This window comes from Alosa sapidissima, chromosome 18 (assembly GCF_018492685.1).
Source record: "Alosa sapidissima isolate fAloSap1 chromosome 18, fAloSap1.pri, whole genome shotgun sequence".
NCBI classification, from domain to species: Eukaryota; Metazoa; Chordata; class Actinopteri; order Clupeiformes; family Clupeidae; genus Alosa; species Alosa sapidissima.
In genome coordinates, this window is record NC_055974.1 from 16,632,443 (window position 1) to 16,688,552 (window position 56,110).

Consider the following 56,110-nt stretch of genomic DNA (forward strand, 5'->3'; position numbering starts at 1 on the left):
TTCCAAAGCTGACACCACTGATCCTGATCTTGTATAGTGCAGGTGTACAACAATTTGCAATCCATCCAGTCTTCTTTTGTGTTTCCATTTGTTCATCCCTTCTTCCTTACTGAAGACTGAAAATCCTTCTTATTGCAATAAGCAGGCTAAACCCAACTTTATCCTGTAGAAAAAGGGGATGCACATGTGGCACATGATGCAACTGTGCAGAAAGGCAAATGCTCTTCACTGAAAGGTCCCCCATCCACCTCCACTATTATCTATTTCCACTTCTGCCTCATGGGAGATACAGTACATTACAGTTGTCTTCAGTCTCAAACTATTAGACATCAGGCCACCTCAGGTCACACTCCTAAAGTGTTTGTTGAATCCTGAATAACTTCACTTGTCCAGTCCAAATCTTCCTGGTGCTGAGCCATGTTTTCCTTGCCTTTCTTGTGCTGTGTAGGTCCCTAAAAGTCTGCTCCATGCTTTACTCCTCCCCCTGTGATTTTTGGTCCTTGGCTGACAGACAAGAAAACCTGTCACTACTTCTGCCTACACTTTTGACACCTACACTCTTGCCGCCACTCACCAGCCACAATCTGAGAGCTCTTTCAATATTTAAGCTTCTTGCTAGTTTATTACTCGGTTGCCCATTGTGGAGTTTGTTCTTTTGTTCTGTTGTGCAATGTTTAGAGTAAATGTAGTTTAACCATGTAGTATTTAATTGTAAGATAACTTCATTTTCTTGATAAATGAAACAATATGCTAAAATGTTCAGCTATATTAGTAAAACCCATTCTCTGCACTGCTTTCACTCCCATGTCTGATTGTCCTTAGTGACATTTGGGGTTGATCACAGTATACCCACTACAGCTAACTGCTACATCACAGTATACTGACTACAGCTAACTACACCACTGGAAGGATGGTTTTTGGTTTGCGTCACAGTCTATGCATCACACTCTCTTTGTTCTGATTTGCCTGATTTGTAGTGGTCATTTCAAAGTCTGAGAACTGCATCTGAAGGAAGAAACAACTGTGTTTCTGGTTCACAGTAGCTTTGTGGCTATGCATGGGACTCTCCTTATTCTCCTTAGTCAAAGCAAAAACTTTTTTTTCCCCATTCTATGTCATCTTTAAAATACTGTTGCCGGTAATCTGACCATCTATGATTCGCTGAAGCATGAAATAACTAAACTCTAGTTTTATCAGCACGTCTTTTATGATATTCATATAACATTCATGCATTTTTATGTTCCAATCCAAACATTCAAAATCTATTAATTCCTTCCATTGGAGAGCCAATTCTTGGACTCTGAAGGCAAGATATATGTTTCTCTTATCTTGGTAAGAGTGCATTTAACCATGCATACATTTTTTTACCTAAAAGAAAAAAACACACTAAACATTGGTGAATACCAGAAATAAATTGGTACTAACAAAAAAAAAGTGGAAGCGAACAAAAATCTGTTAGTATATTGTTTCCTGCATGAAGTCCAATGTGCATGTGAAAGTGTTTAGTGATAGTGTTTTGTAAATTATTTTGTATAAAATGTTACTAAGGAAATGTGTCTGCTCTTGAGGACAGTGAGAAAATGTTATGGCATTTGAGTCTGTTTTACTGATGAGACAACTGTTGGACAACTTGGCAAAGATTTGGGCCTTGTTTATGAAATGCATCAGAACATCAGAAACTTTTCTCAATTGAAATAAATTGAATCAACATATATGTGGACGTGTGACCCCTTGTACCCAGACACACCCAGACACACACACACACACACACACACACACACATTGATTACTCAAATAAATACATTAGTTAACTCTTTTCTCCTTCCTCTTCATGGTGTGGTTCCAGCAATGATTGTAAAATAAATGGGGGGTTTGTCCAGGACCTGAAGAACATTTTGGGAGTTTGGACTGCAGAGATTTCGGGTGAGTTGTTGAAAGTGGTCCAGTTAGGTTGCTTAACAGCTTTTCCTGTGGCCAGTGAGATGTTAAGATAAATAAATTAGCCACTCCGCCCTCAGTGTCCCACCAACGGGACGGTTACCCACCTGCCCCCAACATTCTAAATCATATGCACCATATTGCTATGTAGCATAGTAATGGTATACACCATTTGAAAGCTTGGACTCTTGGGAATCCATACATAACAACCTTTATCATGTACAATCTGTCTAGTGCTTTACATTGTGACATTAATCTTACTATATCTCAATTCAATTTAATAAAAAATGCACCCCTCCCCCTTGATGCTTTCCTAATTTCTATCTGCAGTTATCCCTTAGCAATGAGTAGATGCAGCATATTGGGTCTTGAAATATTCACAGGAAACCATAGAAAATCTTCATGTCGTTTTATTTCATTCGTTTTGTAGATGTATAGTCCATCTTATACACACACCCATTGAACCAACAAAGTAAATGCAAAAATAGAGACCTTTGTGTAATTATTCCATATTTTGTGTAGCCATTCTATATCAGAAAACCTGACATACAATCCAAATAGTCTTCAAACTTCAGAGTGTTACCTTTCATTTGAGACCAAGATTATGCTTCTACACAAAGGGGTTCATACGCAGTATGCAGTAAGCATTTGACTGTCAGTATGCAATCCAAAAGTCCTATGGGGAGTTTCCATAGGGCATTTTACAAAACACATTAGCATACCTTGGCAAATAATGGTCTAAAGTACACATATTTTCATTCTATATTGATCTATTTTTGCACACAGCTTCACATGATCTGGTGCTAGGGCTCAGTTGTGTTTCTAAGTCATATCAAGTGACCTAGAGGGCTAAAATGTGGTCAGTTCAGAGATGTTTGTAATCCGGCAGAAAGAAAAAAACTATATTCTAGCCTCTGTAGTTCTGTGTTAGTACATCACATAGTTATTCTGATTGTTTTCAAAGAAACTACAGTGTCTCAGCTTTCCAAAGAGGTATAGGCCTAACTAGGTAAAAAAAAGTGTCCTCTGAAGCAGGCGCTGTGCAATTTCTGGCAAAAACTGGTATAAATAGGCCCCAGCTGTGGCGCAACTGGCTGGGGCACCTGCACCGTACGCCGGCGACCCGGGTTCGATTCCGGCCCCGTGGTCCTTTCCGGGTCCCACCCCGACTCTCTCTCCCACTCGCTTCCTGTCCCTCTCCACTGTCACTATCATTAAAGGCATAAAAAGGCCAAAAAAAAACAACTGGTATAAATTGGTATTGAGAACCAATGCGTTAGAGATGGAAAGCTAACAAACAAGCTGATTTTCCTTTTACTGCATAACCTTCTGCTTTCCCTCTGGGCCATTCTCCATTCATGCCCCCGAAGAGCCAGTCTCTCATAGTGATCTAAATGAGCCAAGGGTTTAAGCAATGAGTACAGTTTCGAGCACAAGCAGGCTTGTGACTAGTGATGGCCAGATGCACATAGAATATACTTATTATGCATCATTCCTTGGCATACCAAATGTAACAAATGAGGTTTTAGGCAGTGTGATTAAGATTTTCATACTCTTTTCATAATCCAAATAAATGAAATGAATGTCTACTGTATGTGCACTTCATCCACATGAAATATGAATATCTGTGTTTAATAGAAAGGATCAGTTATACAGTCCACATTCCATTTCTACTTGTCTATTCTGTGTAAAATATCATGGTGAATCATCTCTCTGTGTCATTGGAATGTGAAAAATATCATAGATAAGTAAGCCTCAAGTAGCTCTAGCTGTTTCAAAACATTAGGACAACATGGAAGGAAATGAAAAACAGAAACAGCTCTTCATGACCACTCTCTGTGACTCAGGGTTTGCAATTGTATGTCTATCTGATGTAAATTGTACAAATTACAGTTTGCATTGCATTGCATTGCATTGTTATTTAAAGGACTTTTGTTGTTCTTGGTCCATCCTTGCCATAATCTTGTCGAGTTTGCTTTGGGTGAGGGTCCCAAAGGCTTTCATTTTACCTGCTGTGATGGTCTCAAAAGGTTTTGCCTTCATTTGGGTCAGCGCCTCATAAATCCCAGTCTTGTCTTGCTCTTGCTGTTTTGTCTCTAGGGCATTTGTGTCATGGTTGGCCACCTGGTTGGTAACTTGGCTACTTCTCTCTGTCCTTCCAAGGCCTACCCTTAAGTAGACCATGGCAGCGTCGTTGGCCTCTTCAGTGGTCTTCAGCTCCTGTAGCGACTGGACTTTCTCTGAGTTTCCTGCTTCCTTCAGGATGTCGATAATGAAGTCCAAATGGAGCAGTGTGGAGAGGGAGTCGCTCTTGAGGGCGATCCTCTCCAGGGTGAGGATGCTCTGGTAGGCCTCCTCCATCAGCTGTGCCTTCTCCTCTTGCAGGGCATCGAGCTCGCTTTCGACTTGGTTCTTCAGCTCCACTTTCTCGTGATATTCCTCCTCGTACTTTGTTTTGAGCTCTTCATTGATTTTCATCACCTTCCTTGTCTTCTGGATGTACATCTTGGCCTCCTTTGTGTGCTTAGTGTAGTGGCACTTGCCAGTACACACAGTGCAGTACTTCTTCTTCATGGCTTTACACCATTTTAACATTTCTGAACATCTTGGGAAGTGGCAATTTTCCTGGAATTCCTGCAATTTTCCTCCAAGAAGTGCTCAGGTTGGTTCTGTTGGTTTTGGCACACAGAATATTCCCTTCAGAAATGGCAGCAAGTACATTTTTGGGGGACTTCCCATTTGAATGTGTGACAAAAAGCACTATGTTTTTCTCCAAGTCTTTCCCGAAAAGTGACAGAATTGCGTCAAAGATGTAGCGCTGAGAGGCTGTCGGTTCTGAGTGGACCTCACCACAAGTCCCATGGCATCGATGCCGCGGACCTCATCCTCAGATCTGAACAGCTTGTTCAGATTCTCGGCTATCAGAAGGTCATACTCCATCCCTCTCGTATAACCATAACCAGGTGTGTCAATAATGGTCAGGCAGATGGGGTTCTCCTCCACAAAGACCTCGTAAACCGTGATGTTGGTTGTTTTGGTTTCAGACAGTTTCACCTCCTCTGTGATATCAAACCAAACTTTATCCTCCCACTTTATGCCCAGGAGGTAGTTGACCAAAGTGTTGATGATGCTGGTTTTCCCTGTACCAGTCTTCTCCACCAGGAGAATGGTTTTGTTCATTTTCCTCATGTCTCTCTCACCAAATGTCCATCTTTGGACCATTGGATTCTCATCCAGGTATCTCTTCTCTGTTGGCAGTCGGTAGGCTATTGGGGGTCCAAGCCTTATCTGAATTTTCTTTTGCACCAAGAATCGCAAAGGGGATGATGTACCACTTGTTCTGAAACATAGAACCGCAAGGGTGATGATGTACCACTTGTTCTGAAGCATAGTTCACATGGTGGCTGCTAATAGGAACAATAACATATCAGGTTTAGAAAGGTTAAAAGGCGCACAAATGTTTATCAGGGCGAATCACAAGTTAAAATTAGTATTTGATTATATTATCATTCACTGAATACACACACACACTAACACACACACACACACACCTCAGTGGTATGTGCATAATGCAGTGTTTTCCTTGTTTTAAAGAGCAGAGTATGTCCAAAGAACTTTTATAAAAAAGACCAGGGTATGTTTTGAGCCTAGATGTAAAACTAGTGATGGAGAGAGCATCTCTGATGGAAGGTGGCAGCTGATTCCAAAGGCTACAGCAAAAGCTCTATCGCCTCTCTGTCTGAGTCTGGTGTGTGGAACATGCAGAAGACCCATCCCGATGTCCCCCGGACCTCATGGCGACATTCACGACGTCCCCGATTGGTCCCGAACGTCATGTTCTTTAGCGGACGTTCCGGTGACCTTATTGACGTCCGGAGCAAGTTATCGTTTGGTTATTGCGTGACGTCCGGTGCAGGACTTTCTGGGGACGTCACCGTCAGGTCCCTCGGATGACATTTGCATTTGGTCATTTCAAATACCTCCTAAGGACCCGACAATAACGTTATACCGGGGACATGGGGGGGACGTTTGTTTATTCACACATGGCAGCGGAGTTGAGAGCGCTCTGGCTACCGCCTGCAGAACGGAGACATCACATCCATGCACGACTTAACGTTACACGTCTGGGGATGACTAAAGTATCTATCTATCTAGTCTCTAGCAGTACCTGCATTAGCCTACCGTAGTCTAAGGCAACATATCATACAGTTTATGAAGTTTTGCGTCTATGAGCAAAGTAGAACCATATGTCTACTTTGCTCATAGACGCACAACTTCATAAACTGGGAAAAGGGTTAACGTTAAACTCAAAATGTATGTGCTACATAATTCATGCAGACATGCTGAATTATGTAGCACATACATTTTGAGTTTAACGTTAATGTATAACATTACAAACTAGGGAAGGGATTTTATCAAAATGTTAGCTGATGTGATGCTTGGTGTAATTTTAGCAAAGTTGCTGTTCTTAGCTTCTAGCTTAGCCTACAATGCGCCTTTCTTCAGATAACTGTCATTACGTGATGCATGTAACATGCTCTAAATAGGCAGTGGTTTATTTAACGTAGTCACATACTTATTATCTGTTTTATTTTCAGAAACACACACACGGCCGAATTGGGACTGAACCGGCTTTTGGAGCTGAATATGATGCAATAAAACTAGAGAAATGTTAAAAACAGACCTTGTAGCATTTGTTTAGGGTTGTCTAGCAACAGAAGTGACTACTTAATTTGTAAAGCAAAACGATCTAGCTCTACATTGCAGAAGAATTAAGGATACTGCTTCTTCATGACTTGTTTAAATGTCATTGTAATTTATTTGACGCATGCTCGCGTTTAAAAGTGTCACGCATAGCTGTCCTCGATGTTACAGCAGCTCCTTGCGGAAACAGCAAAGAGTGCACATCCGATGAGATTTCTGACGAGGAGCAAGCTCTCTGCCTCACCAGAGCCTTACTGTTTATTAATAAAACAATGATATAGAATAGAAACATCTGGAATTTATTTATTTAATCTTAAAGTTGGCTACAAAGAGCATTCATAGCCTAGAGAAAACTATACATTTTTCTTTATCTGCAATGTTCCAGGAAGATAGGCTTACATTTATAGGCTGTCCCTGTTTGATCACAGGTCCAAGAAAACGACCGAGTGGATATAACGTCAATGCATTCTAGTTATGTTTCATGTACCCTACTTTATTTCATGTTGAGTTTTGCTTCCCAGCATGCATTGCGTATTTTTAGTATTTTTGGCTATTATTAGTTTTTAATATTTTGAAACAATATGGTTTGAACAATTTATCTTAGGCTAGCCTAGGCCTACTCTGATGATGTTTTGAACATTATGCTACCCCAGCTAGCACAGTTACGTTGCCAGTACGTTGCTGCAATGTAACTGAATGACCCAAAATACATTGCCACAACGTCGTATCCAACGTTGCCACAACATGCAAAGTGAAAGGTGAGAATTCGTAACCGCAACGTCACTCCCCAACGTTGCCAATCCGTAACTGCAACATTAAGTTACGTTGCAGCAACGTGGAATTGAAAGGTGCCGTTTCGTAACCGTAACGTAAGTTACCGACGCCACCAGTCCTGTTCAGCAACGTTGCCACAACATGTAAAGTGAAAGGTGACAATTCGTAACCGCAACGTAACTCCCCAATGTCGCCACTTCGTAACCGCAACATCAGGTGACGTTGCAGCAACGTGGAGTTGAAAGGTGCCGTTTCATAACCGTAACGTAAGTTACCGACGCCACTAGTCCTGTTTAGCAACGTTGCCACAGCATGCAAAGTGAAAGGTGACAATTCGTAACTGCAACGTAACTCCCCAACCTCGCCACTCCGTAACCACAACATCAGGTGACGTTGCAGCAACTTGGAGTTGAAAGTTGCCGTTCCGTAACCGTAACGTAAGTTACCGACGCTACCAGTCCTGTTTAGCAACGTTGCCACAACATGCAAAGTGAAAGATGACAATTCGTAACCGCAACGTAACTCCCCAATGTTGCCAATCCGTATCTGCAACATTGTTGTAGCAACGTGGAATTGAAAGGTGCCATTTCGTAACCGTAACATAAGTTACGGACGTCGCCAGTCCTTAACAACAACTGCAGGCAACATTGCGGCAACGTCGCAAGTGAAAGGTTTCATTACATAACCGCAACGTAACTTTCCAATCCGTAACCGCAACAATAATAAAATTATAGTATGTGCCCTACATGACAACTACCCTTCTTACAGCACTTGTACATAGGCCAATTAATACCTGTAGGCACAGCGAATGCTTTAATCCGGGTGATATTATTGTTACTGTGGGAGAGAGACAACCTATGTAACATCAGATCACATCTTCATGGTTATCCATTTTGCTATTAATTGCATACAGTCTATATATGAACTTACCTTATGTGTGTAGCTGATTTTCAACCATTCAGGCTTATGTCCTCCAACAAGATACATAATGGAATTGTCAGCTGGACTTTTATACGGGGTCAGAACTAGTAGTTTCACATCCACGGTTTCTTTTTTTTTTTTAAATAAACTATTCAATTTATTGTTCAAAAAATCAGTAAGTAATCAGTAAATCAGTAAGAGTTGAGCCTAAGCTTAACTGTTTCAACCATATTGTTTCAAAATCAATAACAATAATAGCCTATAAACGAGACAATGCATGCATGCTGGGAAGCAAACCTCAACATGAAATAAGAGACACCTTAGGCTACATTAGTTCCCCCCTCATTATGAAATACTTTTTACAGTTTTTCACAGTTTTTCTCAGTTGCTAAAACACTAAAACCCATTGGCTGAAGAAGGTTCTCAGTTGCCTGAACTCATTTAGCTAATTGTTCAGTCTGTTGTCAATACCTTAAACCATTTCACATGGTAAAACACAATTTGCAGATCCCACTTACACTTTTCAGCAAAACTCTAAACACATTTGCATTCTCAAAACACATTCTGAACTCTAATGCACATGTCATCCATACTGGTAAACACAAGTGACAACAATTACAGTTTTTTTCAATTGCTAAAACACAATTTCTGAAACTTTGCTCCATTTTCTTAAAGCATTAAACACAAAACCCTATTTACAAGCACTATTTACAAAACCTCTGACTCCTCTTGAAAATCAAACTTTCGCCTCAAAACAGGAAACATCAAGTAGAAATTACTACTTTGCTTTGCTCTTTGCATTCATTTTTTTGTTCCTCCTCCTCCTTGTACCTCTATTTTTACAGTATCCTGCATCTCACAAACTTGTCCTTTGATTCTTGTTCTTTGTTGATATGAACTTGCACCAGTCAAAATCTATTGAGCAGTCAGTACAGTAAACAAATGGAAAGCACAATGTTCAGGGCCATATGATTTGTTTACAGTGTTGTACAGTATACAGCCTACAATGCACTGTACTACAGTGTCCAATAAAAAATCCTCTTTCTTGCCATCCTCCCCTTCCTCCTCGTCCCCCACCTTGCATATGCACTCGTCCTCTTACATAGTTTATTCTATCCATTTTCATTCCCACCTTCAACAACCTGTTTGCTTTCTGAACTGGCGTATATTGGTTTTGTCACATCATTTGAAACAAGTGAAATCAATTTTGAGTGGTTGTGTTTAATCGATGACATGTGTATGTCTATTTCTATTTCATTTTTGCCACTTGTGTTTACCAGTATGGATACAGTACATGAACATTAGTGCAGAATGTGTTTTGAGAATGAGTGTTTAAAGTTTTTCTAAAAATTGTGTTTTACCATGTGAAATGGTTTAGGGTATTGACAACAGACTGAATAATTAGCTTAATGAGTTCAAGCAACTGAGAACTTTCTTCAGCCAATGGATTTTAGTGTTTTAGCAACTGAGAAAAACTGTAAGTACTCATATATTTTAAATGTTACATGTAATGTACATATACTGTATATATCACCACATATGTATTGTGCATACATTGTATGTGCATGGTCTCATATATACATATATATTTTAACATATATTGTGCATATATGTTACAATATATATGTACATATATCTTTACAAATATTACCAATATTCCCATATACATCTGAATACATTATGGTGGATATTTCTAACTAATTTGGGGCAGTCATGGCCTACTGGTCAGGACTTGAAACCGATGGGTTGCTGGTTCGATCCCCGACCAATAGGTAAAATGCTGACCTGATCACGATGTTGTGGCACCATTCTTCATGGTAGCAAATGGCAACATCATCAGCTGACCAGTTCACAATGTTGTGGCTACATCACTCACAATACTACATGGCAACGTCATCGGCTGACGTCGCGGGGACGGTTCCCATGACACTAAATGGTAACGTCATCAGCTGACCAGTTCACAACGTTGGGTCAACATCACTCACAGTACTACATGGCAACGTCATCGGCTGATGTCGTGGTGACGTTTCCCACGGCATCAAATGGCAACGTCATCAGCAGACCCATTTACAACGCTGTGGCAACATCACTCACAGTACTACATGGCAACGTCATCGGCTGACATCGCCGGTACATTTCCCATGGAACCAAATGGCAACGTCATCAGCTTACCCGTTTACAACGTTTGTGGCAACATCACTCCAAATACTACATGTCAACGTCATTGGCTGACGTCGCGGGGACATTTCCTGATACTAAATGGCAACGTCATCAGCTGACCTGATCATGATGTTGTGGCAACATCACTCACAATACTACATGGCAACGTCATAGGCAGACGTCGCGGAAACGTTTCCCACAGCACCAAATGGCAATGTCACCAGCTGACCTAATCACAATGTCGTGGCACCGTTCTTAACGGTACCAAATTGCAACATCATCAGATGACCAGGACACGACGTCGCTGCAATGTTACTAATGGTACCAAGTGACAACATTGTCTTGCAAACTATCTGTGACGTTGCAACAACGTAGCCAGAAGGCAATGTTGCGGTGACCAAATGACCACTTTATGGCGAAGTTGCTGCAACATTATGTGTTAGCTGGGACGGGATATGCCCATTAAAACGTCGTATTAGTTTATTAAGAAAATGACACCGTAGATAAGCAGCACATCCTAGCCCGGTATAAATGTCCATGTCTACTCATCATTAGTGTAATGCATTCGGAGGACGTGATTTCATACATGCGTGAAAATATGAGGTGAGTAAAGTTGATTGCGTAGTTGTAGAACAAGTCATATAATGCGAGTTCATGTTCCATCTACCTCTCTCCTAGCAATGCTGAGATTTACAGGATGTAATACTGTACCAAATCGCGCTTCGTGTTTTTTTTTTTTTTTTACCATCGCGGAAATATAAACGTTGCGCGCATAACGTCGCGGTGACTATTACAGGACGTCCTCTCAAAGTCTCATGGACGTCTTTTAGACCTCCCGAACAGAGGTCCGCGGGACGTAAAGGGAACCCTACACAATGTCGAGGAGGTGACGTTCACCAGGGGACCTTTAGGGGACGTCGCCAGGACTTTATTTTGTTTGCTGGGATGTTGCAGGAACTTTTATATTGTTTTATATTGTTATTGCATAGTGCAACACAAACAAACAAGAAAATAAAAATATAATTTCTGGTTGTTTTTAACACCATTATTTTAATAAAATAATTTCTATACTCTACTCACACATAGGCCATGTTGATGCCTTCTCTTTGTGACACTCTGTGGTACGTGCTGTTGCCAGTTTCCTGTTAGAATGATAAGAAAGGAATGGAATGAATAGATCATCATGAGGCCCAGAGAGCATAATGCATTCAGGATCACTTTGACTCTTAAAATGCAAATCACTTTAATTACAGATTTGCATGCCTCATATAGTTATTTTCTTAAGATTGTTTCATTGTGCGATTACATAACTTTTTTTTTTGCTTTAGGCAGTTTATCTCACAGCAAGGCATGTTGAAATGCAGATTCGCATAGGGTAGGGAAAGTAGCTGAACAATAAAAACTTGTTTGAAGAGTTTGGCAGGTAACATTTCTTTCTTTCTGCTTTTATGCATTATTGCAAATGTCTGAACAAGACATTTTATGCATTATTGCAAATGTCTGAACAAGACACATAAATAAAACAAATAAACAGATTAATATCAGATTTCTGAATACTTAAACAGTGAGTCTTATAGCAATATTTCTGAAACTACCCCTTGTAGTCAATCTATTCTCCATGTTTGCCTACCTGAAAGAACATTAACTGCTTTACACTCAATTTTGTAGCACACTTAGCAAAACCATTCACATTGGTGTCTGTTATGTAAACAATTTTGCCAGTTGTGTTCCCAAATTGAAACACATTTAAACACTTTTAGATAATGTGTTCACTCAGAAATCAGAACTTGAGCACTATAATAAGCTATTAAGATTTTGGTCTACATTGCAATGCAGTATGATTTTGGACAGAGAGTGAGAGGGGATAGAATTGGAGGAGGGGAGGCGGATGATCAGGTGAAGAAGTAAGAAAAGGAGAAAGACCAGGAGGTGCCTAGTACAACACAACATTTCATGTGATGTGGATGAAATCTTCTGGCCAGACCTAGGGGGGCAGCCATGACCTACTGGTTAGCATTTCGAACTTCAAAATTCGGAACCGGAGGGTTGCTGGTTCGTACCCCGACTAGTAGGAACGGCTGAAGTGCTCTTGAGCAAGGCACCTAACCCCTCACTGCTCCCCGAGCGCTGCTGTAGCAGGCAGCTCATTGCGTCGGGATTAGTGTGTGCTTCACCTCACTGTGTGCTGAGTGTGTTTGACTAATTCGGGGATTGGGATAAATGCAGAGACCAAATTTCCCTCACGGGATCAAAAGAGTATATACTTATACTTATACCAGAATGAAGGCGAGATCTAGCATATTTATTTTATACTATACATGTAGTTGTGCTTTGTGTGCTTGTTCACAAGGTGGTTGTGTTAACCAAAGATTCTAGAGTGCTTCTCAAAAAAAAATCTGTGAACTGTTTTGACACAAAAACACTATTTTTAAAAGAGTTTGAAGAGTTTTGCAAAACATATATAATGTTTTGCTGATTTGGTGTAAGGTTTTGGGATTAGAGTGTAGAGTTTTGCAACGATAGCCAATAGCAGCAAGAAATAGCACCTAAGCAAATAAGCTAAGTAAATAATTAGGTCCATATAGACATACAGACCAATACAGTATGTTCACGAGTTAAAGTCTCAAAAATTGAAATGAGAAAGATCTTAAAACAGTTCATAAATAATCTTTGAAGAGATTTTAGGATTCTAGATCTGTTTTGATAAACCAGAACATTTGGAGGCAGTGCAACATCCTCACAGTAAAAAAGGCAGTGCAACATCCTTACAGTAAGCAAAACTGCAGAGCATTTTAAACAAGGGCAAATAAGCATGTTGGACTCACTTGTAGTTGGCGTTCCACACTGAATCTCAGCTTGAAAATGGAAACCAGATTAAAACACAACTTATATACTTGGGGTAAATATAATACACAAATACTTCCTCATTGAAAAAGGTTATAATTAGGTCGTCTAACAGCAATGGTGTCTTAGTCTTGGCCTTGAACTTGCTGAAAGGTATGACAAACTCTCAGACACGTAGCTTCTGGCATTGTTTCAGTGCTGCTGTTACAGTGTTTCTGTCGTATGTATCGCCCATGCAAGGACCCACCCATATTGTAAATGTTATTATTGGGGCCACAAAAAAAGCCATGATATGCCTCCCAGAAAATATGATAATTAGTGTAATTAGCATCCAACAGCACAAATAAGCTGTTGCTTGTTAGTCAAGTCAAGTCAAGTCAAGTCAAGTCGGCTTTTATTGTCAATTTCTTTACATGCACTGGTCATACAAAGAATTGAAATTTCGTTTCTTACTCTCCCATGCAGACATAGACATGCTTTAAATACAGACATAGACATACTATGGACATAGCCATAGACAATAAACATTAAATTAAAGTGCAAGACTGAAATATAGAACATGTATGTATCAAAATAGAAATATAGGACATATATATATATAAAAAAAATAGAGGTAGTTGTGTTGTATATTTTTACATTTTACTATGTAAAGTGATCAACGTGTATAAACAAACCACTTCCAGATTTTGTTCTTTTTGAGTTTTCTTTCTTTCTTTACTATTCCACCTCTTTTACGGCTCCACGTCAGCTCCTAATGCTTTTGAGATTATGACACCATTCCAAAGCTGACACCTCTGATCCTGATCTTGTATAGTGCAGGTGTACAACAATTTGCAATCCATCCAGTCTTCTTTTGTGTTTCCATTTGTTCATCCCTTCCTTACTGAAGACTGAAAATCCTTCTTATTGCAATAAGCAGGCTAAACCCAACTTTATCCTGTAGAAAAAGGGGATGCACATGTGGCACATGATGCAACTGTGCAGAAAGGCAAATGCTCTTCACTGAAAGGTCCCCCATCCACCTCCACTATTATCTATTTCCACTTCTGCCTCGTGGGAGATACAGTACATTACAGTTGTCTTCAGTCTCAAACTATTAGACCTCAGGCCACCTCAGGTCACACTCCTAAAGTGTTTGTTGAATCCTCAATAACTTCACTTGTCACAATCCAGTCCAAATCTTCCTGGTGCTGAACCATGTTTTCCTTGCCTTTCTTGTGCTGTGTAGGTCCCTAAAAGTCCGCTCCATGCTTTACTCCTCCCCCTGTGATTTTTGGTCCTTGGCTGACAGACAAGAAAACCTGTCACTACTTCTGCCTACACTTTTGACACCTACACTCTTGCCGCCACTCACCAGCCACAATCTGAGAGCTCTTTCAATATTTAAGCTTCTTGCTAGTTTATTACTCGGTTGCCCATTGTGGAGTTTGCTCTTTTGTTCTGTTGTGCAATGTTTGGAGTAAATGTAGTTTAACCATGTAGTATTTAATTGTAAGATTCTTGATAAATGAAACAATATGCTAAAATGTTCAGCTATATTAGTAAAACCCATTCTCTGCACTGCTTTCACTCCCATGTCTGATTGTCCTTCTTAGTGACATTCCACTACTGCTGAGCAAATCCTGGGGCAGGGTGTGTTGCATAAGGTATTCCCCTCTCCCCTTATCCGTATGTATAAAAGTTCTCTTATGTTTTCTTTTCAGAGAAAAAAATAAGATGACTCAACTCCGGATGCATCTCTATTAACCACCCAAATTTGTTCTTACCCTGGTGTGCTGAAATATGATTGCTTATATCTTAAAGATGCTATTTTACAAGCCCATTTCCAACCCTATGATTAGGCTGGGGAATAAAACGGACCATTTTAACTAATGCTTATCTGGCATAGACATGAATGAAGCCAAAGACCATTCACAATAGGCTCCAGCCACTTCTACTTGAATCTCCAACTCAAGGTAACATGTTTGGAGGGGGACTGTGATCAGAGGGATGAAGTGATGTAGTCTATGTGTTATACGCAAAACTACGCAGTATACCCACTTAAAAAGCATCACTATCTCAGTATACCCACTTAAAATAGGCAAGGATACGTATTAACATTTGGGGTTGATCACAGTATACCCACTACAGCTAACTGCTACATCACATACTGACTACAGCTAACTAGACTACACCACTGGAAGGATGGTTTTTGGTTTGCGTCACAGTCTATGCATCACACTCTCTTTGTTCTGATTTGCCTGATTTTTAGTGGTCATTTCAAAGTCTGAGAACTGCATCTGAAGGAAGAAACAACTGTGTTTCTGGTTCACAGTAGCTTTGTGGCTATGCATGGGACTCTCCTTATTCTCCTTAGTCAAAGCAAAAACTTTTTTTCCCCATTCTATGTCATCTTTAAAATACTGTTGCCGGTAATCTGACCATCTATGATTCGCTGAAGCATGAAATAACTAAACTCTAGTTTTATCAGCACGTCTTTTGTGATATTCATATAACATTCATGCATTTTTATGTTCCAATCCAAACATTCCAAATCTATTAATTCCTTCCATTGGAGAGCCAATTCTTGGACTCTGAAGGCAAGATATATGTTTCTCTTATCTTGGTAAGAGTGCATTTAACCATGCATACATTTTTTTACCTAAAAGAAAAAAACACACTAAACATTGGTGAATACCAGAAATAAATTGGTACTAACGAAAAAAAGTGGAAGTGAACAAAAATCTGTTAGTATATTGTTTCCTGCATGAAGTCCAATGTGCATGTGAAAGTGTTTAGTGATAGTGTTTTGTAAATTATTTTGTATAAAATGTTACTAAGGAAATGTGTCTGCTCTTGAGGACAGTGAGAAAATGTTATGGCATTTGAGTCTGTTTTACTGATGAGACAACTGTTGGACAACTTGGCAAAGGTTTGGGCCTTGTTTATGAAATGCATCAGAACATCAGAAACTTTTCTCAATTGAAATAAATTGAATCAACATATGTGTGGACGTGTGACCCCTTGTACCCAGGCTCTGTGTAGTCAAGCAGTCAGTCCTAGTGGTGTTCATAATGTAGTGTGGCGTGTATGGATAGGCTACCTGTACTTCAGGGGTTTTACTGTCTTTATTTTACAGAACCATTTAGGTCACTGGCCACCACCATCTCTTTCTTTTCAAATACTGACGCACACACACACACACACACACACACATTGATTACTCAAATAAATACATTAGTTAACTCTTTTCTCCTTCTTCCTCTTCATGCTGTGGTTCCAGCAATGATTGTAAAATAAATGGGGGGTTTGTCCAGGACCTGAAGAACATTTTGGGAGTTTGGACTGCAGAGATTTCGGGTGAGTTGTTGAAAGTGGTCCAGTTAGGTTGCTTAACAGCTTTTCCTGTGGCCAGTGAGATGTTAAGATAAATAAATTAGCCACTCCGCCCTCAGTGTCCCACCAGCGGGACGGTTACCCACCTGCCCCCAACATTCTAAATCATACGCACCATATTGCTATGTAGCATAGTAATGGTATACACCATTTGAAAGCTTGGACTCTTGGGAATCCATACATAACAACCTTTATCATGTACAATCTGTCTAGTGCTTTACATTGTGACATTAATCTTACTATATCTCAATTCAATTTAATAAAAAATGCCCCCCTCCCCCTTGATGCTTTTCTAATTTCTATCTGCAGTTATCCCTTAGCAATGAGTAGATGCAGCATATTGGGTCTTGAAATATTCACAGGAAACCATAGAAAATCTTCATGTTGTTTTATTTCATTCGTTTTGTAGATGTATAGTCCATCTTATACACACACCCATTGAACCAACAAAGTAAATGCAAAAATAGAGACCTTTGTGTAATTATTCCATATTTTGTGTAGCCATTCTATATCAGAAAACCTGACATACAATCCAAATAGTCTTCAAACTTCAGAGTGTTACCTTTCATTTGAGACCAAGATTATGCTTCTACACAAAGGGGTTCATACGCAGTATGCAGTAAGCATTTGACTGTCAGTATGCAATCCAAAAGTCCTATGGGGAGTTTCCATAGGGCATTTTACAAAACACATTAGCATACCTTGGCAAATAATGGTCTAAAGTACACATATTTTCATTCTATATTGATCTATTTTTGCACACAGCTTCACATGATCTGGTGCTAGGGCTCAGTTGTGTTTCTAAGTCATATCAAGTGACCTAGAGGGCTAAAATGTGGTCAGTTCAGAGATGTTTGTAATCCGGCAGAAAGAAAAAAACTATATTCTAGCCTCTGTAGTTCTGTGTTAGTACATCACATAGTTATTCTGATTGTTTTCAAAGAAACTACAGTGTCTCAGCTTTCCAAAGAGGTATAGGCCTAACTAGGTAAAAAAAGTGTCCTCTGAAGCAGGCGCTGTGCAATTTCTGGCAAAAACTGGTATAAATAGGCCCCAGCTGTGGCGCAACTGGCTGGGACACCTGCACCGTACGCCGGCGACCCGGGTTCGATTCCGGCCCCGTGGTCCTTTCCGGGTCCCACCCCGACTCTCTCTCCCACTCGCTTCCTGTCCCTCTCCACTGTCACTATCATTAAAGGCATAAAAAAGCCAAAAAAAACCAACTGGTATAAATTGGTATTGAGAACCAATGCGTTAGAGATGGAAAGCTAACAAACAAGCTGATTTTCCTTTTACTGCATAACCTTCTGCTTTCCCTCTGGGCCATTCTCCATTCATGCCCCCGAAGAGCCAGTCTCTTATAGTGATCTAAATGAGCCAAGGGTTTAAGCAATGAGTACAGTTTCGAGCACAAGCAGGCTTGTGACTAGTGATGGCCAGATGCACATAGAATATACTTATTATGCATCATTCCTTGGCATACCAAATGTAACAAATGAGGTTTTAGGCAGTGTGATTAAGATTTTCATACTCTTTTCATAATCCAAATAAATGAAATGAATGTCTACTGTATGTGCACTTCATCCACATGAAATATGAATATCTGTGTTTAATAGAAAGGATCAGTTATACAGTCCACATTCCATTTCTACTTGTCTATTCTGTGTAAAATATCATGGTGAATCATCTCTCTGTGTCATTGGAATGTGAAAAATATCATAGATAAGTAAGCCTCAAGTAGCTCTAGCTGTTTCAAAACATTAGGACAACATGTAAGGAAATGAAAAACAGAAACAGCTCTTCATGACCACTCTCTGTGAATCAGGGTTTGCAATTGTATGTCTATCTGATGTAAATTGTACAAATTACAGTTTGCATTGCATTGCATTGCATTGTTATTTAAAGGACTTTTGTTGTTCTTGGTCCATCCTTGCCATAATCTTGTCGAGTTTGCTTTGGGTGAGGGTCCCAAAGGCTTTCATTTTACCTGCTGTGATGGTCTCAAAAGGTTTTGCCTTCATTTGGGTCAGCGCCTCATAAATCCCAGTCTTGTCTTGCTCTTGCTGTTTTGTCTCTAGGGCATTTGTGTCATGGTTGGCCACCTGGTTGGTAACTTGGCTACTTCTCTCTGTCCTTCCAAGGCCTACCCTTAAGTAGACCATGGCAGCGTCGTTGGCCTCTTCAGTGGTCTTCAGCTCCTGTAGCGACTGGACTTTCTCTGAGTTTCCGGCTTCCTTCAGGATGTCGATAATGAAGTCCAAATGGAGCAGTGTGGAGAGGGAGTCGCTCTTGAGGGCGATCCTCTCCAGGGTGAGGATGCTCTGGTAGGCCTCCTCCATCAGCTGTGCCTTCTCCTCTTGCAGGGCATCGAGCTCGCTTTCCACTTGGTTCTTCAGCTCCACTTTCTCCTGATATTCCTCCTCGTACTTTGTTTTGAGCTCTTCATTGATTTTCATCACCTTCCTTGTCTTCTGGATGTACATCTTAGCCTCCTTTGTGTGCTTAGAGTAGTGGCACTTGCCAGTACACACAGTGCAGTACTTTTTCTTCATGGCTTTGCACGATTTTAGCTTTTCCGAACAACTTGGGAAGTGGCAATTTTCCTGGCACGTATCGCATGAGGTTACTTTTTTTGATTTCTTTGGATTTGACCCAGTGTCGACCTTCTCTTTGTATGGCTCATCAACTTCAAATTGTAACTTCTCGCATGTTTCTAGATCTTGACGGTTTTGTTCCATGGCTGCATCGATTTGTGCCATTTCACATTCCTTAAGGTTAATGGCATTGATCCGCTCTTCAAGGTTGCCGATGCAAATCTCTAGCTGCTTGCGTTCTCTCAGAACACTCCTTGTGGACCGCAAATTCTTCTTGTCAGTTGTCTTCAAAAAGTTGAATAATTTTTCAACACTCTGCATGCCCATGTTCCAGGCTGATTTGTGAAGGCTTTCAAAATCCTTGTCCAAATCAGGTTGGCAGTTGTCAAACAAGAAGTGCTCAGGTTGGTTCTGTTGGTTTTTGGCACACAGAATATTCCCTTCAGAAATGGCAGCAAGTACATTTTTGGGGGACTTCCCATCTGAATGTGTGACAAAAAGCACTATGTTTTTCTCCAAGTCTTTCCCGAACAGTGACAGAATTGCGTCAAAGATGTAGCGCTGAGAGGCTGTGAGTCGGTTCTGAGTGGACCTCACCACAAGTCCAATGGCATCGATGCCGCGGACCTCATCCTCAGATCTGAACAGCTTGTTCAGATTCTCGGCTATCAGAAGGTCATACTCCATCCCTCTCGTATAACCATACCCAGGTGTGTCAATAATGGTCAGGCAGATGGGGTTCTCCTCCACAAAGACCTCGTAAACAGTGATGTTGGTTGTTTTGGTTTCAGACAGTTTCACCTCTACCTCCTCTGTGATATCAAACCAGACTTTATCCTCCCACTTTATGCCCAGGAGGTAGTTGACCAAAGTGTTGATGATGCTGGTTTTCCCTGTGCCAGTCTCCCCCACCAGCAGAATAGTTTTGTTCATTTTTCTCAGGTCTCTCTCGCCAAATGTCCATCTTTGGACCATTGGATTCTCATCCAGGTATCTCTTCTCTGTTGGCAGTCGGTAGGCTATTGGGGGTCCAAGTCTGATCTGAATTTTCTTTTGCACCAAGAACCGCAATGGGGATGATGTACCACTTGTTCTGAAGAGGAAAGAATATATCCACTTGACGTTAAACATTTTTTTAAGTCACATGCACAAAAATGCTAAATGACAACAAATTATCATTTGATGAACATAATATCATACATATTGATTTAATGTTGAGAATGTTGAATGAAATCTGGAGTCAAGGCAGTGCAATGATGGAATTTCAAATTATAATATTCTTCTATGGGTCCATATCAGTTCAAACTGCTTTGACAATAAGTTAGCTTTTTTTTAGTGAATCAGTCCATGTCATGTCCATGAGCCTAATATCTTATGCCGTTGGTGAGACATGCCTTTTCAATTATGGATACGCTCTAGAACAGAGGTTCCCAAACTGTGAGGCGCGGAGGGGAGGCGCGGACGGTTGATTAAAAAAAGAAGGAAAAACGTTTATTTCATGTTAGAACTATCTATGTTTTTTTTTCAATGATTATGTAATTGTCAACATTATAAAATCGAAATAAATCATAGAAGAGATGTATACTAAATGTTTGGGATAGTGGAAGTATTATTGATCCCTTGAGAATGAATGTATTGTGCCAAACTTCATAACGTAATTTAGCAACAGTGCCGCCAGCCGAGCTAGCTGCAAGTTACCAGTGAACGGTAACTTGCAGCTTGGAGCTTGAGCTCCAAGCGGATTTGTACACGCACACTGTTTACAGCTCTTCGAGTTACGGTAAAATGTATTTTTTGGTACATAGCTAATTTAGATAAACTTATGGTGTGGGTGCTTGTGTTTCTTTAGGAATCCGCCGCCTTGGTTTATAGAAATTAATATTAAATTACAGATACACGTAAGAGGTTAGACATACGTGACAGTAATATGTGACGTTCCGATAGCTAATTTAAAATGGACAGATTTGTCACAATTGCTGCACGGCCCGAGCCTGATATGGGCAACAAAGCCAAACGTCGAAAATATGATGAAAACTCATTGCATTGCATAGCATAGTATAGCACCGATTTAAGTGGATTAACTGAAGTGAATATCATTATTTGAAAATGATTGTTGGGGCGCGGAGGTGTCACTGTTTTCAGAGGGGAGGCCCACATTGATGGAGTTTGGGAACCCATGCTCTACAAAAAAAATTACAGCAAATGCCAAGGTTGTCCCATTCTGTGGGCAGGGGGCCCCCATGGGGTGGTCAGGCGTGACTGCAGCCACCCCGCTATGAACTCTGGACATTCCAGTGGCCACCCCTACTGGATATACATTTTTCAGTGGGTAATACTTTTAATTCAATTGCCTAATGTCTAAATAAACAACATGACATGAAATGGCAATATGACAATTTATGACATGAAAGAAAATAAAATGCAGCACCTGCTGCCGCATCATCCAAAGATTGTAGATAGGAGTATCTATTTACAATCTTTGGCGCCACTGTCGTCACTGTCACATATTTCCCCCCTGCCGATTGCTGATCACTGTTACTGCACTGTCACTGCACTTGCACTGGTTTATAAAAATTAATTTCACCAATTACCAGTGAGCTCTCACCCATTTCACCTTGACATAGCTTTTCCTGAACTTTAGGACAAACCCCGAAATGTATTTCTAACTATTCGTCAGTAACCATGCAGTTTAGACTGTCATGATAGGGCCCAAAAATGCTTTTGCTCACCTATCTTACTCTAGAAAAGATGGTGAATAACCCAATTTCATAAAACAGTGGCGTGTTCCTTTAAGCCCAGTTTGGACGAGATTAGTTTTACGTAGAGACGTGGGGTAAATTAATTATTACCAGGGGTTTTATTTATTTCCTTTCCGAGGAACTTCAAAGTGTGCTTGCTCAGGTGCGGTTCATCAACAGGACCAGGCAGTGAATTGTGCATTGAACTCAACTTGATCCAAGGATTCCAACGGTACCTCATTTTTCAACATTGGGCATACAAGTCAAAGGTTACGTGCAGTAACACACGTCTGAAACGCCAAAACACACTTTTGCTAGTTGCAGCACACCCTAGAGGTCAAAGGGCACAACATTTCATATGTGTCCTCATGTTGGAGTCCCGAGTCCATATACCAAGTTTTGTTTTGATATGTTAAGGTTTTTGCTGAGATATGACCTTACTTCCTGTTTGGCAGCTTCACGACTGATTTCAATTGGCTTTTGCTCACTTATCTAACTCTTGGGGAGATGATGAATAACCCAATTTCATAAAACGGTGGCGTGTTCCTTTAATTCAAATGCAAAATTCCATAATGAATGGTACAATATACCGAACAGTTATTTCAGAGCAGCCGCGTAGTGTACTTTCTAAGCTTATAACCAGATATACACCAATTCTGGAAATATGTGTATTAATGTAGTCAAATTGCTACAACAAAATTCCCTGATATTCCATGACTTTGCCCCCAAAATAATACAATTCCCTGACTTTCCATATCTGGAATAGACTTTCCAAAATTCCATGATATTCCAGAAATTCCATGACCCATGGCAACCCTGTAAAATGAATGTTAGCAATGCTAAGCAGAAAAGTTAGCATAGGTTACCACTAGTCACACTGTGATGTGTCAATTTGCAGATGATGGAAGAGAAATTCGCTGGATATTTCTTCTTTTTTAAAAAAAAAAAGAAAAGTTGGAACAAGGGAGATGCAGAAGACAGGGGAGCCACATAGATTTTATGATGCTGAGGATGAGAAAGCACTCAAAGATGACCACCTAACTCAGCCAGAGCAAGCCAGGGGATCATGTCAGAACAGGGGCAGAACACAACGACAAAACTGTGTATCCTTTATAAGAAAATGGATGCTAGGGACAACAATATTATATATTGATACATGTATTGTATTGTACTGTTATAGCATGTCTACACTGTATTATGACTTATGATATATTCATATTCTGATGTTAATTCATAGTTGAGCTTGAAGTCTAAATAGAATTGCCTATATTTAAAATGTTAGCAATTATTACTGTGGAAAAGGCTATTATTATTATGACCGCGCGAAGCGCTGGTCCTATGTCCAACAAAGGTGGATAGGCTGCATTAAAATGTACATTATCTATATGTTAACGTGGTGAATGTGAGTGGGGGGAGAGTTCAGAGGGGGCGTGGCCGGTTGAGAACCTGGTGCAAACGTGACCGTAGGCTTACAAAAGTAAGCCTTTTTTATTTTTGTTTATTCACCAAAGTGAAGTGGTAAACAACATACTACATTGGCCGTTTTTTCACTGCTCCGTATTGTAAAAACTGAAGTTATTTTTTTTCTATTATTGTGTCACCCCAAGATGTGGCTACCCCTGGCCACCCCTATTAAAATGTTCTGGGGGCGCCACTGTTTCTGGGAGGATATTTTATCCACTATCCTTTCGTATCCTTTTCTTGATCTTTAACAAAAACCTGTCTGACATGGTGGTGCGTCTTTTGGGAAGGAGTATACACTTGATTATCTAGATAGATAAACTCGAACTGGTTAATTATGTGTCTCAAAACGGGACCACATGATGTTTGTTGTGGCTTGCGTGCACATGCCTATCCTCCACATGTTTTACCTCTCTTAGACTGAACTTGAGTAAAGTATTTGCTGATATTATCTTATCCCATCAAAAAGGTTTTGCTGCTGTAATCTCAACAAAAGGTACAGGCTAGAGAAAACACTCATACAACACAATTGCAAATTAATAGGAAGAGGGAGGATTTTGGCTGCATACTATTATGATATAGACTAATTATACATTAATAGTCTACAGGTAATAGCCCATTGCAAAAGCCTGTGGTGTATGGTAGTAACATGCGTGGAAATAACTTGCAGTAAAGGGGCAGCCATGGCCTATTGGTTAGCGCTTCGGACTTGTAACTGGAGGGTTGCCGGTTTTAACCCCGACCAGAAGGCACGGCTGAAGTGCCCTTGAGCAAGGCACCTAACCCCTCACTGCTCCCCGAGCGCCGCTGTTGTTGCAGGCAGCTCACTGCGCCGGGATTAGTGTGTGCTTCACCTCACTGTGTGTTCACTGTGTGCTGAGTGTGTTTCACTAATTCACGGATTAGGATAAATGCAGAGATCAACTTTCCCTCACGGGATCAAAAGAGTATATATACTATACTATACTATACTATACTATACTATACTATACTATAGAGTATATACTAATATACTTTTTTAATCAAAGAGTGAGCAGAGCAGCAGGAGCGTTACCAGGTGTTTGCTTACATCAGGTGTTTTATGAAATAGAAGTGTCATTTAGGCTATCATCTGTATAATTCAAAACAACAGTTTAATTTATTGTGTGGATACGTTTTAACAGTTAACTGTGCATTTGAGACAGACCGAGGAAAAGAAGACATCTCACTTTAGCATACATGGCATGTAATTCTGCACATGGATAATTTCATGGATAGGGCCTATGACTTATGTTGCTATCTGGTGATTTAGACCTGATCTACCCACAATGAATAAAAAGTCTTGAGGAGGAGAAGAGATCTATAGTGACAACAACTATGATGGCTTCATCTTGATGATTAATTGATGGTAATTTTACCCAGTATACAGACTTTCATTCAATATTCTCAAGTTCCGTTCAATATAGGGATCCATTCAGTATTGACGTTTTAGCCTACAAATTCAGATGTCTTTTGATATATTCAGACATTGATTGAAAATTTTCAAATTCATGTCAAGATATCCAGGGTTCTATTCAATAGTTACACTGATGTTAAAACTTTAAATGGACAACTGTCACTACATAAATAATTGTGATGATGAGTCATCCTACACACTGTACTTGTAATATCTGTCTTAATGGGTAGTTGGCTGTACACAAAATAATTTTAGTTACATCCAGGTAGGCATCCTCATGCTATGATCTTCATATCATATCACATCATATCATAAACTAGGTAGGAAGACTCCAGAGAATGTAAAGTTTAGGAGTGAATCTGACAAAGCATTGTAAACTTCTTCAATTTCCCCTTGGGGATCAATAGTATCTATCTATCTATCTATCTATCTATCTATCTATCTATCTATCAAACAGTACTCACACGTAGGCCATGTTTGATTCCTTGTATTTTTCATGTAACTGTTTGTTTGTGGTGGGGCCTCCTGCCAATTTTCTGTAAGCAAAGTAAAAATGTTAAATCATCTCTTTTACCCAGAAGGCCACTTATTCAGTTCCAGTTTGAGCATGCATTATGCTTCACTCAGTTCCATTTTCTTGTTTCATTTGGTCACCATATACAGTAACTGTATAGTACAGTAACTGAATATTACAGGGTTCATTTGAAATTTTAGAAAAGCCCAGATGCAACTGGACAATAACAAGTGAAGAAGAACAAGAAAATCTAAATGGGTGTAGGTGAACACATGAAATGGAACACATGAAATGTCTAGAACTTACTTTTGGATGAGTTTGGTGTCCCTCACTGAATCTCAGCTTGAAAATGACCGGACAGGACCAACATGCAACCTTATGTATTCGAAGAAAACTACTTCCTCATTATAACACATTCCTAAGGGTCATACTCAGGTAATTCAGCATTTTTCTATCAGTGTTATCTTTCAACTCAGTGGAAGGTATGACAGTTTTTTTTGTCTGCTGGCATTCTTTCATTGCTGTGTTGATATTTATCGTTTGTCCATGTTCGGGAGCCAATGAATGTGGAGGGAGGATCCATGTCAAAGATTTGATTCACATTTTGATTAAACATGGTAAGGGGACTCCATTTCCTGATGGTTTTGTTCATGATGGAATTCAAGGAGCCAGCCTAGTGGGTATTTGAATTACACGTCATGGCAAAAACCCACGGTCAGACATGGGCAGTATTTTAACTAGATGTACCGCAGAGCGGGACAAATTATGACCGCCGCCCAGTCCAGCACATTTTTTCCACAAAAATAAATCACGCTGAAAGGCCTATATGATTTAAACTGTCTCACTAAATTGCATTATCCACACTCAATTCTCACTGGTATCTGCTAGACAACAAGTACCAAAACATGATTAGTTCATAGATTTCACATGTAAAATTTATTTTATACAACCCCACCCCCATCTTGCCTGTTCATAATTCTGAGAAATTCTTGTGTGCATGTGTGCGTGTACATGTTTATGTTTATGTGTGTGTGTGTGTGTGTGCGTGCTTGTGTGTGTGCCTACATATGTGCCTGTGTTTGTGCATGTGCATGCATGCGTACATATGTCAACTGTGTGAGTATGTGTCATACGTATGATTACTGTGAATGTATGTGTGTGCGTGTGTATCTGTTTATGCACATGTGTGCACATGGAATGGGTTAACATGACCCCTGGAGGAAAACATACGGAAAAAATTGGTCATCCTAGGCCGTACGGTTCTCAAGATATTCACAGAAAACTGTGTCTGCCCTACCCTCGTTTTGGGGGGTCCAGTCCAGTGGGGGGGCTACAGATCAAAACAAAAAACGATGGTTCCATGCTATCCATGTGGGGTTACAAGCCCACCAAGTTTCGTGTACCCCGGTCTTTCAGTGTCCCGGGAATCCTTGCTGGTGTACGGTCACTAAATGTACACATCAATTATTTCATTGTAAGGCCCCCCATGAACGAAAGTTCACGAAACTTGGCATGCAATCGGAGGGTGTCATAATAATCCTACACTTTCAATTTCGTGTAGTTTTGACCATGTCAAAGGTGATGAAAACACCTAATTTTATGCTTTTTAATTTTTAACTAGGTGGCGCTATACATGAAATAAGTGGTAATGGGATAGGTTGACATGCCCCCTTAAAACCAACATACAAAAAAAGGTGGACCTGCTAGGCCCTACGGTTCTCGAGATATTCACAGAAAACTGTCTCCGGCCACCTACAGGCCAGTTGGTGTATAGTAACATAAATTAATTTATTGTGTGGCCCCCCATGAGCGGAATTCCACGAAACTTGGCGTGCATTCAGAGGGTGTCATAATGATCATACACTTCCAATTTCGTGCAGTTTTGACTATGTTAGGTCACAGATACCTGCGATTACGACCCCTCATTTTTACTTTTTTGTGTTTAACTAGGTGGCGCTATACATTAAATGAGTGGTTATGGAATGGGTTGACATGGCCCCTTGAGATCAACATACAAAAAAAAATGGTCCTCCTAAACCCTACGGTTCTCGAGATATTCACAGAAAACTGTGTCTGCCCTACCCTCCTTTCGGGGGGTCCAGTCCAGCGGGGGGGCTACAGATCAAAACGAAAAACGATGGTTCCATGCTACCCATGTGGGGTTACATGCCCACCAAGTTTCGTGTACCCCGGTCTTTCAGTGTCCCGGGAATCATTGACGGAAATTTGGGCATGCGAAAAAGAAAAAAAAGAAAAAAAAAAAATCTGACTAAACCTATATGACCGCCGCTTCGCTGCGCTGCGGTCATAATAAAGGAGGAGACGGAAGCAAAGAACTCCCCGATGCGTAAAGAGTTTTCTCCACCAAGTTCACTAATTCTGTATATCGGGACACCTTGCAGGATGTTATTCTGTTTGTCCCCCATGTTGCCAGTCATTTATGTAGGCAATAGGTATGCATTTATTAACCTGACCCTCGCCAGATGAATTTCGTTTCGCTTAGCTCTGCCTAGCTTCACTCACATCCATCTGGGACCTCTTCCATTGAGAGTGATTTCTGCAACCGACTTTATGGTTCAGCCAATCAGGACGCAGGATGGGAGTTTCATAGATGTGACGTAGTGGAGAAGCGACCGTGAGACTGTTATCAACGTCACGGGTTGGCTTCGATGTGAGTGGTTGAAGTAGCTGTAGATGACGGACAAGTGGCTTATTCAATCATATGCAAGCATTTTTTGATTAGGCCCAGCCTTCTGAAACACCATTCCAATGGATCGGTTCCAGATGGATGAGTGGAGCTAGGCGGAGTGAAATTCATCTGGCGAGGGTCAGGTTATGCATTTATAGCACAAAAAGGGAAATGCAGTTCAGTTTAAAAAGAGGCCGACCTGTTAAATGTGTCGTTCTACATTCATTGGTTACGGAAATGATGGTGGGTAGTATGCCATGTCAGTGGTTCTCAACTGGTCTGGCTTTGGGACCCACAATTTCCCATGTTCATAAAGTCGCGACCCATATATTTTTTAGCGTTCAAGCCAATGGATATGGTGAGCTACATGGTAAGACAAGCGAAGTGCCTGTAGGCCTACTTGTTTGGAGCATGCGGATGTTTGCCATTAGCCTACATTTGTGAAGTCTTCAACGCTTGATGTCACCTTTCAAAGTAAGGTGTGACTTTGACAGGGGTGCCTTGTTTTCATGTGGCATTTTAGTTTTGATGGTTTCATGCTCTCATGTGCCAGCCATATACTGCACACCACACAGTGGGGTTTCTGTCCTATTTTGTCCTCAGTTTAAGTGAATCCATATCCGAGCCTACAGTAGGCTACTTCAAATATTCATGGTAGCAGCCTACTTGCGTTTACCATGACCTGTCACATAAACATTGTCTATGTCCATGGCAATGACTGATATGTACGCTATGAATAAAGTTTATCAAAATAAAGGTCCAATATTAGATAAGGTAACATTTTAAATTGCCATTTTTTTTTAAATTTATTTTTAACCACAAACTCTGCGACCCACCCAGAACGGTTCCACAACCCACTTTTGGGTCCTGACCCACCAGTTAGGAAACACTGTGCTATGTTACAGTTGAATCCAGTGTTCCGAAGTTTGCTTCTTGTCAGTTCAATCATCGATATTGGATGTGTACATTTTTTTACCAGATCTACTTCATAGGAGCCTCAATGTACAGAATTAATACTGTAGCCCTCTGCCAGCCAATCAGAAAATAGTATTTCTTGTCTCTTGGGGATACATTTTCAATAATATACCTTGTAGTTTCTTTTTAAAAAGTTGGTATACCATGATTATTGTGTGGATATTTTTGTATTTTCAAATTACTAATTACTTGTATTTTAATTAAATACATTTTTCACATCAGTAATTTATTTTGTTACATTTTATGAGCCAGTATTTGTAGTTTGTAACAAAATAGTTTTTGATGTATTTGTGCCCACCTCTGCCCACGGTGTATATTTCTGGCTGAGCTAGTGAATGAATGGGGATGGTACTTCCTTACTTTCTCCAGTTCTATTGCTGCTGTCATGTGCTCCTTGTAAGCAGTGGCTTAACTATAGTAGGTGCAGCAAGTGCAGTCGCAACAGGGCCCGTGACCTCCCGGGGCCCGTCGCTACCCCCGCCCTGCCTCCTTTTTTTTTTTTTAGAACTTTAGAATGTTAGAGCACGGAGAGTGAAGCGTCACTTTGACGATCTATCGGAAGATGAGCGCTTAACCGATGCAGATAGATACTTCAAAGTGCAGGTATTTAATGCAACTCTGGACATCATAATCAGTCAGCTCTCCCAAAGATTTGCAAGTATGCGGGAAACTTGTCGTGTTTGAGTCTTAACGTCCTATGACCCTTCAACTCGCAGGTGATGATGAACTGCTTGAAAAGGCAAGACGTTTGTCAGACCATTATAGCAGGGACATTGCACCGACATTCCCAACACAACTCCTCTCATTCAGGTCTTGCTTTAAAGCAGAGATTTCCCAGAAGTCATCTATTTTTCAACTTGCCAAAATGCTGGTGGTAGATTATGACAGTGTAACATCCACATTCGGGGAAGTGTGTACTCATGTTGTTTCTGACATTGCCTGTGACTGTGGCAACAGCTAAGCGATCTTTTTCCAAACTCAAACTTATTAAGACCTAAGGAGCAGCATGGGGCAGGAGAGGCTCCGTGGGTTAGCTATCCTGTCCATTGAAAATACGAGAGCCAGAGCATTAAATATTGGGAACATCGTTGACGATTTTGCACAACAAAAGGCTCGTAAGATGGCCTTCTTCTAATGGCCTAATTCACGCATATTGGGGATTGTATGCATATGAATGATTTTATTTGGTTTCTGGACGGTTAAATAAGTTAGGCTACATTAAGTTTTGTTTCTGCGCAGTGCGAGTTTATAAGCAAACAATCTACGCTTGCAGTTTCAGCAGAGGGTTGAAGAGGCGCATTGAGTGTTCCCATAATTCCATGCGAGTTGATGTTAATGTAGTAATATTAGATTACCCTGGCTTGCAGGCTGTTAATAAAATTATTATTTTATGTTTTCACATGTAATGGATATGTAGTCGTGTGTTTTTTATTTGAAATTGTAATCTGTAACTACTAAACTACTTCGGTGCCTCAGGCCCTTTGCATAAACAAATGAAGTCACTCTTAATGTGTATTGCATGTATCAGAGCTAATTCATCCTGGGCCAAAGATCGTTGGTATGGGGCTCGCGTAGCACTCTTGCACCTGGGCTCACCATTGGTTTGATACGCCACTGCTTGTAAGATCTGTTACTAACACTGAAAATGATGAAGATAGGTGGATCTTCTCTTTTCAACATGCTCTACCCATGTGCAATGTTATGAATAGAACTGAATAATATGCGAAAGTAAATAGACATGTTAAATCTCATCAAACACAGAGTTGTGCATCTCGAGAAGGGTATATAGTGGTATGAGGTGGGAAATTAAGCATAACATTCTTGTCTTGTAACATCATTTCTTAATTTATTTAAATTATTATTATAGCTATGTCAGAAAATGAGACTGTTTTATAGAACATGTGCAAATGACGCCCTCTACTGGACAAATCTGTTCATCATCATATTTCCTTTAACAGCTGTCATAACTCTAGGGTCAGCCCTTTGTGACTCATGCTTACATTAAAAATGCAACACTATGTACTGGTGAACAAAGCAGTCCTCACAGACTCCTCAGTCCAAAGAAATATGAAGTGAAATTGGCATTGATATTAAGTGCCAGAGAAATATGTCATCATTCACATTTCATATTATGTGTCATGTTTTGACCTTTCATTTACATTTTCCTCAAAGTAATGTTTAGTATGTCAGATAAATCGGTCAGATTCAAACAATGTATTCTTGTCATGGCAGTGTTTGAAATAGACTTTTATCAGCACATCCAAATTGATGCCCCTGTCCCATGATACCACAGTACTGGGCCTATCAATTCAGAATGACCATAATCCTAAATGCTCTGGAATACAAAAGGTATGTTTATTAAAGTGTATTTCAATGTTGATAAAGCAAACACATGCATACTATACACTGTACACGACAGAAATAGCACATGACAAACCAAAATAATATATAATAATATATCAAAATATAAAAATAAAACTTTAATATTTATTTTTATAATTATGTATAGACGACCTAGTCACATAATGGCTACAGCTGTATGTATATGGCACTTAAGGAGTTGTAGTTAAGTATACAATGAAGCAGATATATTTCTAAATATAAAAATATATACAGTATTTATGTACGCCACATACAAAAAAATGGTATGGAAAACAAAGTTTTACATATTTACCTCACACAACTTAACCTGAAATATGAACAGAGACAAAAACAATGTATACTATTATATAAAATGTGCAAAAACATACTGTAAATCATTATTATCACGATGAATATTACATCTCTAAAGTCATAACATCCGTCATTAAAAGAAAACAACTTCTCCTCTGACTGAATTCATACTAATAGAAATATGCAAAATTATTATACAGTAAAACTGATTCTATACCATCTTCATCATAAACATAACTTCAGAAAAAGTGACAGTCATACCGGTATTCATATTTCATTAATACACAGGATTAGATGTTAAAATCCCTTGTGCCAAAATCCAAGGTTCTTCATCATAATCATGTTCTTCATCACGCATCTGACCTCTTTGTTGGGGCACATGATTTACTTTAATGGTGTCGTAGACATCTGCAGTTCCTGAAAACAAACCATGTTTACTGATCAACAATCAAATGTACAATACAGAAAGCATGTCCAAGTTGTAGATGTGTAGGTGTAGAACGCATGTTCTAAGGTGCAAATAAAGCATTAAAAACAAGCACTAATGCCTTAAAGTGGAGGTGTTTTTTTTTTTCCAATTATATCTCTATTTCTCCAGGTCACTGAATACTGTCAGTACAAATAAAAAGAAACCAATCGGTTCTACCTCGCTCGAGTTGCAGTCACTGTAACGGTGTGGTAGCTTTCACTGTGGGCTGCAGCAACTCTAGCTACTGTAGGTAGAACCGATTTGGTTTCATTGTTTTCTTCTTTTTTCCCCGTATCAACAGTACTCGGTGACCTCGAGAAACAGAGATCCATGTGAAAAAACGCCAGAATTCTCCATCAATACATCGGCTCCCCAGACTCCTGTCTGGAGCCAGGCCAAGACCCTTTAGATAGGCATACTACAGGTCCCAGTAAGATTAATAAACCAACCTCTCTGCAGTGGCATGTATTCAGACTGATCCCCTTCTCTTGTTGTAGATTGGATCTGGCCCTGGGTTGAACGCTGATTGATGCTCTGCTGTTGCCCACCACTAGAGGGAGACATACATATATACTATGCTAAGCAGGGTGACAGCATGGTGAAAGTACTTTTAAAGTTAGCCGAAGGTGTCAATAATCTTTTATGTGTAAATTAGGTGAACCATGTTATATAGGGTGTAGGAAACTCACAGCAAAATCCTGGAGCACTGAACACCTAGAATAAGGAAAAAAGAGCTAGTGATTGACAAAAATGAGGATGTGTGTAATCTTCTGTGGAATATTGATGATTGTATTTTTTTTTATCAGCATGCTATTATTCAAATTATTCCATCTACTGACCACTGTCATCCTTAATTAACACACGTGTTTATCTAGTGACAGCTTGGGATTTCCCAGTCCTTGTTTTAAAGTAATATTTTTAATCTGCATCTATCTAATGACTTAATTTTACAACAATGAAGTCATTATATAATATTATAAAATCGCATATTCATTACCTTTAAGCCTTTTGGATCGAAACAGCAGTACGAATAGAGTGGAGAGTATAAAGACCAGACCCAACCCCACTCCGATGCCTACTGCAACCATCCTAGAGGATCCCGAGGCTTAAAGACATGAAAGAACACTATTACAATAGAGATTACCACACACACACACACACACACACACACACACACACACACACACACACACACACACACACACACACACACACACACACACACACACACACACACACACACACACACACACACACACACACACACACACACACACACACACACACACACACACACACACACACACTCACTCACTCACTCACTCACTCACTCTATCTTAAAAGTGTAGTTTTTTTGTTGAGGTTGGGTTAAGGAGATTTGCAGTGAGAAAAACTAAGGATGCATTTCAGTAAATGTTACCCTGAACTCTAAATATTGCATGAACAGCAACATGTTTTTACCTCTTACTGTAATCCAGGTCTTTGGTGACTCTGATTGATATGACCTTTGACACCAATATGACCCCTCATGTCCCTTTGAGACGGAATGGATGGTCATCTCTCCGTCTGTCTGATTCAGTGGCGAGTCGTCTTTGTAGAAGTCTCCTCTGAAGCGTAAGGGTCTGTGGCGGTGAATGCAGCGCAGGGTCAGAGGATCTCCCTCCAGCACTGGGTGAGCAGGACTCTCCAGGATCACATCACCATCTGTGTGAACCACATGATGCATTCTTGGTAACACTTTACTTGAACACCATTTTATGCAGTATAAACTGACATTCAGAAGATGTCCCCTGTAAGTGAATCATCAGTGACACAGACAATGACAAAAATGGGCTTGATTGGAAATGCCTACCTTGCACTGTGATGTTGACAGGGTTACTCTTGTTCCCCGACTGATCCTGACACCAGTAAACTCCACTGTCAGATGTATGAAGGGAGGGTCGAGTGCAGGTGTTTCCTTTCATATCAGGACACTTTGATACTGTTCCTGATCTAAACTCGACCACATCCCATCCAGTAGAGTCCTCCTGCATTGTGCAGGTCAGTGAGAGAGACTCAGAGGAGAAGTGTTGATTTCTGTTGGGACTGATAACCAGAGGTGCAGGAGGGGACTGACCTGGATCAACGAAAATAGAGACACAATTGTTCAGTTTCCCATACACAGATGAAGCCTTATCCAAGACCAGTGTTTGGTTTTTAGTTTCAATTTACATTTTCAATAAATATTTTTTTTCAGTCTAGGACATGGTTTAGTCCATCTCTAGGGAACTGGTACAACTGCATACAGGTGTGAGTGCTGATGCACAACCAATTGTGTCTTCTTCTTCTTGAATTTCCCCTAGAGGATCAATACAGTATCTATCTATCTATCTATCTATCTATCTATCTATCTATCTATCTATCTATCTCTATCTATCACATCATGGAACAAACTTAATCACAGGTGTTATCCAAATGTATGGTTTTAAACTTTACAACACAGATAATTGTTTTAAATAGCCTTGTATATAAACAGAGGACATAGTACCACTGTGGGGAATCATTTTGTACCAGTGGAATCTCCAGCCTGTAGTGGAGCCTCCAACATCACAGCTCAGAGTCACAGAGTCTCCCTCAGTAAGCCAAGACTCCCTGTTGATCTTGAGATCTACTTGAGGTTTCCCTGCTTGGCAGAAGTTGAGAGCTGGTACACTATTCAAATATGCACTGCATATCATACAATACTTTGTATACATGTAATGCATATATTTTTATATTCTTAAAATTCCCCCCAAAAAACTAAGGGGTACAGTAAAAAACTGAATGGTAACATTTGTTTACCTGATACAGCTCTAATACTGAAAGATTCAATGGTGCTAACGAGAGTATTTTTATGTGTTTCTTTACATGTGTAGTTAGTTTCCCCAGATTCAACTGCAAAAGTATACTCCTGTGTAGAAATAACCAATGGGCGAAGAGGACAGCCTTCGACCCCAGCCTCTCGCAGTGCGAGCAGAATTGGGGGACCGGCAATGCTGTCCAGGCATGAGATATGCCCAGACAGCTTATACAAATGGAATGCGGGTCCACACCGCTTCATTTGGGCAGGCTCGGGCATATTTTCAGTGTTGTAATGTAACCGAGTATAAATACTTCGTTACTGTACTTAAGTAGACATTTCACGTATCTGTACTTTACTTCGCTATTTAAATTTATGTCAACTTTCACTTTTACTCCACTACATTTCCTAGATAAAATGTATACTTTTACTCTGTTATATTTCCACTAAGCATCTTCGTTATTCGTTACTAAAACATAAAATTAGAAGAAATGTGTGCGACTGCAATAAGGGAGGTTTGGCGAATCACTGCTCCTAGATTGCATTACGCACACTCCGCGCCCTATTTCAGCGCTTGTTTGTTGCTAAAGGAGGAGGGAGGAGGACGCACAACTGAAACCGCCATGGAAGCACGAGCACCTACTGGAGGACCTCCCGTTATCATAGACGACCACCCCGACGATAGTGGTGAACTCGGTGAACAGGGTAGTGGTGAAGAGAACGTCATACACCCGTGGCCGTATTTGCAAGAAATGTTTCTGTACATTGGCAGCTTTCTGTGTAGCTGAACACTCCGCTACCTGCCTCAGCGGCCTGTGAAAGGCTATTTAGCATCGCAGGACTTGTCTTCAGTCCAGGAAGAGTAAGACTGAATCAGGCCCGGGGTGGGTAATCGGGAGAATTCCCGGTGGGCCGCTTCAGTTTTGGGCTGGTCGAGGAAAAAAATATTGACATTTGTCACATTAGTCTATCTTTTCTTAAAGTAGGACACGTTCCGCATTCTGTGCATGACACCAATGCCTCTGCATGGGTTGTTGTAGCCTACGTGAGGGAGTTCTCCCTCCCAAAAAGAGTCCGTCTTTTCCAAAAAGTTTTCTCAGATACGGATAGCTGAGCCGGCCCTACAGTAGGCTAGACACAAGCGTCAGGAAGAATGGATGGTAGAAAGTGGCCAGGAGAGACTGAGCAGAAGATCAACCAGTCGACCACTGAAAATGATGAGCCCGAAATTAGTGATGAGAAGGCCATGACTACAGGGACAAGTAGAGAGGATAAATTAAAGTTATTTAATGTAAGAAAGAGCAATTACCCTACATGATAAACCTATATGCCTTGTTTGCTCAGAAGAGGGTGTAGTAAAGGAGTAGGCTAAATCACCAAACAACAATATAGCCTACCCATGCAAAAGACATGTAGCCTAAACATTAGTTCAATATGCCTCTTTGTGGAAGCGTGGGATTGGCTACATTTTAAAGGCTTTCTTTCTTTCTTTCTTTCTTTCTTTCTGTTTTTGTTAACTTGTGGAATATTTTTTTGTTAACTTCTCAGTTGAAGTGAATTATTATATAACCTTTACACATTTGTTGAACCATGGTACTAATAAAAACTGCAGGATAGTAATAGCTGAAATGTTGCCTCATTTATCCAATTTCCACCACTATGGAAAACGTGGGCCGGTCTTGGGCCTGAAACTCCCGGGCACTGAATTCTGGCAACTTTGAAAACCAGCTTCTTTTGAAGATGAACAGACACCTTTTCAGTTTCAATTAATGACTGGCATATTAGTAGCGTCTGGACATAGGTGGCCTGTGTGTGTGTGTGTGAGAGTGAGATGGTGACCTGGGGAGTAAGCCCTAGAAATGCTCATACCACATGACCAAAATGTTCTCTCTACAAGCAGGTCATGTTTTTTAAAAAAGAAATAAGTTATTTATTTTTCATTTGTACCTGAAGTTCATACAAAAGTGAAATTTCTTGATGAGTGAGATTAACCTAACCTGGGAACCCTGAATATGCTTTATGCTTTACTATAAAAAAGCCAAAATAAAGTTCACAATAAAAGTTCTAAATAAAACCGCTTGCTTTTTACTTTTACTTCAAATACTTAAGTACATTAAATATCAGAAAATTACTTTTTGATACTTAAGTACAGTATATATCAGATACTTTAAGACTTTTACTTAAGTAATATTCTAAAAGGTAACTTTCACTTCTACCAAAGTCTTTTTCTAGTACGATACTTGTACTTTTACTCAAGTATTGCTTTCTAGTACTTTATACAACACTGTTTGCTTTTTTGTGATATTTACAGTATTTATGTTCAGAGAAAATCCTATTCGGATCCTACTCTTCTGTTCTCAGACCAGTGGCAATAGACATCGCTAAAGAATCAATGAGTGATTGCTGGCTAATATAGCCGAGCCGTTTCGCAGCAATATAACCTTAACAGGACCTATTAGAGGTCTTCAGTGGCGATCACGTGAACGAGGAGCGTATTCCTATTGGTTAACACCGAGTAGTTGACTCATAGACAACGTGTTCAAATCCCTTCGATCCAGAATATTTGGTTCATATCATGGTGGTTTGTGCAACAGGGCCCTGAAGATCTAAGAAAAGTCTGAGTAAGCCTAGAACCTACTTAGGAATTACGAAAGTATGTGAGAAGTGAGATCAAAATGACTTTGTTTGCTTCTTTCCATCTTTCAGCTCAGCGTGAGAAAAAAACGCATCGCTTCTTTTGTACGGAAAAGTTTACTTGGTCGTCAATTCACTGCAATTCCTGTGTATCGTAGCAACGAGCACACGTAGGTGCTGTGGTGAATCCGGTGGGGAAATAGATCTCATTTATTTTTCGTGTGTGTATGTTTCTATGTGATAGAATTATTATTTGATGCAAATAATTCTTGCTGGCTCAGCCAAAGTTTATCAGATGGCGGCTTAATTTGGCTTACAAAATGACTGGCTGACTGCAGTTGAAATTCTAAACGGCGCAAATGGCAGCACCTGGCAGTGGCTTCGGGTCTATGTGGGACCCGTTTTCAATGTTTGCTAAAAGAAAAATTATGCTATTTATTATTTCTCATTATTATGCGGCTCTTCACAATGCAAGTAGAACGCTCCATTGACTTGAATAGGATTTCCCAAAGTTCTACCGGTGTTACATCCCGGTCTAGGGCTTGTGGGATATAACAAAAAACGGGCAGACACAAAACTTAAGAAAATGGTGTATTTATTAATACAAAAAAAACCAGTATGGAAAAATGTCTAAATTAAGAAAAACACGGCCTACAAAGTAGGCCTCGGCGGCCAGGCGCTCACTCCTGGTCTCTCACCCCAGGGAGTGAGAGAGATGACGGCAAGCTGCTCGGGCAAGGCCCGAGGCTGGCCCTAGTGGCAGCGATGTGCGGCAGCGACGGTGGCAACGAACGATCCCCACAGCTAGCCAGCGAGAGAGCTCAATGACGTCAGCCCCCTTTTAAAGGGCCGGGCTACCCTGACGTCATAGGGTTTCACACCACCCCTCAGCTGCGCCAATCTGCCTAGAAGAACACACAACAAAAGTAACAAACACAAATAATAAACAAGACCCACAGGGTCGTAACACCCCCACCACCAAAAATCCATATCTAATATGGATTAAATCTAAGCTAATGTGGACTCACTGATAAGTGCGTGACAATGTGTCAGCCAAAATGTTTTCACACCCCTTCTTATACCTTATCTCCAGGTTGAAGCCCTGCAAGTAGAGTGACCAACGCATAATGCGCTGGTTGGTGTTTTTCATCCTGGAGAGAAAAATCAAGGGATTATGATCTGTATGTACAACTACAGGTGCTGCGGTACAGCCGATGTATACCTCGAAGTGTTGAAGTGCCAACAACAGGGCTAGTGCCTCCTTCTCGATGGTACTATAGTTCAGTTGGTGTTTTAAGAACTTTTTAGAGAAGTAGCAGATAGGGTGATCAAGTCCATCTGATCCCTCTTGAAGGAGCACAGCACCCGCTCCTGTTCCACTAGCATCAACTTCAAGTTTAAACGGCAATTCAAATTGTGGAGCTGCAAGCACCGGAGAGCTGCACAGCAAAGTCTTAGCATTTTGAAAGGCAGCTTGACAATCCGCAGACCATACAAACTCAGCAGTGGTACGAAGTAAGTTTGTAAGAGGCAACACAACATCAGAAAAATTTCTACAAAAGCTACGGTAATAGCCGGCCATCCCTAAAAAACGGCGCACCTCACGCTTAGTCTTGGGAATCGGAAACTCAACAATGGCCTGAATCTTGGCCTCTACAGGACGTACCTGACCTTGGCCTACTTGTTTGCCCAAGTAGGTCACAGTAGCCTTACCAAACTCGCACTTGGCCAAGTTCAAGGTCAGAGAGGCATCCTGCAGACGATGAAACACAGTGTGGATAAGCTCAAGGTGACTGGGCCAAGAGAACGAATGTAGCACTATATCATCCAAGTACACCTCACAATTCTGTACGCCCGCTAAGACGATACCCATCAGGCGTTGGAAACTAGCAGGCGCATTGCGGAGTCCAAATGCCATGACTGAATACTGCATAAAGCAGTCTGGGGTAACAAATGCAGAGATTTCTGCAGCACGAGATGTCAAGGGAACCTGCCAATATCCCTTTAGCAGGTCAAGCTTGGTGACAAAGCGTGCTGAGCCAACTCTATCCACACAGTCTTCCATGCGTGGCAGAGGAAAGGAGTCTGGCTTGGTCACTGCATTCACTTTTCTGTAATCAGTACAGAAACGAAATGTTCCATCGGGTTTTGGAATTAAGATACACGGGGAACTCCACGAGCTCGAGCTAGGTTCAGCAAACCCATGATCAACAAGATATTGGACTTCAGAAGTCATAATGGCTCTCTTTGTCGGATTCACGCGATATGCGTGTTGCTTGATAGGGGAATGGTCACCCACATCAATGTCATGACTAAGGACATTAGTCTGCGAAGGGATATCTGAGAATAAACCTGGAACTGATTGTATCAGCAGCTGAATATCCTTAGCGCGTGTATCTGACAAATGAGCGAGAAAGTCATTCAAATCTTTTAAAATCTCAGAATTCTGAAGCCTAGGAGAAGACACAGGGACATCACGAAAAGTTATGCCATCCTCCTCTGGGGAATAGGAGGAGACCACAGGAACCACAAAACCCACAGACACAGGACACTCGTCCACCTCTGTCTCAGACTCTCTAGCAATGTACGGCTTCAACATATTAATGTGGCATACACGAGTTTTTCGCCTTCTCTCAGGCGTGCAAATAACATAATCAGTCTCACTAAGTTTGGACTCTACTTTGTAAGGCCCTGAGAACTTAGCCTGTAGAGCGGAGCCAGCCACTGGCAGAAATAGTAAAACTTTGTCGCCAGCCTGGAAGGACCGGTGCACAGACTTACGGTCATAACGAGTCTTCATCTTTGACTGAGCTGAAGACAAAGCTTTTTGAGCACATGCACAAGCACTATGTAAACGCTCACGAAAAGAGCTGACGTACTCCAGGATGTTAGTTTGTTTGTGAGCAGTGGTCTCACACCCCAGCTGTTCACGCAACAATTTTAACGGACCTCGAACAGTGTGTCCAAAGATCAGGTCAGCGGGACTAAAACCTAGTGACTCCTGAGTCGTTTCACGCACAGCAAACAACAACAATGGGAGGCCGTCATCCCACTGTTTTGCAGAATTGTAACAGTATGTGCGCAACATAGACTTCAGGGTTTGATGGAACCGCTCCAGAGCCCCTTGTGACTCTGGATGGTATGCACTGGATATCACATGCTTGATGGACAACTCCTGTAACACCTGCTTGAACAAGCGAGACAGAAAATTGGATCCCTGATCTGTTTGAACAACTTTTGGCAGCCCAAAGGTCGAGAAAAAACGAATAAGTGCTTTCACAACTGGCTTCGCCTTAAGCGAGCGCAACGGAATAGCCTCTGGGTAACGAGTAGCGGCACACATAATGGTCAACAGGAACCGATGCCCAGATTTTGACTTAGGCAAGGGTCCTACACAATCTAAAATGATCCGTTCAAATGGTTCACTAATGACTGGAATCGGGTGAAGTGGAGCGGGTGGAATAGCCTGATTTGGTTTCCCTGCTATTTGGCAGCGGTGGCACGAACGACAGTGTCTCACTACGTCAGACTTTAGGCCAGGCCAAAAAAAATAACGCAGGATACGATGGTAACTTTTCTTGATCCCTAAATGACCTGCAAGATCATGGTCATGCCCCAGTGTTAACACGTGCAGCCGAAATTTAGCAGGAACAACCACCTGATAAGCAGTATTCCAACCCAAATCCTCACTCTGAGAGGGAATCCACTTCCTCATTAGCAAGCCATCTTCCCAATAATATGCCACTGATTTCTTCGCTATTTTTTTCTTTTCTGCAGCTGTAGCACGGCACTTAGCTAAAGACGGATCTTTTCTTTGTTCACGACAGAGCAGCTCCCTGTCAACAGGCAGAGACAGAAAAGATTTCGAAATTTCAGCACCTCCGGAAGTGGACAGGGAACGAGGTGATTTTGGAATTTCAGCACCCTCTGACGTGGACAGCGACCGACGTGCCGAATCCGAAGATTCGGGAGAAGACACAACTGGATTGTCAAATGACATAAATGAATCCGATAAATCGGCAGAGCTGGACTTACGTGCCTGAGCACGAGTCACTACACACACTGGAAAGACTTCAGATAGGCTAGGATCTACATCAGTATACTCAGACGGGTTCGAAACGACTTCAGGAAGAGGAATTACTTTTTCATGTGCAAGTTCGTTTCCGATCAGGAGATGGATGCTATCCATGGGCAACTGGGAACAAACAGCTACTTTGACAAAACCAGAAATTAACTCACTTTTAATATGGACAGTGTGTAATGGAACCTTCAAAATTCCCATGTCAATTCCCTGCACTAGTACGTCATAACCGCAATAACTTTCATCAGAAAATGATAACGTAGAAGCCAGTATGAAACTCTGAGCGGAGCCTGTATCTCTTAGCATTTGAACAGGAATATTATCTTGCTCACACCCCGTTAATGAGACCATGCCTACAGAAACAAACGGCTCATAAACTGGATCGATTTTCGAATTTGACTGAACTAAAGGACGGACAAAACCGGAACCTTTCGAATATTTTTGCTTCGGAGGGGGTTTCGAATTCTTCATTCTCAAAACAGGACATGCTGCAATACGATGACCAAGTTCGTGGCAATAAAAACATTCCCGCGACTCAATCTTCTGCGGTGGACTGTCAGACTTGGAATTTCTCCAGCTCTGCTGCGAACTGGGAGGCTGAGCTGTGTCACGCCGAGAAGAGGAGGAATTGAAAGAGGTTTTGTGCGTGAGAACAAATTCGTCTGCACAGACAGCAGCTTGCGCCAATGTTGTTACCTTTTGGTCATTTATATACATCGCTACGGAGTCTGGAATGCAGCTTTTAAATTCTTCTAGCAAGATTACTTGACGAAGATGTTCTCTGGTGTGTGCACGTTGTGAAGTGCACCACCTATCAAATGCATTCTCTTTCTCTCGCGCAAATTCCACAAACGTAAGCCTGTCAGACTTGCGAAGGCCACGAAATCTCTGACGATAGGCTTCAGGGACTAACTCATACGCATTTAAAATTGCCGCTTTCACAGTATCATAACTCGAACTTTGTTGCACTGTAAGGGCAGAATACACAGACTGTGCCTTGCCAGTCAAGACCGTTTGTAACAACAACGTCCAGACTTCAGCCGGCCATTTCAATGTAATAGCAACCCTTTCAAAATGCGTGAAATATTTCTCCACTTCACGTTCATTAAAAGGCGGAATCATTCGAGTGTTGCGACTCACATCAAAAGGTTGAGCTGGAGGCAATGGCAAAGGAAAACCAGGAGCAAATGGAAGGACATAATCGGGATGTCTTATAGGAGCTGGTGCAGGAGCATGTACATCAGACGCATCTGACGTATTCAGAGGAGCCGAGAGTAAAGGCGCGGTGTCAATCTCGCCCATCGGAGCAGCAGAACCCGATCCCACATGAGCCGACAATAGGCCTAGGCCTAAAGCAGAAGGACGAACAGGAGAATGAACAGGGGAGTGAACAGGAGAGTGACTTAAATCTCGAGAGGGAACTGAAGGAACTGGCTGAGCGATGGTAAGTCTCTTATCCTCCAATTCCAGCTCAAGTTTTTTTAGAAGAAAGTTACGCTCATCGCGTTCGTGTTCGCGCTGACGCTCATTCTCAGCCGCTTCGTGCTCTAACCTTTTTAAATCAAGCTCGTGCTGAATCTCTAATTTCTTAATTTCAAGTTCTTTATCCAATTCCTTCTCTTTAACCACCCGATTTTCCCTTTCAGCACGTATGCGTGCCGCTTCTAACTGTAATTTGCGCTCTTCAAAGGAGTACTCTCTAATTTTCAGTTCCCGATCAGAAGCATTGCTCGCAGATGACAACACAGGAGAAACTATACCTTCTCTAGCAGGCAGAATATTTTTAACAACTAAACCTAAACCCACAGCTTTAAGGAGCAATTCCTTACGCTTCTTGTCCTCCGAAGTAAGTGTGATTGAAAAATGCTCTGCAATTTTTTCTAATTGGTCCTTAGTGCAACCCGACAAAAGATCCTCGGAAGGACTTTTAATAAATTCTTCAACCGCAGACATTGGGACAAACACTGACGAAAAATATAGCCGAATTAACTCAGTCTGCGGTAGTCAAATTTAACAAAGAACGACCAATTTCCGTCGTTCACAAAAAGGCTTATCTAATTTCTAGGCTACCCCCTCTAACCCAAAAACGAATGCTCGGACCAACAGCCACCGAGCAGAGGAAAAAAAACCTCAAAAGCCACGATCAAACATTTGCCACTTAATGCCACGAAAAAAAACACACGCGCTTTGTAGTTAAACAAAGGCACTTGACTAAGAAGTCGCCACCAGATGCACACAAGCGAAAAAAACAAACTTTAGCAAAAAACAAAAATATAATGTTAGTCTGCCCAATTGCGCTAAAGCATCGCTCTAACCAATAACCCAGACTGGGCGAAGCTCTGGACCCTAATACCCTTAAACTAAAATAAACCTAATTATCTTCGAAGCTTACCAATTGGAGGTTCGCAATGAACCTCCCCCCGGGATTGCTTCACAAAACCACCACCAAATCAAAAACATAATCAAAACACTAACTCACCAGAGCCTCTTGGTCGCAAGCGCGCTTCCTAAAAAAAAACTGTTACCACATCCAAAACAATACGACGGCACGACTAAAGCGATACAAAAACTGGAGGGGGGGGAATTTAGGCCCAAGTTGCTAAATTGGGAACAAAAAAAAACGGATAGAGCCCCCATTTGTTACATCCCGGTCTAGGGCTTGTGGGATATAACAAAAAACGGGCAGACACAAAACTTAAGAAAATGGTGTATTTATTAATACAAAAAAAACCAGTATGGAAAAATGTCTAAATTAAGAAAAACACGGCCTACAAAGTAGGCCTCGGCGGCCAGGCGCTCACTCCTGGTCTCTCACCCCAGGGAGTGAGAGAGATGACGGCAAGCTGCTCGGGCAAGGCCCGAGGCTGGCCCTAGTGGCAGCGATGTGCGGCAGCGACGGTGGCAACGAACGATCCCCACAGCTAGCCAGCGAGAGAGCTCAATGACGTCAGCCCCCTTTTAAAGGGCCGGGCTACCCTGACGTCATAGGGTTTCACACCACCCCTCAGCTGCGCCAATCTGCCTAGAAGAACACACAACAAAAGTAACAAACACAAATAATAAACAAGACCCACAGGGTCGTAACAACCGGTCATTATTTTCGTCTAAGGACTTCTAAATAATGACCACTGTCAATGGCAACGGATTTTCATTCAAAAGTGAAGGCGGACGGTTGATCAGCTGTGTTCTAAAGAACGTTTGATTCAAGTTCAGTGTGTGTTGCGAACTATTTGTTTCTCAGCAAAAGCTAATGAAAAAACTCAGTTTTGCACTTAATATTAATGTCCAAACATGGCCTCAAAGATAAGGCAGTTCTAAGTGTGCAAAAATGATACAAAATCAAGACAAAAATATTTTACAGGTCTTGCTTTTGAGTCCTGAATAGTAGGTAGACAAACTCTGCACACAATCTTAGATGATGCAGCAACCATTTTCCTGGATTTTGTCTGATATGACCCAATATAGTCATACTATATGTTTCTTATGGTGGTGTGCTCTGTTCTTAATGACGTTGCATGTCTAGATGAGGAAGCACTGACATGTGCGTGCAAAGTATGGATTCAGTTGGTCTACCATGCCTACTCTCGATATTTTACAAAAATGGAGTTGGAGTCTTCCAATTGTGAGTGCTTTTGAAAGCCGAGAATGTGCACATATCCTGAATACACACAAGGCTTTATCCCTTATCTTGGATTTCTTAATTCTGCTTTAGTTAAATTCCCCTGAGGTCTTGTTCCCTTTTTCATTGAGAGAAGACGGCAATTTCACTTCTTGGCCATTATAATTTAAAGCAGTGCTGAGACACTTCTTAATTAGACAAGATAATAAGACAAGTCTGTAAATTCCAATCCAACAGTTGGAACAGTGTGCCTTCCATGGCACACCTACCCCCCTCCCCCACCTCCCCCCAACATTCTAAATACATTTTATGCACCATATTGTTATGTACCATAGTAATAGTATACACCATTTGAAAGCTTTGACTCTTGGGAATCCAAAAATGACAACTTTTGTCATGTACAATCTGTATAGTGCTTTACATTCTCAGATTAATCTTATTAGGTCTCAATTAAATTTGATCCAAAATGCCCCCCTCCCCCTCCTCCGCTTTTGGTGCTACCCTGACCTCTGGCTGCAATGTAGCTGCAGCACAATAAGTACTGTAAATGCAACATATTGGGTACTGAAATATTCACAAGAATCCATATCAATTGAATCTTCATGTTGTATTATCCAATATTAGTTGTACAGATGTATAGTCTATCTTATACACACTCATTGAAGCAAATGCAAAAATATAATTTTTTGTAATTATTCCATATTTTGTGTAGTCAGTCTATATCAGAACACCTGACATACAATCTAAATAGTCCACAAAACACCTCAAAGTGTTATCTTTCATTTGAGACCATTTGAGAATTATGCTTCTACACCAAGAGGTTGCCACACAGTACGCCTTTTTTATGGTCAGTATGCATTTTGGGAACCCAAAAGACCTATAGAGAGTTTCCATAGGGCATTTTACAAAACGCATCAGCATACCTTGGCAAATAATGGTCCAAAGCAGTCATTTTTTATTCTATATTGATCTACTTTTGCACACAGCTTCACAAGATCTGAAGGGGTATTTCACAAAGGCAGAATTAAGACATCCAAGATAAGTGATAAAGTGTTTGACATAGCGTTGTCAAAGATGGTTGATTACGAAGATACTTCCTGAGAGGCCATTTCCTGTCCCCGGGAATGTATGCAAATAGGGTAGCAGTAGAACACGCCCCGCACGAGGGGGGGCCACTATCCCCCATTTATGCAGTGATCGAGGTCTATGGCAGAATCCAATAATTTCCCAGAATTTGTCAAAGCCTTATTTTTCTGAGCAATGGATGCACATTTCGGACACGGTATCATGATCTCCAAACCCTCCTCCCCATTTCAGGAGAATGTTGTGACAGTATGACCCTCCAGTCAGGAGAAAATCAACATTAATGAAGGTGTACACCAAGTTTGTTTTGTACTCCGGCTTCTGTCTGGCGTGGAACCGAGGAGTTCAGACGTCAGTCATACGTCAGTGACACGCCCCTGTGCAGGCGGGGACTGAACCAGAGCCCGTCTCTGACTGAACTCCACTTTGCCCTCATAGACATGAACTAGGACGACCCATCTTGCTACGCATTAATTATCTTTGCCGTTGTCTGGTCATTCTAGCTCAACTCGTTTCACTAATGCCAATCCAGGATGAGTCGGAGCGACTATGTCAAGCCAGGTGTAAGTAATTCAGGATGTGTGCGCGTTCTCGTTTCTGCTCCAAAGTGCCCACGGTTCGAATAAAAAAGATGTGGAAAATAGCGTCATTCACACAAAGTGAACAACCGCTTTTGATATAGACTATAACAATGAAGTAAAGTTGTCCTATTTGGAATGGGGAATCATGCCTATTTCTGTAAAACAGCAGGAGTAGGCGTAGTAGACCAACTGAATGCAAATTTACGTATGCACACACGTGTGAGTGCTTCCTTGTCTTGGCACGCAACGTCATTAAGAAAGATGCACTTAGTATGATATACCTTAATATTATAGTTGAAAATACCTTCGAAAACTTGCCCCTCCACTTCCAATCAACTACAGTAGGCTATTCATCAAACGTCTATCAATAAAATAAGCAAACAATGAGTACCTAGGCCTATGTTAATAATTGTAAGCCTATCACAATTAAAGTAATAACCATATGATAGTAGGCAGACAATCTGTTTTGTTTTGCGAGCAAATACATTTGGCAAATAGTTTATAAAATGGAATAAAGCTCCTTAAAAATGAGCACGGAGGTCTGATGTGAATGACAGCTAGCTGAACCAATAAGACGACATAATTACCATTAGAATTAACTTAGCCTGGCTGTTAGCCTGGTCGGGACCAGGCTAGGTGCAGAGATTAAATCCCCATGGTAATTTATGTGCCATCTCTTTTGTGAAACCAAATCAAAGGCTAAATTCATCCAGGATAACCTAAAAATCGCAGCTTAATCCCTTATCTAGCAAAGATTCTAGAGCGTAGCGCGTAGCGCTCTAGAATCTTTGTTATCTAGGTTCTGTGAAATACCCCTCAGGTGCTAGGGCTCAGTTGTGTTTCTAAGTCATCTCAAGTGACCTTGAGGGCTGAAATGTGGTCAGTTTAGAGATATTTGTTATCCGGCAGAAATATAAAACAGTATTCTAGCCTCTGTACCTCTGTGCCAGTACTTCCCACAGCTATTCTGATTGTCCCTAAGAAACTACAAGGTCTCAGCTTTCTAAAGAGACCACACATTTGATGGTAGTGTCACGGTTTGGAGTTTGTGTTTTGGTTTTTGGGACTCTTAGGGGGTATTCCATCAACCTCGCTAAAGGCCAAACCTGGGGGGTATTCCATCAACCTCGCTAAAGGCCAAACCTGGCTTATTTCGATAAGTCTCGCTAATTTTAGTGAGAATTCCGTTCCATTAATGAGGTTAACGTGAATCCCAGCTTGGTAACTATATGGGAATTTATGCCACAGAACTAACCTGCTCTGTAGTAGGTTAACTTTCAAGCTAAATTAAGCTGTGTTGCAAAAAAAAAACAATCAGTCGGAAAACGAGTCCAAAAAGATGATTCCGTCAACCTGTGCTTTCATCACCTGTAACCTACAACTTCAAAAATAGAAGTAGGCTATGCCTAGAAATGTTTTTCCGACAGTACCACCAAGCATTAATTTACACATTCACTAGCTCCAAAGAATTTATGAAGATTATGCGACTTAAAATGTTTTAACTTTGCATGTGTGTGGTTCTAGGAATCTTGCTACTCTGCGTCATTTACGTTCGGTGGTGGTGTAACGTGCAGAGCGACAGCACACCAAAGTAGTTACAGTCTTGCGTGTTCACAGGTTCGCATACGACGTATTAAGGCTACATAGCTTATCACCTTGATAATGGCATTTTTAGTTATACTCTTTAATGAAAGACATATGTCTACTGTTGATAAAGGGTCATGCACATTTGGTAGGCTGTTCAGTGACAGTAATGTGCTTTGCCAGTGGTCTATATTATATCTGATGCAAGCCAAAGGATAATTCTGTAGCCTGTAGGCCTATAGGCAGCTAATAATTAAAACTGCTTCATGTGTCGACGATTGTTCATGAATGTCAAATCAACTGTGTGCTACACCGATTAAATACTAGGCTAAAATGACAAATTGAAAGCCATTGCATTTCAGATAATTATATTTCAAACACTTTGGGACTTATGGGAGACAATAGGCTATATTATGTTGATACTAATTTATTTTATGACCACCTACACCTAGACAATAATTTGGAGTGAACTATTTTAATCTAAGAACGTAGGCTATAGGCTATTTATTCATTCACTCATTTTGTTAGCATAGACTGTATAGGCCTATAGTCTGTGTTCAAGAGTGAAGCCAATCAAACTTGCAATTGATTTCAAACAATTAGCATTGTTGTTTTAAATGTATCCTTTCATTATTCTCCAATTTCTGTAGGCAATCTATTTTTTTCTCTCGATGTTAAATTTGATGACTTTCGATGAAAATCCTGTAGATGGCGCTTGCCAAATCGAACAGAAATCGTCTAGTATTGTCTTAATTTTATGACATATATTTCTTTTCGTCAGTCTACTGTTTTGGTCTACTGTTCTACCTCATGCACGAGCAGAGATGAAGCTGAACTAAACCTCGCTTGAATAAACGAGGCCAAGATGCCGCTAACTTGAGTTAATGGAACGGCTTCAGCCCCAAGTGAAAGTCTACGCTAGTTCAAGCCAGGCTATTTCTGTTAAGCGCCGCCTTCATTAGCGAGGTTGATGGAATACCCTCTTAGTGTGTAGTTTGCTGTGTTCTCTTGTTTACTTCCTGTTGTCTTTTTTACTTCCTGTGTCATGTGCCATGTGTTCCTTTGTTTAAATTGCCATGTGGCTTTGTTCCCTGTCTCATGTCTCCGCCCCTCACCTGAGTCTTGTTAAGTTATTAGTCTGATTAGTGCCTTGTTCCATGTTCACCTGTATCTCCTTGTTTTTTGCCCTATCGTCTGTGTCCTTTAATTACCTTCCTCTGTATTTAAGGTCTTGTGGTTATCTTTGTCTTTGCTTCATCATTATGGTTTTGTTATGTTGCCCTTGTTTTTGGAAAGTAAAATAGTTTTTGACGTATTCTCAATACTCGTGCATTTGGGTCCAAACCTACTCAGCAACCTGACAGGTAGGCCAAACTAGGTGGGAACAGTGGCCTCTGAAGTAGGCACAGTGCAATTGTGAGGGGGGGGAAGTCTAAAAATGCCCATCCCATATGAAGTTAAGCATATTGACATAGAAACAATTGTGGTAAATCCATTGTTTCCATCATAAGCATCCTTAAAGTAGATAGATAGATACTTTATTGATCCCCAGGGGAAATTCAAGGTCTCAGTAGCATACAGACAACACACACACCAGTGGCGTAACTATAGTAGGTGCAGCAAGTGCAGTCGCTCCAGGGCCCGTGACCTCCCGGGGCCCGTCGCTACCCCCCGCCCTACCTCCTTTTTTTGAAAATGTTAGAGCACGGAGAGTGAAGCGTCACTTTGACGAACTATCGGAAGATGAACGCTTAACCGATGCAGAGAGATAGTTTAAAGCAACTCTGGACATCATGATCAGTCAGCTCTCCCAAAGATTTGCAAGTATGCGGGAAACTTGTCATGTGTTTGAGTCTTTACGTCCTGACCCTTCAACTTGCAGGTGATGATGAACTGCTTGAAAAGGCAAGACGTTTGTCAGACCATTATAGCAGGGACATTGCACCGACATTCCCAACACAACTCCTCTCATTCAGGTCTTGCTTTAAAGCAGATATTTCACAGAAGTAATCTATTTTTCAACTTGCCAAAATGCTGGTGGTAGATTATGACAGTGTAACATCCACATTCGGGGAAGTGTGTTGCTCTCATGTTGTTTCTGACATTGCCTGTAACCGTGTCAACAGCTGAGTGATCTTTTTCCAAACTCAAACTTATTAAGACCTACCTAAGGAGCAGCATGGAGCAGGAGAGGCTCAGTGGGTTAGCTATCCTGTCCATTGAAAATACGAGAGCCAGCATTAAATATTGGGAACATCGTTGACGATTTTGCACAACGAAAGGCTCGTAAGATGGCCTTCTTCTAATGGCCTAATTCACGCATATTGGGGATTGTATGCATATGAATGATTTTATTTGGTTTCTGCACGGTTAAATAAGTTAGGCTACATTAAGTTTTGTTTCTGCGCAGTGCGAGTTTATAAGCAAGCAATCTACGCTTGCAGTTTCAGCAGAGGGTTGAAGAGGCGCATTGAGCGCATTGAGTGTTCCCATAATTCCAGGCGAGTTGATGTTAATGCAGTAGCCTAATATTAGATTACCCTGGCCTGCAGGCTGTTAATAAAATAATTTTGAATGTTTTCACATGTAATGGGTCCTATGTAGTCGTGTGTGTTTTTTTTTTTTTTTTTTTTTTTTTTTTTTTTTTTTTTTTTTGAAATTGTAATCTGTAACTACTAAACTACTTCGGTGCCTCAGGCCCTTTGCATAAACAATTGAAGTCACCCTTAATGTGTATTGCATGTATCAGAGCTAATTCATCCTGGGCCAAAGTATGTCAGAATAGGGCCCGCGTAGCGCTCTCGCACCTGGGCCCACCATTGGTTTGTTACGCCACTGACACTTATTCACTAACAGCAGAAAAAGTAATTAAAAGTATATAATATAAGAACACAACTAAGCAATAAGGACCGTAGAATATAAGAATACACTAAAATACAAATTATGTTAACTAACACTTAATCTAAATCAATTTTAAAAACAGTATCCACGTAGTGGTGATTAATCAATCTAGAGGCGCTTGCAATGACTGAGGTAGGGACTGAGCCTGTGATTCTCTGTGCATAGTAAGGTAAGGTAAGGTGCTCTGTATGAGTGTCATGGTGATAGTGGTCATGGTAATGGTGCAAATGAGTAAGTCCAACAGTGCAACAGTGCAAGAATAAAGTCTATATATCTATATATAACTATTTTAAGAAAGGTATAAGTGTGACCACAGTTCGGCTGTGGCATGGAGGGAGGGGTTATGCATATGTGCTAATGTGCTAATATAGCACAAGTGCCCTGCACAAGGGAATCTGGATACCCATTTTCTGTAGAAACTCATAGGACATATGCCTAAATTGTCCTTTTGTGGAAGAATATACTGACAATTAAACTTCTACTATTGTGGTATATGGGTAGTAATGGAAATATACTGTCAACTACTGCACTGTTCTGCAAGGCATGTATTATCTTGCATCTCCCAGTTACTATGTCAAGTGCAGAATTCTCCATTATAACACTAAAGTTCTTCATGTAAACAAAAGTACTAGCCAACTGGTTACAAACTATACGGATAAACACAGAAATTATCATTGGTGATATCATGAGTCAAACATTTGCTTTTCCATTACAGTTTTTTCTGAATGCTTAAACACAACTGTGATTCTTATAGCACAATTTCTAAAACTATTAATACTTATAGCAAAACCACTCACAGAGTTCGCAAAACTAAAAGCACAAACACTGCTTTGCACTCAGTTTGCTATTTTGTAACACAGACTTTGCACAACTGTAGGCACAATCCACTGCACAGCACTCTTTTTGCACTCCTAGCAAATCTATACATACGTATGCCCATTATTTACACTATTTTGCCAACTCTCTGGCACACTTTCTCATGTGAGAGCTGTTTTAGATAATTAGTTCACTTTGCAATCAGCCTAAGCACTATAAGTCACAGGTCATGTACAATGGAGGGAGCAGGAAGAGTAAGAATTAGAGGAGGTTGAAGAATAGGACGTGGAGGTGAAGAAGTAGGAGGAAGAAGAGGAGGAAGAGGACGCAGAGGTGAAGAAGTGAGGGGGAGAGGATGACAAGGACAAGGAGGTGAAGTTAGAGGAAGAGCAAGAGGAGGGGGAAGAGGAAGGGTAAGAAGAGAAAGAAATAGCCCTTTTACAGGCAAAAAAATCTACATGTGGGGATATTGTCATGTCAGGCCTGGATACGGCATTCCAGAATATATTTTCCCCGGTGCCTTGGACTAGGACATTGCATGTGATGTAGACAAACTTTTGAGAGAGACTACACAATGTAGACTGATTTTTTTGTCTCTGTGAAATTGCTAATTTGTGTTTTGACTTGTTTATTGACACTTGTGTTCGTTTTGATGTGTGTAAATAAACACCAATACTTGACGTTTGGATCCCTGTATGTTTACAGAACTATGACAAAAGTATGACATCAAACTGACATAGTCTACCTTGTGCACAGAGAAAGCAAAAGCCAGATGTGTTTTTTTGTATTATTATTCATACCATCAGTGTGTAGTTGGCACATTATGTGCTTATTATTGTGATGGTGATGGTGATGATACGAAAACACCATTTTTACGAAGGTGTGAAGAGTTAAGCAAGGTGTGTTAGCTTTTGCAAGAGAACTACAATGTTTTGCTGATTGGATGAAAGGTTTTCCTATTTGTGTGTAGAGTTTTGCAAAAAAAGCCGTAGTTACAAAAAATGTGCTTAAGCAATCAGAAAAAACTGTAATATATTGAATCGCAAGGCTGTTGAATGTTCAAAAACATGTAGTAAAATGAGCAGCTAGGAAAAGTTAAATGACAAACACAGACAACGGCAGCATTTTTATAGGCCTACCATATCATATATTATTACTAAGTATTAGTAAAATAGCAGTTTTACTCACAGATAAGTAAAGAGGTAAGAGTGATCTCCATGGTGTCCTCTTGCTAAGTGAGTCAGAGTGGTTCTCTGGTAGTTAGCTGGTGGTTAGATCACACCCCAAAGAGAGGTGTTTTTAGAAAACTGCTGTTAGGTTGATGACCACTCTATGAAGGAAGATACATTTAATATTTAGAAGATACTGTTGAAAGAAATAAAACTGGTGGGATAGAAAATACTAAAGATGAGGTAAAACAAAAGGTTTGTCAGAAAGGACGAGGACAAAAGTGAAAGAGGCATGCACCATTTAGCAAACTAGCTGGTGTATTTGGCAAGATATTCTACCAAGTGATTTTGTGCAAGCTGTTCACAGGGTTGCATACCTACTGCCACAAAAGTGCATAGTTACAAGGGTGTAACATATACATAGATACATAGATGTGGCAAGATAATTCCTACATTGTTAAGGGCTTTACAAATCAGCTAATTAAAATCCTGTAACAAATGTGTCAAGAAGAAAGGAGTGATCTTTTAGGCTGGCACCATTTTAGCAAAAGTGACCCTCTGACAGCAAACCTAAAAATACAATTGATTTTTATTGACAAATGAGAATGAAATGTATTTACAGGTGGAATGTTGGATTTCTATGTTTATCACTATAGCTAAAATTCTTCATGACGTGTCCCCTTGCTGTTTCTAATGCTGGTATTGCTGGATTGCTATTGCCTACAAAGGTTTTATATGCTTTTGAGGTATGTAGTTCATTAGTTGTAGACCAAAACTCCATACTGGTTCTGTAATGATATCTAATGCTGTGCTAATGTAGAACTCTTAGACACATATCACACTTGCAAGTGTGCTCAGCTACTGTGCGGCTTTCGCAATAACAACCCAGACTCTTTCACTTCTCTTTTTCACATGCCTGTCAGTTGTAGACAATCTCTTTTTGGCATCTCTCTTTGCTGGCAGCAACACTCATACAATGTAAAGGAAAAACATACTATTTTATATATAATAGTATTATTATTATTATAAAATATGTGGGTCATATAGAAGGTAAAGTCCAGAAACGTCCCCAATTTACTTATTCATTCAGTCTCCATGCTCCACCACCTCAAGCTGTGTGGTGAGGATTCCGGCACATAATGGCTGCCGTGCATAATCCAGGTGGATGCTACACATTGGTGATGTGACGTTCCCCTTTCACTGTGAAGAGCTTTGAGTGTCTAGAAAAGCACTATATAAATGCAATGTGTTGTCATCTGGAAGATTAGATATTAGGTCATTGCTATGGTTCATGTGCAAGTAACCAATAATCACAAAGTGGTAATGAAGTAAAGTAGCAAAGTTGTAACCCCTGAAGGCACTCACCAACATGTTAACATAACTGCAAAAATTACATCAGCTTGAAGCTGTTCTTTTTTTGGAGCCACCATCTCTGTGAAACAGGATGTGGTGACTTCACCTCAACACGCTATGTGAACCTAAATGTGACAAGAAGCAGAATTAGCTTGGAGAAAATGGTTAACTTATGGTCTGATCTGAAAAAAGATATCCCAGAACAGGCAGTAGAGTTCAATGGAATGTACAGTAAGAGTTCATGTTTATGTTTCAAATAGGCCTACTCCAAATACACTCTGTGTGTGAGAAATGTTCGAAACGGCTGTGTGGTTGACAGTTCACTAGGGGCAATGGTGTGTCAGATAACAGCAGCAATTTGCATTCACTTCTTACAGTTTTTCTCAGTCACTTTGGTGCTTTTTTCAGATCAGAATGAAAATTCTCATAACTATTAGTTCAACCTCCACAACATTTAGTCATTTGTGCACATCATAGTAGCAATGTCTCCTTCCTCTGAACAAATTGCAAATACTTTTGGACATGTATCAGTTGCTTTCATACAATTCTCTGCTGTTTTGTAACATTATCATTTGCTTATGTCATGTCAGTCAAAATGAACTATACTTATGAATGCTGAATAGTCGTTCCCAATAAAACTAATAGTCTTCATTTCATTGCTTGAGTCATTACATACAAAATTGTTGAACTAGTTATCAAATTCTGTCACAATGCTGTAGAATTGCAAAGAGCATGTAGTGGGTAGTACTGTCTTAAGCTACTGTGTAGTGGGTCCCATTTAGAAGTGGCTACTTCATTCGCGCTTTCCTTGACTCATGGAGCTGCGTGAATGTTATTACAACTTTTCGCCACGATATGACAGTTTAAGTCCGCTTGATACTGTAAGGCGTAAGCCATTGGTTTCCAAAGGAGATTTTATTTGTGTCGCCAGCATAGCCTATTGACAATTTATGTTGTAAATAGGCCTACCTTATAATCCTACCTGTAGCTTAGGGAAGCTAACAGCTTTCTATTAGGATCTAGTTTGTTAGTTACCGTTTTGTCATAACTCCCTGATGCATGTTTGCATTTAGAATAGCCAGAGCGTGTATATCTCAATCGGAAAATTAAACAATATCGGGTGCCTATGGACTAGGCTGGGTGAACCCAGCCTGATCTGCCCGCTATTTATTTTTTGATTTCTTAAAAGATTGAGCTTGGTCTGATG

General features: G+C 40.7%; 4 protein-coding genes across 7 annotated transcripts; all 4 read right to left on the reverse strand.

Moving 5' to 3' along the window:
- Nucleotides 1-3,545: 3,545 nt before the first annotated feature.
- Nucleotides 3,546-4,600, reverse strand: LOC121689481. Its single transcript, XM_042069347.1, has one exon. The coding sequence runs from the start codon at nt 4,531-4,533 to the stop codon at nt 3,856-3,858; it is 678 nt and encodes a 225-aa protein (XP_041925281.1). The 5' UTR covers nt 4,534-4,600; the 3' UTR covers nt 3,546-3,855.
- Nucleotides 4,601-18,301: 13,701 nt separating this feature from the next.
- On the reverse strand, nt 18,302-25,869 carry LOC121689419. Of its 2 annotated transcripts, none has more exons than XM_042069223.1 (3): nt 25,765-25,869; nt 25,409-25,480; nt 18,302-20,403 (listed from the first exon to the last, which is right to left on the reverse strand). In XM_042069223.1, exons 2-3 carry the CDS (start codon nt 25,417-25,419, stop codon nt 18,612-18,614), a joined length of 1,803 nt encoding a protein of 600 aa, XP_041925157.1. In that variant the 5' UTR covers nt 25,420-25,480; nt 25,765-25,869; the 3' UTR covers nt 18,302-18,611. The 2 variants fall into 2 exon arrangements, with proteins under 2 accessions (XP_041925157.1, XP_041925158.1); XM_042069224.1 differs by having other exon boundaries at nt 25,761-25,812.
- Nucleotides 25,870-31,583: 5,714 nt separating this feature from the next.
- LOC121689470 (high affinity immunoglobulin epsilon receptor subunit alpha-like) lies at nt 31,584-53,673 on the reverse strand. Its single transcript, XM_042069335.1, has 8 exons — nt 53,570-53,673; nt 34,117-34,380; nt 33,726-33,968; nt 33,262-33,369; nt 32,954-32,978; nt 32,714-32,814; nt 32,128-32,212; nt 31,584-32,069 (listed from the first exon to the last, which is right to left on the reverse strand). Exons 1-8 carry the CDS (start codon nt 53,598-53,600, stop codon nt 32,063-32,065), a joined length of 864 nt encoding a protein of 287 aa, XP_041925269.1. The 5' UTR covers nt 53,601-53,673; the 3' UTR covers nt 31,584-32,062.
- On the reverse strand, nt 38,285-44,878 carry LOC121689391. 3 transcript variants are annotated; one of them, XM_042069154.1, is made up of 3 exons: nt 42,938-44,878; nt 38,799-38,867; nt 38,285-38,621 (listed from the first exon to the last, which is right to left on the reverse strand). In XM_042069154.1, the coding sequence occupies exons 1-3, from the start codon at nt 43,748-43,750 to the stop codon at nt 38,604-38,606; spliced, it is 900 nt and encodes a 299-aa protein (XP_041925088.1). In that variant the 5' UTR covers nt 43,751-44,878; the 3' UTR covers nt 38,285-38,603. The 3 variants fall into 3 exon arrangements, with proteins under 3 accessions (XP_041925088.1, XP_041925087.1, XP_041925086.1); XM_042069153.1 differs by lacking the exon at nt 42,938-44,878 and having other exon boundaries at nt 38,799-42,806; XM_042069152.1 differs by lacking the exon at nt 42,938-44,878 and having other exon boundaries at nt 38,745-42,806.
- Nucleotides 53,674-56,110: the final 2,437 nt, after the last annotated feature.

Coding starts and splice junctions, on each gene's coding strand:
- LOC121689481 (XM_042069347.1), bottom strand. CDS start 4,533: ATGTTAAAATGGTGTAAAGCCATGAAGAAGAAGTACTGCACTGTGTGT.
- LOC121689391 (XM_042069152.1), bottom strand. CDS start 42,514: ATGTATATAAATGACCAAAAGGTAACAACATTGGCGCAAGCTGCTGTC. Junction 38,622..38,744: donor ACATTGTCACGCACTTATCA/GTGAGTCCACAT, acceptor GTGTTCTTCTAG/GCAGATTGGCGCAGCTGAGG.
- LOC121689470 (XM_042069335.1), bottom strand. CDS start 53,600: ATGGAGATCACTCTTACCTCTTTACTTATCT. Junction 32,979..33,261: donor TCGATCCAAAAGGCTTAAAG/GTAATGAATATG, acceptor TCCTTATTCTAG/GTGTTCAGTGCTCCAGGATT. Junction 32,213..32,713: donor ATACATGCCACTGCAGAGAG/GTTGGTTTATTA, acceptor GTTTGTTTTCAG/GAACTGCAGATGTCTACGAC.